General features: G+C 53.5%; 1 protein-coding gene across 1 annotated transcript; it reads right to left on the minus strand.

Moving 5' to 3' along the window:
* Positions 1–763: 763 nt before the first annotated feature.
* On the minus strand, positions 764–49750 carry PKP1 (plakophilin 1). Its single transcript, XM_080823983.1, has 14 exons — positions 49349–49750; positions 39196–39302; positions 18573–18967; positions 17290–17434; positions 16156–16363; positions 15150–15327; positions 13749–13863; positions 11946–12101; positions 10938–11114; positions 9518–9671; positions 8955–9141; positions 8235–8319; positions 4882–4988; positions 764–3698 (listed from the first exon to the last, which is right to left on the minus strand). The coding sequence occupies exons 1-13, from the start codon at positions 49548–49550 to the stop codon at positions 4914–4916; spliced, it is 2184 nt and encodes a 727-aa protein (XP_080680109.1). The 5' UTR covers positions 49551–49750; the 3' UTR covers positions 764–3698; positions 4882–4913.
* Positions 49751–70319: the final 20569 nt, after the last annotated feature.

The raw sequence follows: 70319 nt of genomic DNA on the forward strand, positions 1-70319 counted from the left end.
CTGAGTGTATTAACAATCTAGGCCACAGACAGGCCACCTTCTGCCCCCTGGGCTGAGGTGCAGCCTCTCCTCCCTGGTTGCCCTGACCGTTATGGAGCCGAGAGATGGCCCAGAAGGTCAGGGTCATGGTTCTCTAGAGAGCCCGTGCCAGGAACCACCCTCCCGAGCTGGGAAGAGCTCCCCTTTAACACTTTCCTCAGCTTTCTCAGCCTTCCCCACCCAGATGACCCTAACACTCAGTAATGGCCTACAGTGGTTATGTCCAGACCGCCACTTGGAATTTATCAGCTGTGTCTTAGAAAGTTCCCCATGTGCGTCTATGGTGTATGGTCTATGGTGTATGGCCCTCTTGTGGCCGGGGCCCACTGCATCCTCTGCTTTTGTGATGCTCCAAGCGCCCCATATGGGACGCAGGTAGGATGCACTTTCAGTAAACTTGGGTTCTTCTAATGCCCTTGAAGTTCCTTTCCCTACAGCTGCTCTGCCTGGTGCATTCATGGGTGGGGTGCCTTTTGCCTCTCCAAGCTATGTGATATTGGGCATATTCCCTCCCGCTGGAGGAAGGGTGCTGGTGTCATGGAACCCCTGTGGGGCTCAGATGTAAGGACATGGGGCAGGGGCCTTTGTGTGGTGGTCCCCTTCTCCCTCAGGTGGTGCTCAGTCCTAGCCCGGCACAGGCTCAGTGAGAGAAGAGCCTGAGAGGGAGTGAGCAGCTCTTCTCTCCTCAATGGCACCCCCAAATAATCCACTGCTCGAAGAAGTTCAAAGAAATGCCAGCAATTTATTGATTTCCTATATTTCCACAAAAGCAAATACATAGTGCATCACACAGGGAAACTGGGCCTGGCCAGCGCGAGGTCCTTATACAAACATGGGGCAAAGGGAAGGCTGGGCTCTAGATGGGTTCCAGGATACCTCCAGCATCATCCCCCGGGCTTCCCTCTGCCCATCTCCCCCTGTCCATGCCATCCTCCCAGCCTTCCTCCTCCTGGCCATCCCACCTTTCAGCCAGGCTCTGGGGGTGGACAAGAGAGACTATCACTGTCTCCATATCTGGAGAAAACCCTTCACTGCATCATGAGGGAAAGCACGGGGTCTGCGACGCTGGTCTGGCCGCCCCCCTGGAGAGGCTGCTGGTGGCCAATGACCAGATCTATCTGAAGCACAGGAGATCCTGGGGTCAGGGCCGGGACAGGCAGAGACTGAGTGGTCTATGCCCTTCCTCATTGGCCCCAAATTGGAATGCCTTGCTTGGGGTGTCAGCCCTGCTAGCGTGAGGCCAGTGTGGGCGGAAGATACCAAGCCATCCCTGGGCAAACCCCTCCTCCCTGACTTTAGGAAATGCATCCTCAGGACTCTGTGCTGTCTCTTCCGAAGGGCCAGCCTCGGGTCAGAGGCCCAGGTGTTGGGCCCAGCTGGCCAGCCGGAGAAAGCACGAGAGAGATTACAAAATCAGGTCTGGCCTAACTGTTCATCTTAGCCCGCTGCTCCCCAAGGCAGAGGGCTGGGCCCACCTGGTTCATCACCCCAGCTGGTAACAAATCCAGCCGAGGAGCGGAGTGGCAGGAAGTGAGGGCAGCGCTAAGGGAAGGGGCACTTCCCCGGGGGCCACTCACCACAGACTCACTGGTCGTGGGCTCTTTCCCTCTCGCCCTGACTGGACAATCCTCTCACACTGGGAGGGGGATCCCCAAAGTCAAGCACCCCATGTGTCCTTCCTCTCTGAGAGTGTAAGCTGCACCAGGACGGGGCTGTGGTCCGTTTGTTCATGGATGGATGCTGAGGGCTTACAACACTGCCTGGCATATCTTGGTGCTCTGTATTTTTTCTTTTTTTTTTTTTTAAAGAAATGACTTCCTCTGAGCCCTGGCCACCAGAGGAGTCATCCTAGAACCTACGACCGGGACGGCCTGGTGGGACCATACTCCCATGTGGCCCCTGAGGGAGAGGGAGTCAGGAGGAGGCCTTCCATCATGAGCAAAAAGGGGGGAGGGCATCGCAGACCCACAGCAGCAGGGGACACTGATCAAACGGCCCGTCATCACAGGTCTGGCCGCAGTCTGTTACATGTCTTAGCAGGCACATCCTCCGTCCAGAAGGGTACTTTTCGGTTTTGACTGCTGGAGTAAGAAGCAGGGTTGGATGGGGGTAGAGCAGGGTGGGGAGCAGGGGGCCTGGGAGGCCGATGAGGAGGAGAGTGAGAAGCACCTTTTATTCTTCTAGAGAAGGCTGTGGACCAGGCAGCTAATTCCTAGCTGACACCAACAGTGTTAGTACAGGAGACGGAAGCAGACGTCAGGAAGCCTTGGGAACACATGTTCTGCTCTACCCTACAGCGTATACCGAGGGCTACTGGCAGCGAACTTTCCCATGAGGCAGTCGGGAGGTCCTTCTACTATCACTTCTCTGAAATGCACAAGAGTCTGGGGCCTTGGGGTGGCAGGTGCCCCTGACAAGCTTCTTCTATCACATCCTCTGTGCTTTTCCCCAAGACAGAGTGGAGACGGGAAGGCTGGGGTTCAGGGGAAGGTAAGATCAGCCTTGGGCTGGGACTTGTTGGTGCCCTGAAGTGACAGCTTCCTTTCCTGCTCTATCCAAATTTCCATCTTCCAAGTCTCCCAAGACCCAGAACACTCCCTCTCTTGGGTCTCAGCAGGGAAGTTGGCTCCTGTTTAACTTCCAAACCGCCAACTGTCCCATGGGAGCCTGGCGCGGCTGCCTGTCCAACCCAGCCTGTCCCCCTCCCCATCAAGAATATGAAGACCTAACAGCCATTCCCCAAATAGTTCTTTGGCTTTGAGCACCATTTTGCCTTCTTTCTCCCGAAACAAACAGATGACAAGCCCCAACCTTGTAGGCTGAACCCCCTCTGACAGGTATGCAGCCCAAGACAATGGCCAGTCCCATCTCTCTGGCTCCTACGCCCCCAGAGCAGACTTCAGATAGCAAAGCAAGCGTGACTGTCCTTGCCAGTCCCCTGGAGCCCCAACCCCGTCCAGCCCCAGGTCCTGTGGCCCTGCGGGAAGGGAGGCGTGATCAGACAACTAAAGTTTCCCATGAGCTACACTGAACTTCAACAGCCCTGCCAGCCTCCCTTCTGGCAAAGCTGCTTCTTAAGGGGGTAGGGGGACCCCGCCCCAGTTACGCTCCCCTCCCACCTCCCCTTGCCCCAGAGATGGTTCCCTCGAGGCTTCTCGTGGACCCAACCCTGGTGCGGGCCCCTTGCCCTGGCATGACACATTTTGGGAACTACGGACAGCTCAACCAAGAGCTCAAGTCGTGGAGGAAATGTGGGAGAGTGAGAGTCCTTTTGACCACCTCATGAGCGGCAGAAACAGCTTACTTAGCTCCTTGAAGTTTGTGTTCGTGCTTTTAGGCACTCATGCACAAGCATGCACGCGTGCACACACACACATACTTACATTATACATATATATATACATACCATTTCTCAGCGAAAGAAGTATTGACATGAAACATAAGCCCCTTTAACTCAAGAAAAGTCCCCCCGCCCACCCTTCCCAACCCCCCTTGCCTGCCAGTTCCCCCAAGGAAAAAAAAAATCTAAAAATATTTCCATCAGCCACAGTTTTGAGGTTTGCTTTCAATTGCAGTGGAACTTTTCCAAAACTGCATAGGGTGGGAAGAATCACCCTTCCAGCAAGGCCTGAGGTCGTCTCAGCTGGGTTGTATCATTTCTGGAAAAGGAGAGGTCATCTGGTTAGCATTTCCAGGGAGACACCCCCACACCAGTAGGTCTAGCCAATGCTGCCCCCCCTTTTCACCCACATCTGCAAGGATATGCCCCTAGGCCAGCCAGGGCATTCCCAGTCGCCCTTGACACATTTGTCGCTCTTGCTAGCCAGAAGTGTGTCGGCTTTGTCCCTCCCCACCACGCCCACCCTGTTGGGCCAGCACCGGGCCCCACACAGCGCTGAGGGTCCAGATTTCACTCGCTGAGAATCTATTGACTTTTGTCTTCTCTCTTTTCCCATCCTCGTGTTGTTGAAGCTCTTCTGCCAGGAGAAGGTGTCTGATGTATTTATTTTCGCCTGGACCACAGTCACAGCCACCTCCCCCACCAGGACCCTCCTCAGGTGCCGGCGTGCCGGCACAGAGCCAGGGTGCTGAGAAGCTCCCTTCGGCTCAGGAGGCACTGTCCTCACCCCGGGCTCTCTGCAGATGGCTCCACACCAGGGCCATCTCTGGTGACCCTCTAGGGAAGGTTGGTGATGTCACCTGCCTCAGAAACTCCTGGGATGATTGTTTAGTAATGCACTTTCCAGAGTCAGAACTGCTGGGATTGGGGCCAGGAGTGTGTGTTTTAGGAAGCACCAGGTGATGCCACTGGAAGCTAAGGCTTGCAGGCCTTTGTCATAGATACTGGTGCTGAGTTTTTGGTCCCTGGAATCAGCAGCTGGAAATAAGCTTATCCACATTAGGCATGTGCAGACTGGAAAGTGGATTATGAGAAGGATAAGAAAGTGAGCTGTAGGCGTACAAACCCAGAATGACATATTGTATCACTGCAGGGCGGGGGGCATTCATACCATATCCACGTGAAGGGTACCACCTAGGTTGTGCAGTGTGTAACCTACACAGCCGTATCTAGAAGTTCTGCCCAGACCTCTGGCCTGCTGATGCTATCAGGACATTGCATATCCCTAATGTCCTGTGGTGGGACAGCTCACGGCGCCCTGGCCTAGTAGCCTATATAGCTGTCATCACAGGCCTTGTGTCAGCCACAGTTAGGCTATGCGCCAGATCGAAGAGTTCTTCTGTGCCCCTGGGGAGCACAGGCCTGGCCTCTCCCTCTGAGATCAGCTGAGGTTGCTGCAGGTGTCCTGGATGTGCCTCTGCCCTGGGGGAGCCGATCCTTACCTGCGATCTGTACTTGCTGGGGCAGCCCCTTCTTAGAATCGGGAGGTGAAGTTCCTGAGGCTGTTGGGCCCGGCTAAGCTTCCCAGCATGTTTCTATCCAAGCCTTGCTGCAGGGGAAAGAAACAGCGACTGCGTGAAATACTCTAGGATGAGAGTATGAGCCTTCCCACGGGGCCAGACACTGCCCTCCCAGAGTGTCCCTGACCTTGAGCCAGACACTGCCCTCCCAGAGTGTCCCTGGCCTTGAGCCAGACACTGCCCTCCCAGAGTGTCCCTGACCTTGAGCCAGACACTGCCCTCCCAGAGTGTCCCTGACCTTGAGCCAGACACTGCCCTCCCAGAGTGTCCCTGACCTTGAGCCAGACACTGCCCTCCCAGAGTGTCCCTGACCTTGAGCCAGACACTGCCCTCCCAGAGTGTCCCTGGCCTTGAGCCAGACACTGCCCTCCCAGAGTGTCCTTGGCCTTGAGCCAGAGCCCTCTGGATTCATTAGATATGTGTGTCAGGGCTAAACCTGGCCCGATTAAATGTGCAACCAAACATAAGGCCATTGACACCCATGGGTCAGTAAAGTGTCTGGGTGTCTGGGCTCCCACCAGCACTTCTGAATTTCCTAGGCAGATCAGCAGAAATCTGAATTAAGGCATAAGGATTTAAGCTCGTATTCGTTACTCTATACACAGAACGATAACCAAAATCAGATTAAAAAAGCTGTTTGTTTTTCCTCCTTCTGACTGTCCCTGTTCTTTTTTTTTTTTTTTTTCCCACGTCTTGACCAAGCTCTTGGCAACGAGGACACGTCCACCAGAGAGGCGTCTGGTGCTGGTAGCGAGGAGCCGCCGCGCCGTGGGCTCGGTTTACCTGTCTGCTATCCCACCTGCAGCCCCACCAGTCCCTGAGCTCCTGCTGGGGAGTGACAGAATCTTGTTTCTATTACGTCTCCCGGCATACTGCAGGTGCTCAATAAATGCTTTGGAGTGAATGGGGACAGCAGACGGGGCCCAGAGGCCCTTGAGAAGGGCTCTGAGAGTCTGTCAGCTCTCACTGGCCTGTGGGAACATGAGGGATCCAGACACCAGGTGGTTCAAAGCCCGAGGCCTATTTGGTCTGGGCCTGAATCATATGACGTTGGTTTTTCCACTGCAGATCGGCTTGCTCGTTCCTGTTGAGCTTGGCTGGATTTGGTGGAAAGAGCCCAGGAGTGGGAATTCCTGGGTCCCAGCCCTGCTCCTGCCCTGACCCACAGCATCAAGGCAAACTCCCATTCTGTGGGGTGCAACCAAGCCCCATGGTTGGCTTCACTGTTGTTGCAAGGACCCAGGGGGCAGTGCAAGTGTGGGAGCTCTGGGGACAGAAACACAACCCTTGTCATGTCCAAGCTGCTGTGAAGCATGGCTAGAGGGAGCCACAGGGACTGGATGACGAGGCTTGTTACCACTGACGCTGAACACAAGCATGCTGGCAAGGGGACTCTCTGGGTGCCTTAGGGTGCGTGTGGTGTCAATATTTCTGGGTGGGCTGAACTTTCTGGACCACTATGGAACAGCTTGAGGAAGTTCTCACCCAGTCTCTTTACCTGCCTCCCTTCTATGGAGTCTTCCAGGCAGCTGCCATATGGCCAAGCCTGCCCACACCGTGGTGCTGCTGGGAAAGAGCACTGGATTGTCCCACAGAGGACATGGACCACCACTGGCCGTGGCCTTCAGACTTCCCCAGTCGACCTTGACCACCTGGTCCTTCCTATCTCCCTGCCTTGCTGGAGGAAGGGTTAGTTCCTCCTTCTGCCCCAGGGCAGGTGTCTTTCCATCTCCTGTCCCACCTGATCAGGTCATTCCTGACCCTCTGTGGCCTCTCTGTTCTGTGACCTTCCTCATCCGCCTGCCCCTTCACTGTCTCCTGCTCTGCCCATTCCTCATCTCATGACAGAGATGCTTGGGTCCCCTCTGTCATTAAACAGGGGCCTTTGACCCATGCCTTTGTCTCTCCCCTTTCTGGGCCACACTGAGGGGAGCGGTTCTCCCCTCTGTCCCCCTCCATCTCTCCCCATCCCCATCCCTCCTTGCCCATGGCAGGGGCCCCAAGGCCTCCCCCTGCTTTGCCAGCAGTGCTCTTACCGTGGCCTGGGACTTCAGATCGCCACACCCAGGGGCCTCCCTGGTTTCCATCCTCCCAGCTGCCTCAGTAGTCCTGGGAACTGCCGCCCACCTGCTCCCACTCCTGGGCTTTCTCCTCCCACACGGGCTGCAGCCCCCTCCCGGCAGCTGGTACAGCTCCTCTTGGCTCCCTGGCCCTGCACTATCCTTGTCCCCCAGGTGAGGGTCTTCTCCAAGCTTCTGCCCTTATTCTCCAAGGCTCACCCACGCACCTGTGCCCCATGATGGTCCTGCCTGCTCTTGGGGCTTCCACCTGCCCCGTGCTCCTGTCTGGGTGGGAGCCTGGCCTCTCTCCTCGGGTCCCATCCCCACACCCCAATCCAATCCCCTCAGACTTGACCTCTTAAAATTGGAACTGCTCTCCCTCTCCCCACAAAGCCTACTTGGCCTCTCCCCAACCGATCTCTTTCTGCTCATGTGACCACAGGCTCTCCAGCCTTGCACTCGAACATGGTCAGTCTGGCCAGTCTGTCTCTTCTGCATCCTGTCCTTGTTCTGGCCTCACCACTGTTGACATCTCTGTCTAAAGAATGGGGGCAACAGGAGTGGGAGAGGCCAGTGTGGAGAGGTTTGGTGAACTAAGACCTGGGGTAGGACTTTGTGTTTGATGAAGTTGGGAGGCATTGAGAACAGAGAGGAGCGAGGGTCACCACTGGACAAATACAGCTGCTCCAGCATCTCTCGGTCCCCTCCACCCTGCCCCTGGCGACGAGGGGGCCTTCCAAGTGTTGCTTTAATTGTGACACTCTCTACCTAAAATCCTCAATGGCTCCCCGGTGCCAAGGACAAACTCTCACAGAGATTCAAGGGGTTTGTAATCAGCCCAAACCTACCTCTGCAGCCACAGAGCACATCACGCCCTCAAATGGATTCTGTGACTTTTGTTCACCCTGCTTTTCAGTTTGTTCCTCAAGGAGCCCACCCTAGGCCTCGCGGCGCACATTTCCTCGATTCCCTCTGCCCTCCTGGCACGCGGCATCCTCCCAGAACTCTAGCCTAGAGGTTTGTTCAGAGTGTGATCAAGTTCATCATCATGCACGTTGGTCTCTCAGTTCTCTCTGTCTGGGGTACAGCTCCGTCTCCCCCATGGGGTGGGGCGGGCCATTCTGCCTCTCTCTCCTTGCACTACTCGGACTTGATCCCATGCAGGGGAAGTGCAGGAGAGCCTGCCAGGGAGGGGTCAACAGTGCGGGTCCTTACCTGTCTGAGGACTCCCTGCAGTTCCTTGCTGGACCACATGTCAGACAGGAGGAGGCGGGCAGCTTCTGCAGCCTTGGGTGAGGCACTGGGCAGGCAGGAAGTTCATTTGTGGGGTGAGACTCAGGGAGGCATGAGAACGAGCCCCCTCCTCACTTCTTCCCTCCCCTTCAGGTCTTAGAGACGAGGGGAGGCCCCAGGGGTGCATGAGAAAGGAGCCCCATCAGGCTGGTCGCTCTGTGCAGTGGGCACGACCCCACGGCCCTGCCCACTTAGAGGTGTCCTAGGATTCTCCTTGCGGGCTGTAAGGGGGAAGGTCCCCCAGCCCTTGTCCTGGGAGGAGAAAGTCCCCTGGAGCAGAATAAAGTTCCCCCATGTGGGGTCTGCTGCTCCATGCCTCCTGCTGATGCTCTAAGGACCCAGTGTCCTCTGGTGACCCGCGGTGGAGAACGCACTGCCTCTGTCCCCTTTGTGCAGCCCCAGGGCCTGCCTGCTAGACTCAGCCCCACAGTGCTCCTGGCTTCTGGAACTTCTCTGCACCCAAGCCTCCCCCCCACCCCCCGCCCCCCCTGCCCTGGCTCTCCTATTCATTCTAGCTACTGCTTCCGCCTTGCCTCTGAGACTTTGCAGGGAGTCGCAGGATGGCCTGCTCTGCACGGGGTGGGGGTGAAGGGTGAGGGGGTGTGGGGGGCTGGGGAGGAGACCGCCCTCTGCCCCTCGCACCTGCTACGGCACAGGTTGATGACGTTGTTGACCATGCTGCTGGTGAAGTACTGCTTGGCCATCTGCGGCTGGGACGCCATCAGGTTCCTCACAGTGTAGCAGGCCGAGGACAGGATGTCTTCTGAGTTGCTGGTGTTCCCAGTGTGACTGGTGAGGAGCCTGGTCACCTCTGGGAACACTTGGTTCCCTGAGAGAGAAAGCAGTGGAAAGCACGGGCTCAGATGACTGAGGGAGAGAGGCGCTGAGGGGCTCCCTCCTGGGGCCAGAGTCCCGGCTGCCCTCAACCAGGTTCCTAGACAGGTGACCCCTCAAGGCTCCATTCTAGCTCCAAGTCAGGGCTTGGGACCCAGATGGGACCTCTGCACCCCTGCACCCCCCACCCCCATCTCCAGGGGACCTGCCCCTTCCTACCTCCATGCCCCTCGTGGGCCAGCTTCCCCTCTTGGAATGTGAGGGAAAATTTAGAGGGGGACCTTCCAGCAGGCTCTGGAAAGTGGGGTTCTGCCAGTCCCAGCTGGTGGCCCAGGGGAGAGGGCTGACCAGATGCTGTGGAGGGCGCTTACCCATCGCGCGGTGCAGCACGGGGTGGCGGGACATGTTGCTCAGGAGGGAGGCTCCGGACCTCACCACGTCAGAGTTGCCGGATTGCAGGAGGCGAGCGATTTGTGGCAGGCCCTTTTCCTTGAGCCCAATCAACTGGCTCATGCCGCTGGACATCTGAGAAAGAAGGGCCGCGTGAGGACCTAGCCTGTGGCTTCCCAGGCACCGTGGTGGAAGCTAGCCAGGTAATCCCAAATGAAAAAACCCCCGAATCTTTTCTCTTTCGTGCTGGAAGCGCGGACAAAGAGAGACACAAATTTGGTCATGCGCCGGCAACGGACAGAGCACCCAGGCAGAAATGCACCCCGACCTCTCCTGACCTTGAGCTCTACTCCCGGATCAGCCTGGAGCCCAGATGGGTGATGAGAGGGTAGTCCCAGACCCCTCGAACCCAGGGGCCCTGAATCGGCTCCCAGTCTAACAGAAAGGTCAGATACCCCTGCTCAGCTTTTGGTCTCAGCTCGGCCTTCCTTACATGTCCCAGCTGTGTCTGCTCACGTGAAACCTCACGGTCAGTGATATTTGTCAATTAAAGATGCATCGACCACCTTCCAACTTCCCTACCTTCAGGGAAACCAACACATATTTGTTGGGTACTTGCCTAGGACAGAGATGGGTAGGAGAGGGTCCGTGCCCACGTGGAGATACCCTCCAGGGCCCCCTAGAAGTAGGCCAGCTCTAGCAACAAAGCCATCCTGGCTGTAGTCTGGTCCCGGCTGGTCTGGAGTTCTTGAAGACCCCCAGTCCCATCCTCTCATAGTCAAGAAAGTTCCTTCCTTACCTCAATTCACCCTGGTCCTGCTTCCAACTGATTCTCTTTTGTCCTAAGTAAAGATGAGGGATTGTTGGCTGCCTCCCCATCTAAATGCTTGTTGATTGCAACAGGCCTCCTATGGCTCACGGCCATTCTGCCGTGTCCTCCAAACTATATTTGGTTTCAAATTCTCTGCTGATCCTGCCACATTTTCCTCTAGATCCGTTCATACTCCAAACCCTCTATTTTTCCCTCTGCCAGTTCAACACACAGGAGACTCTTCCTGCCACAAATATACCATTCATTCCTGTCCCCCAACCCAGACAGGGCCAGCGTGGGGCCAGGAATCACGACACTAAGGGGGCTCCGTGGGTCCAGACAGAATCCTGCAGGAGTGGGTTTGCCTTGCCACCGCCTGAGAGTTCCCAGAGGGCGGGGCTATTTCTCCTCCCTCGTCTCCCCCATATCACATAGGACATTGCCTCTATTCATGCCTGCAGAACCGAGCTCTGGAGGCCACAGGTGTTTGCTAGGACTCAGACCGTGGACACACTCGTGGGAGAACAGGGAAGGGAGCGGAGCCTGGCCTGAGTTGGAGGAATGGGGGTGGGGCGGGGGCCGCTCCTCACCAGCCCCTTGCTGGCAGTCAGGTTCTGCAGGGCCCCCGCGCAAGCCTCCAAGGTGGCGTCTTTCTTGCTCTTGCCCATGAGGTTCAGGTAGGTGCGGATGGCATCCGAATGGTACAGCCAGCTGCTGCCCTTGGGGTTGGTCTCCTCCTCCGGGAGGGGGCAGTCGTAGTTGTTGTTCTGAGGACAAAGTTCAGGTCAGCAGGGAGCCTTGGGAAGGGAGCAAACCCAAGCCTTCTGTGTGCCCCCCAGCTCCAGGGTCCTGAGTCCGGATAGGAGGGACCCGGGAAGCACCTGCCTGGTGTCCCTTTTCTCACTACGGCAGCTCCGCAGAAGTGAGTGAGGACAGGGGACCTGCTCCTTCGGGCGGTCTCCGAGGGAGGCAGAGAACAATCTCAGGGTCCCGGGGAGTGTGCTGCCGGCCAGTCTCTGCCCAAACCTTCCAGCTGCTTTTGGGTCTCACACCATGATCCTTCCTCCCCTCCCAGAGTCAGACTCCGAGCCGGACCCACCCTGGGCCAGCAGGTGTGGCCTAGAGCCCAGCTTCCACAGTTGTACCCAGTGGGGAAGACTGACCCTCTCTCCACAGCACCCTCCCGCTTCTGGGGCACCTGGGAGGCCTGGGAGCTGGTGGGAACCAGGCCAGAGAGGGCTTAAGAGTCCTGGCTCCCCCAAACCTTCCAGGGTAATGGACAAGATGGGGCCGAGTTTATCAATCACAGGTAAGAGAGGATAAGCTCTGCCAATGGAGGGTGGGAGCTTTTGACCTCTGGGTGGTCTGAGCTCTTACAGTCTCAAGTACACAGATCCCCTCTGCAGGCCAGATGAATGCCCTCTACTCAGCTCCCAGAGCACAACACCAGCCCGAGACCAGGGCTTCGGCCTGGACTTGGCCCTTCTTGCTGGTTTCAGGCTTGAGGGGGACAGAGAGGAAAGCAGGCGCCGGGCAGCTGAGCCCAGCGGGCTGCCTGGTGGGGAGCAGGCCCTGACTCTGTCATCACCATCGCTCACCATCGTCTTGTCGCTCTTGTTGCTGAAGCAGCCCGTGGAGGACTTCTCGGTGTAGGCGTTGCGCGTGTTGTACTCTAGCTGGCGGTAGCGGGTGGGCACCTCGGCATCCAGGCGGTAGGACAGGTTGTGCAGGATACACATGCAGTTCTCCACGGACTGGGGGCCAAGCAGAAGCGTGGCACCTGAGCCCGGGCCTCCCCAACACCCCAGTGGCATCCCGGGCTCCCCCGCTGCCCTTGCTCACGAGAGAAAGGCAGCTCCTCAGCGGCTCCAGGACAGAGGAACGCGGGCCCGCGTGAAAATCCCCCCTGTCACACTCCCCGGGGTCTGGACTCGAACCCAGGTCTGTTGCTTCCTAGCTGCGTGAACTGGAGGGGCTTGCTTTACCTTCCGGGCCCCGGTTTTCTCAGTCGTAAAATGGGACTGAAGTCACCTGCTTCACAGGGCTCCTGGGAAGGCCTACCCGGAAGTGCCTGTCACAGGGCCCCCCACACAGCAGAACATGACAGAGAGCCGCCACTGCTTCTGTGCGACAGCCACGGTACTGGTGGTTGGGCTGGGCTATTGAAGAACACACCTCTGTTGTGGCACATTCTCCCTCAGGAGCTGCTGGACATGGACATATCTAGGTTCCAAAGCCCTATGACTGCCCCATGTTGTGGCTGGCTCGTCCTCAGCTTCCAACAGCAGAGATGCTGACCCATCCCAAGTCCACACAGGCAGTGAGACCCGGGACCTGGGACTTGGCCGTGGCAGCTTCTCCTAGGCCTTTGCCTTTGTCCTCAGTGGACAGGCTGGGGTTTGGGCCAGCAGACTGACCATCCAATGGCAGCCCTGCTAGGGTTTGAGGGACTCCGAGTCGCCGGGTCTGGGTCACACAGGTAGAGGGGATGCTGCATCCGCAGCAAAAGAAAACATGATGACCCCTGGGACCTGGCTGAGCCTCCGCGGGACTGTCTCTCTCCTGAGGCCCTGTTGTCACTTCCAGGGGAGGAGCGGGCCGCTGGGAAACCGTATGCCGGACCCAGAGCCCATGGGGCTCAGACAGTCCCCCGGTCACCTGGGGACTATGGGAACTCACTATTCTCCCAAGTTGCTGTCCTGCCATGATGGAAACATCCAGCCTTCAGTTCCTCTTCCCTCCGTGATTTTTCCTGCCTGTGTGTGCTAGTGTGTCCCAAAGCTCAAAGGGGACGGGAGGGCATTTTGGCCAGTGGCCTCACTGGGGGGCAGTAGGAAACCAGTGTAGCAGAGGGAGCCTTGGTGCAGGAAGGATCCCCGGGGCATCAGTGGGGCTCCTCGGGGCCGTCGGTGGGGCTCGGCACTAGTGACAGCGACTGCTTGCGGAGCGCTCTCTTGGCCACAGGCCCACTTTGAGTCTTGCCTATGAACTAACGGAGCCTTAAATGAACCCAGGAGGCAGACAGGATATGATCATCTCCATTGGAGTAAAGTGCACACTGAGGAACAGAGATGTCACGAAGTGTCTGTATTCACACAGCCTCTAATTGAGGGACAGGGGAGCTGCCCTGTAACCACTGTCCCTGGCAAGCAGAGCACTTTGCAGCCAGCCGTCCCCTTCACTGGCCCATCTCTGGGCCTCTGTCCTGTCACTGGACCATACCTTAAAGGCCACCTCAAGGGCAGACCTGCCTTGTGAAGCCTGGGAGAGAAAAATGCCAGGACCTAGAGCCCAAGGAGCTGCCCTCACTGATTCTGGGGAGGCCCTGGGCCTTGGAGCGCTGGACCGAGAGGAGGACTGGGGTCCAGGGCCGGAGTGGGGTGCTGCTTGGGTGCGCTCACCTTGTCATCACAGCGGCTAGCGGCCACGCAGTTCTGGACATAAGCCATGAGGGAATCAATGAGCCCCGTGTAGTTTCGCATGGTCTGGCGGCCCGCATCAGCAGAGCTCAGGTTCCTGTGGGAGAGAGCCGAGAGGGGGTGAGGAGGCAGGGGAGGAGGGGTGGGGGTGGAGAGTGGTTGGGGGGCACGCAGGGAGGAGAGCAGGTGGCAGAAGGGAGGCCGAGGGGATGAGGATGAGGTTGGAGGTTTGGTAGGACGAGAGCAGGGCAAAAGGCACGAGGAAGAAGTAAGGAAAGACCATTCAGGCGATTCCGCCCCATCGTGGCTGAGGTTGGATGGGCTCTCATCTGAACTGAACTCTTTCCACCCCTCCTTCTGCCCACCTGGGCCCCAGGCCTGTAACTTTTATGACTGTCGAGGGCTCTAATGCAGCTAGCAGCCCAAGATACATGCGCTACCACTAGTGGGCACCTGTTGAACGGGGGCTGGAAGCTTCGCCTGCCCAGTTTCTCTGTGGGGCCAGGGGCTAGATCTGGGAAAGGAGCCGAGGGGTGCTCGGCTGGGGCCACATGCCCCCTCCCTGTGGAAGCTGTGTTCTGCCCCAGCAGCGGGCTCCTTCCGGGCCTGTTTGCCTGGTGCTGGCTGAGTGTGGTTCCTGTTGCCACCAACAGCTCTGCAGCCCCATCAGGTCCCGAACACCCCAGCTTTGCTCACTGGAGTCCACTGCTGGAGGCTGACAGGGAGGAGCCCAAGTGGGACACCTGCACCCCTCACTCTGCAGCATCCAGGAGTTGGAGAAGACAAACGCCATCAGAGCAGGGTATGATCCTAAAAGGAGATCCGTTCCACTGCTTCACCTCCATACCAGCACCCACAACCCAGCTTGTAACTGCACTCCTGGAATGAGCATATCCACATCCCTCCTCCCTGCCAAGGGGGGAAGCAGGAGACTCTGGGCAGAGCCGTGCCATCTTCATGCCGATGAATGTGGCAGTTGGTGTTAGCACCATGGCTGGGAAGTGACTCATTAAGGAGCCCATCAGCCGCCTTTTATCTAAAAGGACACTCTTCAAGATAGTACCAGAAATGGATTTTTGGGAAATGGAGGAGAGGGAAATGGTTGAAGCAGTTTGGGTATTCAGATCTGGCACGTCCACTCTTAGATTTCTAACGATGTCATTTGTGGTCCCTTAAAGGAGGTCATGGAGTCCCGATCCTTATCTGAGTGCAGGGACATCAGGAACACTGGGGCTCTGTTTCTTGGAGTCTGCCCGTGAAGACCAGTGCCAGGCAGACTGCATTCTATGTTCTCTTCCCTGGCTGATCCTGCCCGAAATGGGGCTGCCTGGGCAAAGCCCAGGGCTGGGGCCAAAAGACTCCACGGGCATACTCTTCTCTCACCTCAAGCAGCCCGTGGCATTGAAGAAGACTTCAGGGTCCACCATTTCCCGGCTCATGTTGCTGTTGCCATCACACCAGCCGGAGAAGGGAATGATGACCCGGTCGGCCAGCACGGGCAGGGCATCGGCGATGAGCTCCTCCTTCAGCTCGTCAGTGGAGGACAGGTTCCAGAGCAGCCCTAGAGGTTGGGGACAGTCAACTCAACACATGCCAGGCCAAGGAAGACCCCAGGCAACAGGGGACCACCCCCCAGCCTCCAGCCTGCTTTGGCAAATGAATCCTATTGAAAGGTCGCCTTCCAAGTAGGCCTGGTTTATTTCACTTAGTGTCTGATTGTTTCCTGAGCCCACTTCCCAGCGTCTCAACAAGACTGCAGGTCCTGTGAGAGCAGGGAGCATCTAGAGTTCTTTATCTAGGTCAAAATTATGAATAGGGAAGGTGATCAGAAACATTGGATTGATCTATGGTTTTTAATATAAATGTTAGCATTTAGAGTTTACTAATGTTTTCTATTTTCTACCTAAAAGTTATTCCAGAAATACTGATCTTGGTTACTCTGTGCCTGGTCTCATCTTCCCCGTCCAGTCTGAGGGTTTCATAGTTCTTTCTGTCTCTTGTGCCCCTGGCCTGAGTGCTTACCATATTGTTTGGACACAGGAAGGTGGTCAAGAACTGTTAGTTCCTGCTTTCATTGACTTCCCTTCCTCCCCTTCACCTGCAGATCCCAGCCTCTGCTGAACACGGGTCCTGCCTAGGCACCAGCCTTCCATGCTTTGCATTTTATCTTCAGAAAGACCTTGACCCCTTGTGGGTGTGCACCATCTGGACACCACTAATCTGGCCAAGGCCAGTACCATGGAGGCTCCCAAGACCTTAGCCTGAGGTTAAGTCTGCATGGCTGTGCTCTGAGCCAGCCTGGAGGGGCTGCCCCACACCCCATCTTGGGGCTGCAGCCAGCAGTCCTGCCACCCCCAGCCCCGAGCTCTCCACAGCAGGGGCTCCCTACCCGTCAGTTGTTTCTGGATCTCAGTGCTCCCGGTTCTCCTCAGGAGGCTGACAGCCTCTCGGATCCCATTCTGCCTCCGGGTCTCCAGCTTGTTGGTGACGCTTCGGAACACCAGGTTACGCAGGGCCCCGGCCGCAGCCTGCTGGACGTTCTGGTTGGGGCTCCGGAGGAGGTCCACCAGCTTGCAGATGCCTCCCAGCTGATAGACCTGTCGGGAGAAGGGGGCCGCCTTGCCCGGTCAGGGAGGTGAGGCTGATCTCATGGCTCTGCTCAAGGTGAGTCTTCTCAGACCCAAAGTCTACTACTGTCAGTTCAGAAATACTCAAGCCAACCAACATGAATGAGCAGGTTGGAATCATAGCAATGGGCCAGACCAGGAGCCAAGACGGATTCAGAGGCGAGCTCCCCCACCTCCTCGCCAGGAGACCCTCAGGAAGGCGCCCCTCTGCTCTGAGCCCCACTTTCCTCCTCTGAAATACAGCAGTGACGACCAGAGGAGACAGATATAAATATACTTCAAAATCCTAAACCAGGACAGACGTAAGGGAGACCCTCCCAGGGGAACCCTTTCTCCTCTGCCAGGAATTTGGATGCGGGTGGATCATGGAATTTCTGGAAAACCCGTTTGTTTAGGGCACTACACCCTTGGGCTGAGCTGCAGAGCCCCAGAGGCGTCCTTCCCACCAGCCAGGCTCAGGAGGCATGAACAAGCCCTGTTTCCCCGCCTCGACGCCTGGTGAGAAAGAGGATCAAGCTATGGAGAGGGGGAGAGAGATGGAGACCGAGAGGCAGAGAGGCAGAGACAGACAGACAGACGGTGGGGAGGGGAGTTGAAGGGTGGAAAGCAGTCATGTTTTCTAGTGGCATCTGAGAAAGGGCATGTCTGTTGAACCCGTGACTGGTTCTTCCATGTGACCAGTAGGGGAGACACGCTTGACTAATGTCCACTCAGTAGAGGGTTAAGATGCCCAGCTGTGATCTTAGGCGATGCCAAGCACACTCCTCGCCCCAGGCAGCCAGGCCGGGTGAGAAGGAGCGAGTGCAAATGCCCCCACCCATCTCTAAATGGGGTCAGGCTGACACGCCCAGTCCCTGCCCAGGCTTCCAGGGGGAGGAAGGTGTGCAGCCAGCTACCTGTTGTTTGGCCGATTCATCCTGGAAACAGGTGTGCTGGATGTAATAGGCCCCGATGGCCTGGTACTTCTCATCCTGGGAGCTCAGGTACTGCACAGCCTTGGGGATGGTCAGCCCACTGCACTCAATATCCTCGCTGCAGATCCTGTGGGCAATGGGCAGTGGGGTGGGCTCCAGGGTAGACTGGGAGCCCCGGGAGTAGGGGCTCAGAATTCCCCCCATGTGCCCAAGCTGCCACAGCCTGTCCATCCATCCACCTACTCACCCCTTCATCCGTCTGTCCATCCACTCATCCATCCATCCATCCTTCCTTCCTCCATTTTCCCTCTCTTTCTATCTAACCATCAATGCCTCCATCTCTCCCAAAGTCCAGCTAATTTTCTTACATAACAATTCCCACATCTGCTCCTTCTTCCCACCCTCATAGCCACTGCCTTCCTTCTGACCATGATCACTCTCACTGGGGCTACAGCAAGAGACCCCCACAACTGGCTCTCTTCTCCAAGAGAAGAGAGAAGTTCTAGAGCCGAAGAACAGAGGATCTCTCTTGTTCCTCGACCCTGAAGGCCCAGGGAGAATGAAGGAGATGAAGCACGTGTCCTGTAAAGAGCCACAGGTCAGGGTGGCTTGGGGATGGGACAGGGTCCTAGGAGTCATTGGGCCTGCCCTCCAGGGTCGAGGGATAAGAGAGATCCTCTGTTCTTCAGCTCTAGATCCAGTTCCTCAGTTTCGATGTCTGTCTGTCCTGGTTGTCTGTTGTCCTATAAGGTGGAACATGGCCCCCTTGCCCATTGGCCACATCCGGGGACACTCCTTTGCTCTTCCAGAACACAGATGGAGACTTGCATGCCTACGGTCACAAACTCTCCATCCCCTGGAGGGCTTGCTAGAACACACGTTGCCAGGCCTTTCCCTGAGTTTCCAAGTCAGTAGGTCTGGGGACAACTCGAAAATGTTCCCAGGTGATGCTGTCACTGCTATTTCGAGGCACATGCTTGGAGCACCACTGGTCTAGCTAACCTTCTCTAATTAGCCCCCCTCTGTTCATAACCTGTGACCCTTTAGAACCTACATACCCCACGCATTTGTGTTAATGTCTGGACTCTGTCTCCCCCTTCACACTGAGGACTTCCTCAGTCCATTCCAGGAATGCCCCCAGGCAGGGACAAGGGAACCCTGGGGACCGAGGTGGTCCTTTCTATCATCAGTGTGCAGCCAGGCGGACAGTCTGCCCCCACCCCCACCCCCCACCCTGGCCCCCTGCCCGACCGGGCAGCACTTACTTGGAGCTGGCCCTCGAGTGGCCGAAGGACAGGTCCTTGCTGCAGGACATGGGCGGGACATACACGGGTTCCTGTTTGGAGGTGCAGGAGGGCGGGCGCACGGGGCACTTCTTGACGGCCTTCTGGCCGCTGCAGGTGCTGTAGAAGCTGTAGCGGTTCTGGGTGGTCTTCTGGCCCCTGTTGCTCAGCGTGCCCTTGCGCAGGGTGCCCCGGGGGTCACAGTAGAGGTCAGGCTCGCTGCGGCTTGCCTTGATCTTCTGCATGAAGCAGATGTCACTGCCTGCACCGGTCGTGGGACAGGGGCCCCGCTGGTAGTGCCGGCCCCAGTTCTCCATCTGGCTGTAGGAGCTGAAACGCCTGTTGTCGTTCTCCCGCTTGAGGGTCCCGTTGTAGATCTGGTCAGAGAAAGGGGGGAAGGCTCAGCGGGGATTCCCGGCCGGGGCTTCTGGATCCAGCTGGCCACGGGACCCCGTCCTCCCCCGGCCTCCGTAATAATGTTCATGGAGTCCCAGAACGTTCAGAGTGGAAGGCCTCTTGGCCTTATCATCTGACATATTATTTTTTCAAACCACAGGTTGTGACCCATTATGGATTGTGAGATCCATTTAGCCGATTTGTGACTCTCACTTAAAAAACCAGGACAGTGTGGTAGATGCTGGAACAGAAGCCCTCAGAGTGCAAGGCGTGCAGCAGAGACACGTGCTGTGTTGTGGGCTGGGCTGGGCTGGAAAACGCATTTCTTACTATGGGGGTGCAGGCACTCATCCAGTCCTATGTGAATGGCCCTGGCCAGGTGAGGAGTCGGAGGCCCAGAGAAGACAGGGGACTTCTAACTCAGGAGGGAAGGGTGACATTGGACCTGCCCCTGCGTCCCCAAGTCCTTGCCCTGTGGCCCTGTGCCATTCCCGGACACTGGCAGCTTTCAACATGGCCCACCTTCCTTGTCCACTTGTACTCAGAGTGGGAGAAACGTCTCTTTTTCTGGCCAGGACTGTTCACCACTGTTATTTCCCTGCTGAACTCCTCATGTTGCCTCCCCTCTGCTGGGCAAGAAGCAAAGGGTAACAGGCCCTCGGGGGGAACCCCTCGCAGGCCAAGGGAAAAAATGCTTCTGCTCCTGGGCCTTCTATGGCAAGAGCGCCGGTGTGCATGGAGTCAGGCCCAGGGGCTTAGGGTGGGGTGCGAGGGGGGCCTCCTGGGTTTTTAGTCAGGCTTGCAGGACGGAGAGGCTGGGCAGAGGTTCAGTCTGACAGGAAAACATACGGAAATGAGGCGACCCCCGGGGACTCTGTGTGAGCTCACCTGGGGATGCGGCCTCCCTGGAAAGAGCCTACAAAGCTGGAGATTCTGTAGGAAGGAGCTCGGAACAGATCTGTCGAAGGGGGACTTTCCCAGGAGCTCCCAGGCTGGTGGTGGGTCTGCCTGCTCTGACTTGTCCTCAGACGAGAGGGTAACACCGGGCTTGTGGAGATGAAGTGTCTTCACACAGGGGCTGACTTGGACCTCACCTATGTTGGGATGAGCCAGGGCCAAGCCTAGCCGCCCAGAGCCTGCCTGCCTCACCCCGTGTGTGTGTGTGTGTGTGTGTGTGTGTGTGTGTGTGTGTGTGTGTCGGTGGGGAGGGGAGGTGAGGAGACAACTGGGTTTTTCTCCTCCACACCAGATCAAGCCACCCAAGGCTGGGGAGGGGGCCTTCTCTTGGCTGGTCCCCTTTCATCTCCCCTAGGAGAGTCTTAGCAGGAAACCACCCGTGGGTCAAGGTCCCAGTCAGAAGTGGCATCCAAAAGTCAGAAGCCACAAACTGTTCACCTTGACAATGGTGCTCTCATCTCCTCTACCCACGTGCTCAGCCGGGCATTCAGCGGGGTAGAGTTTTCTTCCCCAAACTGGGTCCAACCAGCCTACCCCAAAGGGAACAGGTGTGCAGGTGTTTGGGGAGGCATTAGTGAGCAGTAAGAGACAGAGGGGAGGGAGTGAGGCAATTTTCTGAGCATTTTTTTTTTTTTTTTCTGAGCATTTTTGACATGGAATGTGCACCTTGCACAGAATGTGTGATTAGGCCTCCCCTGCTTCAGGCCGGTGGCCACACCCCTCAACCCTCCATCCTCCCGGGGTGGGGGAAGGTGATGATAGCTCTTTGGAGAGCAGGCTGAGCACTCCCATGTGGCGGGCTAAGCCTTAAATGGAAATGGAACAAGGAACTCGCTTGTTCTCAGTAAATGACACTTCCGACGTCAGCCCAGACACCTGATGAGGAGTCCAAACGCTCATCCTGGACCAAACCCAGCGACAGTGTGATCATGCTGATGAAGACTGACAGAGGCTTTGGGCCGCTCTTGTGCTGGGAAAAGGAGCAACCGGGCCGCCCTGCCAAGTCTCGGCGAGGGTGGGCTGCCTCGGGGAAGGGCGCCGGCTGCGCCCGAGGGGAGCAGGTGTGGTAGAGAAGGCAGGGCTGACCCTGTGGGACCGCATTTCCTGCCCTCCCCCCACCAGCCGCATCTTAGTGGCGTCATCCATTCCTGGGAGCCCCACCCCAGCTCCTTGTGTTATGGCTGCTGGAGGCTGAGGAGAGCCGTGGGTGACTCCTGTCACTTTACTGTTACTTGGACAAGTGGGGACCACGCTTCCTCTTTGCCAGGCCCTTCCCTGTCCTAGTCCGGGGGTCCGGGTTTCCCTCCAAAGCTCAGACAAAGCAGGCCGTCACCAGCCTCCTTGCCTGTGACCTTTCCCCTTTGCTGTCCACCAGGCTGAAGGTTTGGGACTCCAGTCCATTCTTCCAGCTCCCTGGGCAGAGGCACACTAAGTGGTCAAGAACACAGGCTCTGGAGCTACACTGTTGAGGCCGAGCCCTGGCCATGTCAACTGCCCGATGGGGGGCCTTGGCCAACTTACTTGAACACAACACACCTCAGTTCCTTTTTTTTTTTTTTTTTTAATCTGTAAAACTGGGATTATAATTGTACCCAGTATGGGGAGAATCCAGTGAATGAATGTTTGTAAAATGCTTAGGACAGTGCATGACCTAAATGTTTGTTTAGTAGGGACATCTGTATCCCTTGGATGCTCAGACCGGAGGCAGACTGGGGGCCTCTGGAATCCGGCCGTGGGTGGCATGTCACCACAGCCAGACCTAAGGAGCCACCAGGTTGACACTTGACGGGGATGAACCCAGGAGGCCAGGCCAGTCCAGGAAACAGGTATTCAGAGCCCCACACTAGTCTCACCCAATAGCCGCAGAACTGGCCTCAGTAGGTTTCAGAAGGAAAGAGGAGGGAGGCCCGCCTGTATGCTCTATGATGGAATGGAATGACGTGGTGTTTCTCTACGTGGGCGCTGTCGGCATTTGGGACAGGACAATTCTTCATTGTGCAGGCTCCCCCAAGTGCTACAGGATGTTGCGCTGCCTCTGGCCCCCGGGCCCTAATGCTAGCGTGCCTCGCAGTCATCATGACTAGCAAGAATGCCCCCACACATTTCCAAACCCTCCCTTCCAGGTCCTGATCGAGCAGCTGCAGCGGGAGCAGAAAACAGAGGGGAGTGAGCACCCAGGTGCCCACAGCAGGTGGGAAAGCTTCACTGCCAATGCCGGGTCTCCCAGGCACACCCCCATGCCCAGATAGTGATCTGCTGGCAGCATCCTCTGCTTTGAATACAAAGGACAGTGAGACACAGACACACACCCCTTGTCTGGTTAGCTCATGCTTCCTTGGGAAACTCCAGCCTCCTGTGGTATGGTCCATGCATCACACATCAGAACATTCCAGAGGCTAGAAAGTTAGTTGACTATTGTTGGGGCAGAGATGACCCTCAACCAGAGAGTAGGCTGGACAGCTAGGGGGAGGCCCAGGGTGTGTCCAGGGAGACATGTTACTCCACCTGGAAGACCAGTGGGGCTCTTCAGGAGGTCAACAGTTGGAACCATCTTCCAGGTGGCACAGAGAGAGCTGCCCCGAGCGAGGAGACTCTCCTAGCCAGGCCCTGTTCTGCTTTCCCTTCTGCTAATGACTTAGGTCTTGTAATTCACCCACTTTTCTCTCCTTCTCCCCTTTGTTCTTGGAAAACTGTGGCATTTTATGTCCTGCTGAATGCTCCCTAGGCTCTCTCCCTGTTCCTCCTCATGTCAGGAAGTGCTCAGAGGCCAGCCCCCTCATTTTGCAGGCAAGGAAACTGAGTCCTGGAGGGTAACTAGACTAACACAGCCGAAGACCCAGGGCCTCAAAGAACTGAACATAGTCAGTTTCCCCTTGAAAGTCCCATTCAGTCTGAAGGGGCCCTGAAACTGGGAAGAGCTCCTGTTGGCCCAAGATCATGGGACATGACAGTGACCAACCATTTAGGAAGAGATGGCATCCTTCTGTCCTTCCAACTGAGACTCCTTTCTGACTCCTCCCTTCCCACTCCCACTGCCCAGACTGTGGCCCCAGTAAGCCTCAGGTCGCTATTGGACAATTCCAGTGCCTCCCGCCAGCCTCCAACCCAGCCCTTGAGGCCCTGGTGCCTTCCTGGTGGTGCCGTCCGCTTGACCTTCTTCAGACAAAGCTTTCTTTGCTTTACGAGTCCACAGTATCTCTCTGCTTCTTCTTCTTCTTTTTTTTTTTTTTTAAAGATTTTATTTATTTATTTGATGGACAGAGACCACAAGTAGGCAGAGAGGCAGGCAGAGAGAGGAAGGGAAGCAGACTCCCCGCTGAGCAGAGAGCCCGATGCGGGGCTCGATCCCAGGACCCTGGGATCATGACCTGAGCGGAAGGCAGAGGCTTTAACCCACTGAGCCACCCAGGGGCCCCTCTCTCTGCTTCTTGCAAGGAGAACTCATCAGCTTGGTCCCCTTGCCTGTCCAGTCACCTCTTCCCTCCCCAACACCCCCCTTTATGCCACCTGGTGACATCGACCACATCCTGCTTCTGCCCAGCCTCTTTTCCATCCTGCGTAGCTTTCCTTGCCCCTCCTCCCAAATCCTATGTTTTTCCAAGGCCTCTTCCCCAGTCATCTGCACAAAGCCTGCTCTGACCCAACCAAGGCCCCTTCTTCAGATCTCTGTCATGCCCAGAGCCAGACTTCTTCATCTGCACACCCCCACTGGTTGTGACCTTATGTGTTCTTTAGTCGCTAAGGCTTTCTGTCATCTTCCCCAAGCTCTCCAGGGCAAAGACGCCCTTCACTGTGCCTAGGGCCCTCGAACAGGGCTGGCCTCACTAGAAGTGCCCAAAGGAGGGCCTTGACTTGCCATGGGAATCTGTGCCAGGGATGGAAGTCTGGGCCGTTGGTTGGCACCGGGGTTCCCAGAGCCTCCATGGGCCACAGGGGGTCCTTTGCAATGAAACAAGCTGCCAGGAAGGCAGAGGGGTTCCAGATGAGGCAAGCCAGTCTGTGAGGGCGGCCCAGTGAGACTTCAGGCTATGCGGGTCCAGAATTCTTCCCTTTGCCCCTTGACCTGGGTCTTATTAGCTGGTTGGCTAAGCCTAGAGAGTTCCTTTCCAGCTCTGGCTGACCAGACAGAAGGAGTCAGGCATGTGCTGGGCTGACGAAGATGAAAAGAGTGTCTGTGTCCCCAGCTATTAGCCCATTTTGAAACTAAGCTTCTGCCAGCAAGGTGGGGCTGGCCAAACCGGCTCTCCGGCAGGACACACCCTGCTCTTTCCTCTGAGTCCCACACCCATCGAGGTGCCCAATAGGGCAGCCTTCAGCAGTGCACTCTCCAACGCCCTGCTCATGAGAGCGCGGGCGCACACACAACTGCATGGAGTCCTCTGCCTCCTGGGCCTGGGGAAGCCCCTCCTGAGAAGGGACTCACACTGAAAATGCCTTGAGGACAGATTCCATTTGCTACTTCCCTTGTACCTACTGGTCCCCCCTCAGTGCCCATTTGCGGGCCCTGGTGCGGTAGGCATGCTCTCTTTCATCTTCCTGGGATTTTAGTCAGGACTGGGCACCGCTGGCCAGTCACAGGGTGGCGGTGGGGTGGCGGGGAGGAGAGGGAGCTTCACAATGCATGTGGCAGCTCTGCTCCTCTTCTTCTGGGGGATCTGGAGAGCACAGTTCCTCTCTCAGCAGGGGCTGCCCAGGAGGTTGGGGGGAGCCGGTGTGGGCAGAGATGGCTGCTTACTCAGCAGCTGGAGGCACTGAGAGAGAGCTGCTGGGCCTGAGTCACCAAAGGTGGGACTTGGGCAGGAGGAATGTCGATCCCCGTCTCCTCCTGGGCTCTGCTCCCTCTCTGGCTGGGAGCAGAGGGTCCCGCCCTGGGCTAGTCCTCCTTTCTTTCTCTGGCACGTGGCTTTGTGTGGCGTGTGGAGAGCAGAGCCACCCACCACTCACAAAACCGTGACATCCGGGCAAAGAGTAAGCCTGTTCTGTTTGGAGGCTGCGGTGGTGGGTGGGTCCCTGCTGGGGAGCCCTTCAGGGCGGGGAGGAGCTCTCCCATGATTCCATCCCCAGCACCCTGAGTCCGGCAGTGCCTACTCAGGAAGGAACTCCAGTTTGCAAACTGAAGGACAGGGGCTGGTGGGTGTCTACTCAGATGAGGCACAACGGGAATTGGAAACAGCCTGATGTCAGGTGTTGGGCAGCTTCTACCACCTGAATTTTAATATACAGTATATATATTATATTGAAATCTATATTTCTATATATATTATGTATAATATTAAAATATGTTTATATATTATATGTTATATTTAAATATATATTTATATATTATATATTATATTAAAATATATATATTTCTATACATATATATATTTTATAATATATATCCTATATATATAGAACCCCAACCCATGAAAGTTTTGGTGCCCATCCTGGGAGTGCAGAGTTCATCAGAGATCTGCTTAGTAATGATTAGTGTCCCTTGTCATCTTGAGAGGTGGAAGCTGGGAGCTGGCATTGATCAGGGGAGTAGTAAGAAACTAGTGGGTGATTCGGAACAAGTTTTCTAAAGTATCTGGACAACGGCAGCCCAACTAGAAAAGATCCTAAAAATCGCAAACTCCAGGCTGTGGCTTGTGCGTCTTTCAAGATGGCGCTGCTCTCTCCAGGGAGCTCACAGCTCTGTGAAAGAGGCGTCCTGTCCTGATGGGCTCCAGGCTTCAAGTCTGCATCCCAGGCTGGTGGGAGGGTCAGGCCCATCGAGGCTCCTGGTGCTAACGGGCACCTGCGCCCAGAGTGTGCTTGGGCACCCAGCCCCTTGCCGAGAGCTGGTGCTCCGTGACACCTGCCATCCAAACAGACCACTGCGGTGCCCCCCACCCAGCTCCGTCTCCGCGCCCGGCTCCCTGCCTCACTGCTAGCCTGGGGGAAAACGTGGATTTTCTGAAAATCTTCTCCAGAACCTCTCCCTTTCACAGCTGAGCAATGGGTTTTTCTTAGCCCCAAGAACTCCCAGGATGGGTTTAGGGAACAAGGACTTAGGTTTCATGTGTATATCCTCTGTCATATTTGGAAAAAGAAATCCCCAGCAGGTGTTTACCACCAGTGAGAACAGGCCCCGTGGCAGAGGAACCCCGAACCTCGGCCACCTCTCTTTCACAGGCTCATGCTCCGATAAGTCTGAGGCATGACTATCCTGCCCTCCAAGAGCCCCCTGTTCTGTGCCACAGCTTCTGCCTTTTGAACCCAGGGGCTGACCCCATCCTCCCAGCAGCTGTTCATCCTGGGGAGAAGCCCTATAAGGTTTCAACGTGAAATAACTCCTGGAATCTGCGAGAACACATGAGCTCCTGGAAGAGCATAGTTGAGAGTCAGGAAGATCCCACTAAGCTGGGCACCCGCCCACCCCATGCCAGGACGTCTGGGGGAAGCTCAGTGGCCCCCTTAACCACCGCCCCCCACATATGAGGCCACGGGATACATCCAGACATAAGAAGAAGAGAGCCAAAGGCCGTGAGGTGGGAACATCCTCAGGGGCAGATGCTTACTTGGCCCCAAACAGAGCTCCCTGGAGACCCTGCTAGTGGAAGGAAACTACTCCCACTGATGAGAAGGCCAAGAATTTCACCTGGAAGGAGGAAGAGTTGGTCGGCTTTCACCGGGCTCGGGTGGTGGAGCTCCACTCTGGAAGGTGGACCTGTGTGCCCATGTGTGCTCCCATATGCACACCTGCCTACACAGACACACATCACTTTGCTGGTGGTGGACCGTGGTCGGGAAGGTCTTTGGAAGTTCCTGAACGTATTGTAAGAACACTTTAGCAGGCATGACGCTCTGCTCTGTCTTGGCCAGGACCACAAGCGTGAAGGTGCAGAAAAGTGACTGGTACCCTTTCAACCAAATGCAAAGAGCTTCCCATTCATCATCTTGTTGGAGACCCCTGTGGGACGGCACTCCTGCCTTGTGCCTTGCCAGTGAAGTGTCAGGGCAGATGGCGACATCCACGTGCTCTCTGTGAGCATTATTAAGTGCATAGAACTCGAAGCTTGGCTAAGGCCACACAGCTAAGATGTGGCAGACCATGACTCAAGACTCAGGTCTCCGACCTCCCTCCTGGTGTCTGTCCTCCAGCCACTCAGATGCCAGAGCCCGGTGACATGAAGAAGACTACATGGCCAAGAGCCCCTGCAGCTAGGGGGCGCTCTGCAGGAACGCCACATGTATCTCTAGCTAGTTGCTGGACCTGACTCCTAGGAAGCTCCTTGCCTAGGGGCTGCATATATAGGAGGTCTCCGCCCCCTGCTTTTGGCCTATTGTGGGAGATCCTTAGAGACATTTAGAAAGAGTATAGCTCCTTAGCTGTGTGACACAACCTTACTGCCCAAAGACCTGAGCTAGAAGTCCCTCTGTTCCAAGGGACACCAGTGGGCAAGGAGACCTTGGGGTTATGACAACTGGTCTGTCTTGGCCAGGACCACAAGAGTGAAGGTGCAGAAAAGTGACTGATACCCTTTCAACCATGCCTTGCTCCAAATGCACCACTGAGCACATACAGACTGGGCTGGGAAAGCAGGGTGTCATGTCAAGACCGGTGACTGAGGCTGGGCCTGGAGTTCCTGGACTTAGCCAAATCTCACTGAGCTTCTTCACGCTGAGGGAGTTGGGCCACCCTGCTTCAAGCCTCAGGGACAGTCAGGAGGGAGGAGAAGGGAGGGCTGGGCCATTGGCTGGCCCTGAGCTCCACTACTCTCCCAGGCTTCCTTTCACAGTACCCCCATTTTGGTTCCAGCATCATGGGGTCTATAAGAGAGGATTAGGGCTGCAGGCAGATGTGGAGGAGGCCCAGGATTTCCCAGGGACCCTCTCCTGGCTGGCCCCAGGGAGCAATCCCACAGAGTTTAGCACTGACTAAGCCATCAATTAGTTCAGAGAACTGTAAACATTCAGTCAGAAACATCATCTTTGGGGTGCCTGGGTACCTCAGTATGTTAAGTGTCCAACTCTTGATTTTGGCTTGGGTCATGATCTTGGGGTCCTGGGATTGAGCCCCAGGTCATTCTCTGCAATCAGCACGGAGTCTGCTTGGGAGTCTCTCCCTCTGCCTCTCCCCTGACTTGGGCCCACACTCTCTCTCTCAAAGAAATAAATAAAATTTTAAAATAAAAAAAGAATCATCATCTTTACCTGAAACCGTAAAACTCCTAGAAGAAAACAGTGAGCTCTTTGACATACATCTTGGTGATAGTTTTTTGAATCTAACATCATAGCAAAAGAAATAAAAGCAAAAATGAGTAAGTGGGACTACATCATATTAAGCCCTTCTGCACAGCAAAGGAGACCATCAACGAAATGAAAAGGTAACCTACTGAATGGGAGAAAATATTTGCAAATCATATATCTGATAAGGAGTTAATGCCCAAAATATATAAAGAACTCATACAAATCAATAGGAAAAAACAACACAAATCTGATTTAAAAATGGGCATATCTGAATAGACATTTTTCCAAAGAAGACATGCCAATGGCCAACAGGTACATGAAAAGGTGCCCAACACCACTCATCATTAGGGAAATACAAATCAAAACCACAACAAGATATCACCTCACACCTGTTAAAATGGCTAGGAAGACAAGAAATAACAAATGTTGGTGACGATGCGGAGAGGAGACCCTTGTGCTCTGTTGGTGGGAATGCATACTGGTGGAAAACAGGATGGAGTTTCCTTAGATAATTAAAAATAGAACTACTGTGTGATGCAGTTATTCTACTTTGGGGCATTTATCCAAAGAAAATGAGAACACTAACTTGAAAAGACATGTGCATTCCTGTGTTTGCTGAAGCAGTATTTACGATGGCCAAGACATGGGAATGACCTAAGTGTCCATCAATGGATGAATGGATAAAGAAATTGTGGCGTGTATATATATACATATATATATATATGTGTGTGTGTGTGTGTGTGTGTATATATATATATATATATATATAAACAATGGAGTATTATGAAGCCATAAAAAGAATGAAATCTTGTCATTCTCCACACCATGGATGGACCTTGAGGGTATTATGTTAAGTGAAATATGTCAGACAGAGTAAGACAATTATCATATGACCTCTCTTATACATAGAATCTAAAATCCATCCCCCTGAAGCCCCAAAACCCAAGAAAAAATACACAAAAACCAAGCTTGTAGATACAGAGAACAGACTGGTGGCTGCCAGAAGTGGGGAGGGGGGGCTGGAGAAATGGGTGAAGGCGGGTCAAAAGGTTAAAAAAAATATATTATCTTTTAAATGTTCCGTTAAAAACAAACTGTTCAGTCTGGCATGTGGCTGGTCACCTTGGGGAGGGGGATGTACTCTGTCGCTTTTTCCCTTGGCTCTCAGCTTTACCTGACCTGCTGGACCAGCTTTAGGAAAATTATCCTGCACGATGAGTTTGTGACCCAGAATCTCCCCAAGGGTGGGACAGGCACTGCTGGTGATTGTGAGGTGACGTCAGAGCATTTAAGGCACCACAATAACCCACATCAGAGCGCATGGAAAGCGCTTCCTTTTTCCATTTGATCACCGCAAGGAGAAAGTCTAGGTTGGTGCCAGTATGTTTTTTTAATACTTGCCAGCCTCCCTTTTTGAGCAGAAACAAACAATCAAAAAAAGGCTTTCTCTGGCAGGAATTAAATAAACTTGTTTTTATTTTATTTATTATTATCGGTTATAAGTTATGGTTAACCTTCATCTATGGCAAAGAATATTGGTTTTTTTTTTCACTTTTTAGTGATATAAATTTTCCTTTGAAATTTAAAAGTAAGCACATTAGAAATAAATCATAGTTGGTCAATGATTTCATAAAAATTGTAACAGCAGACTGCAAATGACCCAGGTTTGGGAAACACTGTTGCCCATGGTGGCAAGGGTACCCAGAGACCACAGTGTGACAAGATGCTCTGGGCAAGGAGTCCAAGGGAGATCCGGGGCCCAGTCCTGTTTCTTCCCTGTCTGGCTGTGCAGCCTTGGGCAGTCACCACACCTTTCTGATCCTGTTTCCCCAGCTACAGAGGGCCCTATAAGGCTTCTTCTGACTTCGGCGTTCTAGGATTCAGCCCCCACTGAAGTCACAAACAGCCTCCTTCCCAACCTAGCTCAGTGCTTCAGAACAAACTCCACAAACCCCACCTTCATCCCCTTCACACCACACCCTTGGGCGCCCTGCAGGGGAGTAGGAGGAGAGGACTGGAAGTCTAGAGCCCCAGAGCTGCTTCTCCTCCCAGCTGTGTCTCTAACCCCTCCCCCCCTCCACTCCCCACCTGATTTGATTTTGTTTTTCAGCTGAGCTGGCTCTCCTGGGGCAGGAAGGCCTCCGTAGAGACTTGCCAGGGCCCTGGGGGAGAATGCTGAGCCTCACCCTAGCGAAGGGTGGGGATAGCTCTTCCACCCACTTGGGAAATGCTGCTGCATTTGTCTCGCTGAGCTCTGGGACAAAAGGAAAACTCTCAAACCAGAAAAGAGGCCTCAGAAGATCTACCCAGGGCTGAGTTTTCGTAGACCCCTCTCAGGTCCCCCTGTTTCCCAGCTTGGAAGCATCTGTAGCTCCCCGGGGCGGGCGAGGAGATCCTGACTCACTCCAGCCCACTGGGCTCTGGACTCAGTTCTGCCAAGTCTGCCTGTGGGGTACCGGGCAAGTCCCTGCACTTTTCTGCAACTTGATTTCCCTGCACAGAACATCAGAAGGAGAACACCTACCGATCTCACGAAGACCGAGGAATCAAGTGGGGAAGTAAAAACATGAGCACTGGGGGTAAATCCAATTTGCCAATTTAAGGGATTAGTGAGTGACAGGGATGCTGAAGATGGGAGTTCTTCCCTGTGGGAGACGGCTGCAGATGAAGGCGGGAGTGCTGTGGCCATCTGGCCACCTGTCACCTGCCCACTCACCCCAGAACCTGGGTGGAGGGGTCCTGCCCAGACCTCCTGCTCCTTCTGGGACTGGGGCCCCACCTTCTGGGGCCTGGGGCTGGAGCTGGGGAAGGAAGCCTCCCCCCACTGCCACTTCCAGCTGAGGAAACGCAGGCCTGCAGGGGTTCAGGCTCGCTCTGAATGTTGTCCTCTCTGACGCTCTTGCTTCCTCCTTGAGTTGTTGTTAACTATAGTGTCAGGACTTTAAAGACTTGTTGGTTGAGTACATTAGTTCTTGCCAGGACCAAAAAAAATACCAAGCCAGCCAACCCACCCACCAACCAACCACACAAAATACCAGGACCCAAACAAAACTCTGCTGAATTTTTTTTTCTGGAAAAAAATAAAGAAGTTTACAATTATCCTTGATTCTTCCCATCTTCCCTCTAAAGTCCCAGAGGGTCTACTTTGAGTATGGGTGTGAGAGGGAAGATGAGAATAGGGAACAACTCATGCAACTTTCCTTCTCAGAAGAAGCCATTTCCGTTCTACCGGGCCAGGGGGTCAGCCGCCTCACAGTGCGCACCCTGGCGTCTTGCCCTCACCTCAGAGCTCTCCGCAAACCGAATGGAAGTACTCGTGGGGCTCGCTGACAGACTGAGCTGGAGGAAGATGTAAACCAGGCTCTGCCATCTCTCTTGAGGAGAGAGGCATCGTCTGAGGAGGGCCAGCGGCTGACAAAGCCCGATGCCGCCACCTCTTTGGCTGCCCCACTGAGTCCCTGACCCTGACCTCTGTCTCTGAGCATTCTGGCCAAATTGTCTGGCCTCCCGTCCCCCATGAGGATCCTCACTGCCTTATTCTGGGTCTGGTGCTCCTCAGGGGCACAAGGCAGGGGTGGGCAGTGGCCTCGCTGAGCTTAGGGGGCATGGCAGGTCGCGCAGCCCCAGGAATCGGTGGCAGGAGGCCAGGGAGGCTTACGAGACCCCTGGAGCTGGCAACATGCACTCAGTCGCCCTCCTTGGGGGTGATCAGTCAGAAAAGAGGGCCCAGATGCTACTGTCAGACCGAGCCCCAGGCCTAGGAGAATTTGTCCTCTGCCCACATTCTCTCTGCGAAGGGCAGCCCTCCTCTCCTTTCACGCCCCACTCCAAGCTCAGCTCAGCAACTCCGGCAGCCTGGCCTGGTTTTCTCCACTTGGAGCTCACCCTTGGACGCCACTGGCATGTACTTGCTGGAACCACATTCCCCTCCCTTTGCAAGCCCGTGGTGCGGACATGAGAGGCATTCCTCGATTCCTCTCTCCCAAGGGAGGCCATGGGCTCTGTGATGTCAGAGCTGCGAAGAGATGCTCTGAGCCACTGTCTAGTCTGCTGACGGGTCACTCTGAGGCCCGGCCGGGGAGTCCCTGAGTCTCAGCAACAGTCCCCAGGGCAGTGATGTTCTGAGAAGCCCACGGCCAGGCTGGTGCTTCTTCCTTCCCTCTGCCCCTCCCCCTCCCTTTAGGTTCCAACTCGAAGGCAGAGGAACTCCTCACATGGAAAGCGGAGCCCTTCTGGTGGACTACAGCTTAGGAAGGAGGGCCCCTCCCTGAGGGACACTCCAGATGTAGGTGTGGGCCACAGGCTTCTTCCATAGGAGTGTCTCTAGCCTCAGCAAGGTGTCTGTGAAAACACACTACAAGCCAAGCTACTGCTTTCCACAGGGAGGGGCTCCCCGGGAGCCGGCCCTGCCCGCTCTTGCTCCCGCGCCTTATTCTCTCGGGCACATTCTGTCCCTCAGCAAGTAGGATCATTGTCTCTTCTTGTTGGGTGAGAGCCTGGGGCCCCGTGGGACCCTCCTATCTCCTAGGGCCGAGTGGGAGTGAGTCACGGGCTGGCAGGAGGGACACTGAGTTGGCAAACACATCAATCACTCCCTTTTGGGGCAGGAGCCATGCCCGCTTGGGAGAAGGAGACCGTATCCCCTCTATCTTTCTTCCCTGGACTTTTCAAGAACAGAGGCCCGGCAGGCACTGCCAAAGGAACCCAGGTGGCCCAGGTGACATTCAGAGCTGGGAAATGGGAGCAAGGGAGGAGGTGGAGACTGAGTTTTACATCAGGGTCGTTATGAGGTGGAGCCATTGGCCGTGTCTGTTTCCTCTCTGTGAAGCCAAACTAAATGAGGTCCTACCACCTTTCCATCCTGTTGCAAGGGTTAATTAACTGCTGTTCTCCTGGTGCTTGGAGATGCTCAGATGAAAGCGGAGAGGAAGTGCAGAAGCCAGTATCCCTCCGGGGGCCTGAGGTGGGGGTCTTAGCGGGAGGACCTGCCCCTGCTCTCAGGGAGACCTCCCTGTAGGCTTTGGCTATGGAGCCCTGTGGCTACTCAGCTCTCAGGTCACACAGACCCCTGAGAAGCTGGAGCTGAATGCGTCCTTGTCTCGGATCTAATCCCAATGTGCCTTCCTCCCCGGATGGGAAAGCCAAGGTCTGGAGAGGTGAAGACCACCCCAGATCCCTTAGCTGGTCGCAGCCCAGCTGAGACGAGAATCTAGGCCTCCCCCTAAAGATCTGACATGCCAGAGCCATATCCCCTTGCTGCCTTTTGGAACAGGAATTCCCACGCATTTTAGAGATGGGCAAGCTGAGTCTCAGTCAGGTTAAGAACTGGCCCAGGCCACATAGCCAGTTAAGGGGGCAAAGCCAAGATTTAGATCTGAAGTTCCTGGCCCAAGTGCAAGGCTTATTCCTCTACACCAAGCTTTTCTAGGGGGGGGGGGGGAACAGACTGTGTTAACTGTGGGTTGGTAAAGATGGTCTCTTTCTCTACTTCAAGGGCAAGGATCCTGTCATGTTTCTTTCTGGCAGCTCCTCTGTAAGAGTACTTGGCCCAGGGCCCTGTTTTTGTGGACACTCCAACCACATGGCTAACTGGAGAACACTGTGCTTGGGTTTCCCATCCCCTGTGGAAACTTCATGCAACCTCAACCCTCTGTCTGTAAAAGCGGGTCACCCAGGAGGCTTCAGGTCTGGACTGGGCAGGATCACTTCTTCTCAGGGTCAGGGTCCCTAACGTGTTGTCCACAAAATGCTGTCATGGGTAGATCATCAAATACTGACACGTCAGTTAGGCAAGTTCAGCTAAGAATGGTTCAGGAGAAAGATCTGCCAGTGAATCCTGGATTAAAGTAGAGAAATGGGGTCAATAAACAGGACAAAGGCAGAATTTTCCCTGGTTATACTCCTGGGGTTTCTCACCCTCAGGAGCACGGGGCTGAATTTAACTGAGCATGGATGAATGATTCAATATGACGGCACCCCAGGTGTACCCGAGCCCAGACCTCCTGGCCCACATGGGTTGCCTCTTCTAGAAATCAGGTCCTGGGCGGGAGGGGCTAGTTCAATCCCTAACCGGAGAACATTTTACTTGATGTGACCTCCCAGAAGACCTGAATGCCTGATGTGTAAGTAGGAAAACCTTTTCAAGCTGGAGATGGTAGGAAAGGAGATAATTATTTTAATCCAGAAACATTGCCTGGAAGTCAAAATTGTCCACTTGCCTCAGCTAGGACAAAGCCCTGTGATAGGAACCCACTTTCAGCTTTGGAATGGAAGGGCTGTGCCTTCCAGGGCCTCGAGCTCTCTACTCCCCTCATCTTGGTCTCAGCTGACCCAGAAGAAGATATTCAAGGGACCCATTACAAGGTCCCCTAATAGGAGTCAAACAGCTTCTACTTTCTCACCAGTGGCTATGGCCTGAAGTAATTCTGTTTGCATCTCTGGCCTAGGAGAGGAGCACTTAAGGAAGTCCTGTTTCTAATACGGGGAATGTGTGGGAAGATACCCTGACCTAGGGTTGTCAGATTTGGCAAATAAAAATACCAGATCTGAGGGCGCCTGGGTGGCTCAGTGGGTTAAAGCCTCGGCCTTCGGCTCAGGTCATGATCTCAGAGTCCTGGGATCGAGCCCCGCATCAGGCTCTCTGCTCACCAGGGAGCCTGCTTCCTCCTCTCTCTCTGCCTGCCTCTCTGCCTATTTGTGATCTCTGTCAAGTAAATAAATAAAAATCTTTAAAAAAAAGAAATAAAAGAGATAGCTTGGGGGAAACAGGCAATATTAAAAAAAAAAAATACCAGATCTGAATTTCAGGTAAACAGCAAGTAACATTTTAGTGTAAATATGTCCCAAGTATTGTATTTTATTGCGTTTTATTTGGTGCCTCTGCCCTGACCCCCATTAACCCTTAGAGCTGAGTGATTCCAGCTTGAGTTTAGGAAGGAAAAAATGGCTGCTCTCCTGCTTTTGAGTGAGACTGGCTGCTCAGGGAAACAGTAGGCTTGATTGGGGGACAGGAGAGGGAGGAAATGAAGGGATCTAAACTTGTAGGTTTCTTGCAGGTCCCTAAAACGTGGTTATGGTATTAAAATATTGAGATGCGAAAACCAAAACCAAACCAAAACAAAAACCTCACATAAAAAGACGATCGAAAGTCCGGAGTAATGAGAGCAAAACTCCATTAGATTAGGAGTTAGGAGGCCGGGGGTCTAGTCTGCTGTCCTATCAAGCGGCTATGTGACTCTTGCTAATTTACCCTCTCTGGACCTGGATATCCTCAGCTGTAAAGTGTCAGCCTCCCTGGGGCCCTAATGTTTCACTAGTCTGGTTCCGAGAACCAGAGCACGGCAGAGTCTGTTGATCTGAGATATTGAGCAGCGGGGCTAGAAACTGCCCCATCCTTTGCCCCACCTCCCCTTACTCCTCCCTGTCCCTGAGGTCTGGGCCACCCTGGGGCTCCTGGCACGTCTCTGAAGGAGGAGGAGGTTGGAATGGCCGACAGGGAGTTGACTGGGTCGATGACTTTCTTTGTATCAATCTTCCCCTTTCCTTAAAGCCCTTGATGCTTTTTGTGTATCAGACTAACTTTGTTTTAAGTTTTATTTTATAAGACTCTCTCTGTTCAGTTTTCTTAATTTTTTAAAAAGATTTTATTTATTTATTTGACAGACAGAGATCACAAGTAGGCAGAGAGGCAGGCAGAGAGAGAGAGAGGAAGAGAAGCAGGCTCCCTGCTGAGCAGAGAGCTCGATTCGGGGCTCAATCCCAGGACCCTGGGATCATGATCTGAGCCGAAGGCAGAGGCTTTAACCCACTGAGTCACCCAGGTGCCCCGAGAGAGAGAATATTAAGCAGGCTCCCTGCGGAGCAGAGAGCCCGATGCGGGGCTCGATCCCAGGACCCCGGGATCAAGACCTGAGCCAAAGACAGAGGCTTTAACCCACTGAGCCACCCAGGTGCCCCAAGTTTTCTTAATTTTTGATATAAGTGGTCATAGGCTATAAACGTAGTTATACGTCTATTTAAATTAGAAGACTATTGCTGATGTAGAATATAAGGTCAAATAGGTAACACCATTGCTTTTTAAAGATTTTTAGAACTTTCATTTGGGAACTGCCCGCAGATCCTTTGCATATTTAAATAGCATCTATACTTCATGGTGACCGATCTTTGTTATTTGAAGTTCATTTGATATTTGGAACTGGAGCCAAATCTGGGGAGTGAGGGGCTCAAAGTGGCTAGTATTGTTTCTGGTGAAACACAGGTCATGACAGTAAAGAAATGAGGCTGGTTTTCTTGTATTATACGGCTCCTAAAATGACACTGATAGTTCTATTTAAAATTTTTTTTCTTGGTCTGGAAATATTTTGAGCAATGGCAGAGCTGTTGCAGTAGTCCAGGAGAGAAACTCCTGCCTGCATTCGACTTGTCCTCCGACCTCCACGCTTCTCCCAACTCGACTGCAAGTTCACTGAGGGCGAAGAGCCAGTCTCCTCAGCTGGGCGTCCGCAGTGCGCCTCGCTCCCTGCCCTGCCCCAGAGTTGCTCAATGCAAGTTGGCTGACGGCGTGGATGTGAAGTATCTGAGGGAAAACGGTCCTTCAGCAGCTTTCAGCAACTTCTGAAACCTGCTGACGAGGCTTGTGCAGACGAAGCACAGCCTGCTCCCCTCATTCCCTGACTTGTGCCGCCATATTGGTTTCACCAGAAGGGAGGGGAGGAAATGGTCCTGTGCCAGTTGTACCAGCCATGGGAAAATCCCACAGATGTAGATTATCTCACCGCCACTGAGCTCTATTACCTTTTGTCCCTCTTTCCTTCTCCCTAAGTCCTGGCCCCACTTGGTTTTGCCCCGTCCTTGGCTGATTATATGCCTGGCTCCAATATCAATTATTCCATTTCCTCCCTACCTCGCCCCCTCCCTCTGCCAAATCCTCGTGTGTGCTCAGCTCTTCACCGTTCCCATAGCCTCTCCTGAGCTGAGAGGAGACAGGACGTGCCTCAGCAGCTACCCTGACATGAGTCATGTCTGAAGTCCCGCCAGCAAAGAAGGAGCAAGGAAGGCTGGGCCTTAGGGCGCGGGAAAGGGAAGGAATTTTCGTGGATTGTCAGAAAACAGGCGCAGGGAGGGGTGGGGGCAGTTTGGGAGCATCAAGGGCTGTTGAGATTATTGAAGACGGAGTTGATTAACCAGAAGAAATGCCAAACATGGGCCATGTGGAGATTTTTTTCTAAAGAAAGACCTCTGCTTTGCAGCTCTTGGTTACAAATTTCCATGTGTAATGACCCCTTACTGCCCATCTGATAACACTTCCCTGTTAATGTAACACCAACCTGTGGGTGAAGTATACACACAGATATCCTCATTCCCATTTTACAGATGAGAAAACTGAGACTCAGAGAAGTTAAAAGGTTTATCTAAAGTCACAGAGCCATGGAGTGGTAGAACCTGGACTAACCCAACTAAGCTTTAGAGGCTCTGACTTGTAACGAAATATATGTAAAGACCTATACCATCCAGTGGGTCGGCAGGATTATTCATTCCTACTGCTAGTCCAGTCCGGGGATCTGCCTTCCCTGGGTCTCATATAAGCCTTTCTACTAAGTCGTTTTCTCTAAGTCAGATTTGGTCTGGTCATCATTCTTGATGTCAAAGCACTTTATCTACATCTGTGCCTGATCTGTCAGCTTCTGGGCTCAGCCAACTGTCTATATGTTGTACCAAGTATATCAACTGACATCAAAAATTAGAAAAATGGGAGGGAAATAAATTTGCAGGAAACCCAGTTAACTATTCCCTTCGGTCCCTAACCTGGAACATACAAGAAAGACAAATACTCCCCAATTAGCCCCAACAAGAACTTACGAAGGAAGGATCAAACTGACAATGAAAAGAACCCTTGACTCCTAAACCACCCACCCTCTCCTTTGCTCAGGACCCCAAAACTCAGGGGTGACACCTGTAAACAATGTGAACTCAAAGCAAATGCCACTGAAACCTGGAGCCCCAAGAAGACAGTGCCCCAGATTCCTATGGAAAAGCAGCCTTTTGCTCCATCTGCATAATGTCTCATAAAAGAATTCCCAAGAACCATACAGGCTAATGTTGGAATTAACAAAATAAGTGAAACTCACAGATTTTGGAGACAGGGAGAAAACCAAGGTGTCATTTAGCCCAATACCTCTGATACTGAAGAAGAGGAAAACTCCCACAGTGGCTTGTATATTTAAACCAGAACATTTACCATTGACCTTGGTGCAGGGGTAGGGCTAAATAAATATTTGTTCAGTAACGGATGGGTGGGCATAGTAGCTGGAAATCACACAGAAAGACAGTGACAGGGTCAGGATTAAAAGATCTAGAATAACTCTACCTTTGTTAGTTAAAAAAAAATAACCTTAAGACTGATGATCATCAGTTTTGTTTTGTTTTGTTTCATGCACATTATTTCATTTTTCCAACATAGGGCTCAAACTCAGGACCCTGAGATCAAGCACTGCATGTTCTACCAACTGAGCCGGCCAGGTGCCCCTGTCCAACTTACAAACTCAACACTCCACTCCAGCATGTACTGCAGGGGACAAGCTCTCCCAGCCCCAAGGGACTTCTAGAGCAGCGTCCTTGGTCATTGGCACATACTGAGCAGAAGGGCCCCTCTAGGATTTTCCTCGAGATCTCTAAGTTAATCCATAAATGGAACTTAAGAATTCAAACCCCTCTCAAATCCATGATCATAGCAGACATTCTAGAAAATGGACTTAAAACACATGCCCTTTTCTTTATGCTTTTTCTAAAATGTTCTCATTGGAGTCATCTGGAAATATCCAATCAGCCCAAACAGGAGACTACACTGAAAGCCATCCACAAAGTAATGAGCAAGCAAACGGACCTGGTGGGAGCTGCTGGGCCTCACCTCAGGGACCAGCGCAGCCCCTTCCCACCCCATGTCACTCTTCTCAGCAACCAATGCAGGTTTGCTCCGCCACAAACCCTAAACCATCCCCATGAACATTCTGGGTCTTTTTGAATGGAAGCAGCTCCTTACCGGATATCCCCACGAGCCGTTCCCTGCCTGGAACTTGGAGTAGTAGCTGCTCCGGCTGGTGGTCCCATAGTTGTTGTAATTGTCGGCCAAGCCATCGTACATGGAACCTTGAGGACAAAGGCAGGGGGTTAGGACAGGGGTGGTCATGCTCTTCACTCGCCTCTCCTCCCCCCGGCATCTGGGTCCACCATGCCCCATGGAAGAGACCAAGGCTGAGCTCTTGAAGGAGGAGGATAAGGAATACATCATCCGCTTGCTGTCTCTGTCTCTCTACTCTACCTCCTCCATGGTCAGGGCCAAGAAAGGGCCCAGGCCGACTGTTGCAGGGACAGCTCTGCAAATCTTGGCCGAGCCCTTCCATGGCCGACTGAATGTCTCCCTGCTGCTTGGGGTCGTTGACACCTACAAGCCAGGAGTTGGCCGGGAGGGCCATGGAGCACTGCCATTCCATTCTGGGGAATCACGAATCCACATTCCACAAGGATAAGCTCCCCACTGGGGGAGGACTGGCAGGATCTCAGCATTCCAGGTCCAGAGCCCTGAGGTCAGAGCGACAGACCAGTGAGAGCAGATGAGAGGCCAATTCAGGGCAAGACTCTGGTTTCAAATCTTAGTCCAGCCGCTGCTAGTGACGACAAGATCTCTTGTCCCTTCCTTCATCTCCTACATGCTCCAGATGGGGAAGAGGGGTGGCCACCAACCTCAAAGGCCCCAGTGAGGATTAATTAATGTTTTCAGAGTGTTTGGAGACCCACAAATGACAGGCTCAGTAAGAGGGCAGAGTGTCATTAGGGTTATTAGCGGCAAAATGGTTTGAATCATAGAAATCCGAACTGGGTTTTGGGCTCCTGGTGGGGCTGCCTTCCTTTCTCCCCTTCACCAGGTGGCAGGTGGGCCCTAAAGGACAGTCCCCAACTCTGCAAAAGTTTGTCTGTTGGCTGCCTTACTCTCCTTGAAACACAGCTGACTGGGACATGGCCATGACTTTGCTCACACCATGCCCCTGGCCGAGTCTGCCTTCCCTTCTCGGCCACAACATTCAGATCTCATCTATCTTCCAAGGCCAAGCTCGGGATCTCATCCCTTTGGGGAAGCCTCTTCTGTCCATCCCTGCCCAGGGTGATCTCTTCTACCTCTAAACACATCCTTCTCTGCTGTCTGGACCCTGAGTCACATCCTGCCTGCTGTCCCATTCCCTACACTGGGATCTGCATGAGGGGGAAGCCAGGGCTCTATGGCCTGGGCGTCCAGAGCAAGGCTTGCCCTACACTTTTTTACATGATGAGCTTTCTGGGGAAAAACGGAAAGTGGGATCCAGTGAGAGCCTCCTAAGGGGAATGGGCACTTCTTTTCAGAAGTGATGGTCAGACTCCAGCATCAGAAGCCCCATCTAGGGGGAAGGGTTTGACAGTGATCTTACCTGGCCAAATTAGCTTCTTCCCATCTGCCACACCCACTCAGATTCCTAAGCCTTTTTAGGGTAATGGGTGTCTGGGGAGGGGGGGCAGGGTAGTACTGAGAGAAGGAATACCAGGGGTGGCGGGGGGGGGGCAGCTTTGGAATGTGCCAGGTGTCTCTGCTCCGTGCCATTTCTTCTGTCTGAAGCCACCTAGAGGACTGCCCCATTGCACACAGGAGGGGTGACCGGCCCTGATTCCCATCCCCTCCCCTGCCATCATGGAGGATCAACAGGCCATTAGTGTTATCAGCTGTGGCAGAGAGAACTTGCCCTGGGAGCCCAGAGCTGTTGACATTGGTCTTGGCTCTGACATTTGGGCAAGTCACTTGTTCTCTCTGGGCCTCAGCTGCTTCTTCTGTAAAAAGAAGGGGTTGGCCTCTCTATGCCCTGAAGGTCCCATACAGCGCCAGCATTCCACGGCTGTGTGATTACAGGGACCCGTGCGTGCCCCATGGCATCCACAGAAGCTTGCAAGGAAGATGGGGAGACATCAAAGCCTACACCACCACTTCCTTTGCTGCCTGCCTCAGGGTCCTCCCAGAGGTGTCCTGCGGGCCCAGGTCTGGCTCCTGAGGGGACTCTCCCTGAGCCTCTGACTTCATCCGAGCTCCCCTACTGAGTGCAGGCAGCTGGTTCCCCTTCCTTTCTCGGGAAGCTGCCCCTCCCAGGAAAGGCTGCGCTTTGTCAGGAGGAGTCTAGAAGCAGTCTCGTGGGCTGAGATCCAGAACCAGCTTACACCAGGGAAGGGGCTGCAGGCAGGACCCTAGGCATGCATGGTTGGGTCCTGAGGCGGCTGACGGCTGGTCTCGTCTGACTCCCCTCCATCCAGCCTACTTCTATCATCCCTTCCAGGGTTTCATGGGCCAGAGGTCACTTGGCTGTTGGCCCGGGAGCAGGGACGTCTCACCCAAGGACAGCTGCGGGTCAGCCAGCAGCTTTTAGAAGGAAAATCCGGGATGGTGACAGACAAAGTGTTCTATGGAGCCCCAGGGAGGCCTTCTGCTCGGGGAGGCATAACCCAGGAGGCTCAGTGGAAGGCAGGCTCCCATGGGGCCTCCACTTCTTTTCAAAAGGGAATCTGTCAGCAGTGACATCACTGACCCTCTTGGTCATCTGATGAAGCACCTCCTCCAGGCCCTGCACCTGCCCGCCTCCCTCTCACATGATCCTCTCCATGTGGGAGGCAGAGAGTTCTCTGCCATGGAGGCAGGGGTGAATAAGACCTCTGGAATGCTCTATCCTTCCAAAAGCCAGTCCTTTTGTCCCAGTGGTGACTTTATTGATGACAGGTGTGGGCTATGGCACTCACTGCTGGTGAGACCAAGGCCTCCAGGCCCTTCCAGGTGGCTCCTGAAGGCAATCCCTAAGATGCATCTGCAATTGGGGGTAAGATCACCCGACTCCCACCTTAAGATGCTTTGTTTGGCTTCCTTGTGACAAAGAGGCTGCCGTCACATCAGCCAGCACTGCTTCTCTGGCAGAGGTTCTGGTAGGGCCTAAGAGGAGTCCAGAGAAGTTACCTACTTGAGGTCACACTTTGCATTGTGCCGGATGACCAAAAACATGCAGGTAGGAGGTGAGGTAAGCTCTATTAATAAGAGTGCTGCTCCCCTCTCCTGACCCTAGGGTGTCTGGCTGGTACACATTACCCTTGGAAAGTCAGGTTCAACAGCAAGAACATGGGGGTTCTCCATGACAGTGATGGTAATAGCTCTGACAACTTTCCCTTCTCTGTCAAGTCCCCTGACTTCTTCACAACTCATTTCTAGGGAGCCTTTCCTGATTAACTCCACCTGGTCCCATCACCCCTGGCTGACCGCCTCCTCAGAACAGGGGCACTGTCAGGTGTAGTCGGTTCTCCATCTCATGACTGTGCCAGTACCCACCGTCATGTACTTCGGGCACTCACTGAAGCAGGCATCGTGTCTCTCCTTTCCCTCGGATCTTGGGCACAGGGCATGGCTCTGTCTGGGGCCGGGCCAAACTTGGACTGAGCGGGTCCTTTTTGTCAACCGGTTCACACCTCATGGCCGAGGGGCTTAGGTGCCTGATGCCTGGAGGCTCCATGTCCCCCAGATTGTAACATGGGACCAGGGTTCTTGAAGGCTACTCCATCAGGGCCTTTCTCCACCCAAAGACGTCCTGCTGGGTGGGGTAAACCAGGAAGAGGGAGGATCTGAGAGGAGCTCAGGAAGAGGCACAGCTACCTCCTTGAGGAGAAGTCTTGGTGTCAGGGGGAGTAAGGGGAGGTGATCCCAGCACCCAGCTCACCCCACAGAATCACCCCGGACTCTTGTAGCTGAGCGCCCTCATTCCCACTGTTTCCTGGCACGTGCCAGAAGCAAAGGGTGACGGCTTCTCAGCAGAGCTGGATACCAGACGAACTTGTGCCTTGACCCCAGGAGACATCTGTCCACCCTCAGAACCCCGAGGTCAAAGAGCAAAGGTCTTAGAGAACATATTGCTTTCTCCAGCATACCATCAATTCCAGCTGCTCTGTCCACACAGCTTGTCGAATCTGGGTCAGAGTTTCAGGGTGAAAAGCCATCTCAAAAAACCCACCACTCAGATCGTCAGTGTCCCTGGATGCCGCTTGCCTTTGCAGCCTATGACGAGGGTCTTGTTCTCTCTGGTGTCACAGGGGCAGTGCAAGCTTTCTTGGCTACCAAAGCTTTATGGAAGGAAGCTCCTTTGTTGGGATACAGAGGCTTCTCTCTCTGGCGGGGATGGGCCAACCCTTGCAGGGATGACTCATCCTCTTCTACCTTCCAAGCTTTCAAATGGGTCACACCCACCGCACCTGAAACATTCTTTCTCTTCTTCTCAACCAAACCCTCTCCCTGCATTCAACACCTTGCACCAAAATCAGCTTCTTCTAGAGGTGACCCCACCCAGCTCTGGGCACTCCAAACCCTCTAGCGTAACCAGGTCGGCTTTCTGGCCAGCTGCTCCACTCACTCTGTGCTGGCCTGTGTGTTCCTCAGTGTGGTTTCTGTACACGGGTGTGTGTGTGTGTGTGTGTGTGTGTATGTGTGTGTACACGCACATGTACTTATGGCCCTTCTCCCAGAAAGCAAGGAGGCTGAGAACTCCCTGGAGCAAGAGATCTTCTGCTTGCCCCTACTCCTGACCCCAAGGCACTCGTGACTTCTGCCTGCCTGACCAACAGGCTGCCTGCAGGGACAGAGTGCATCTGCAACCGCTTTCCTCCACTCCCTCCTTCTCCCGATCCCTCTCCCTTGCCGGTCAGGAGGCCTTGTCACAGCGCAGGCCGCACGGGGTGTAAGTCTCTTGTTTGATCTGTGTCCCATGAGGCCCATGTCTCTTCTGGCTCCTATGCTGATGTAAAGCCTATCTGCTCCTCGACACAGAACACTTGGGAAAGGAAGCCCATTGTCTTTCAGCCCTGAAAATGCTCTTATTTCACCCCTGGAAATTTCTTCTACTCGTGGTGCTCAGTAAGGCTAGACCCATAGCAAGAAGAATTTAAATGAGGTACTAGGAAGAGCTGCCCGAAGACATTTCTGGGAGGTTATACCTCTGGGAGGTTCAAGATTGGGCAGAAAGGGTGCCCGTGGGAACGTTCAGGTGCCCAAGGGAGGGGAATGGCCAGATGTCCTCCCATTTCCTTCTGCCCAGGCCAGCTGGGAGTGTTGTGGACATTCCTGTCTGGAAGCTTCCACGCCTAAGAAGGGCAAGGAGTTCAGCACAACCTCACCAGGCACTTTGGCGTGGTTCTTGCCCTTCTCCTGGGCACGTGTATGGAACAGGGATGCTGCTACAGCCTGTGTTCACGGCTCTCCCCCCAGCTCTGCTGGGACGCGTTCGAGCCCAGCTCTGCTGCAGCCCCCCTTTCTCTTTCTGATCGTCTGTTCCTGGCCACCACGAAACCCAAGACCTGGGCAGGGAGTGGGAGCATCTCGTGGGGATAGGGCTGGCATGGGGGCAGGGTGGTGGATTCGTGTGGACAAAGGTCAGAACAGGACACAGCTCCCAGGCTGGGATCCAGACTAAAACACGGTCATCAGCAATCACCACCTTAGATGACTATCCGTCCTCATGCCTGTGCGTGCGCACATGTGTGAAATCAGAATCTCTAGGGTGGGACGTAGGCATTTGCCTTTTTTAAAATTCCCAGATGTTTTCAGTGTGCAGTCAGGTTTGAGAGCAGCAGAGTGGATGGCTTCTGGTATGTTAGGATGTTTACAAGAGGGAAACCATGGGATTCTCACTGAGGGGACGAGTTTTTTTGCAGGACAGCTACAGACGGTGTGGGGGTACGGTCTGCCGAGGTGGGGAGTAATGCGATCTATTTCCAGAGATGGCGACCATCACAGCACACTTTCGAGATGATCTAATCTGATCTCGTATAGCTGTAGAGACCCAGAGAGAGGCAATGACTTGTCCAAGGTCACACACCAGCTAGCAATCCGTCCAGGTAGAACTCAGGTTTCCTGACACCAGGCTGGACTCCTGCCCTCGCACAGACTGCAAGGTGGGGTCTGTGTGTGCGCAAGAATGTGCCTACATGCATGTATGTGCATGGGTGTGAGTATATATGCATGTATGTGTGTGTGCGTGTGCAGTGTGCGCCTGCAAAGAACTTCACCTGAGGATAGCTACCATTCTTCCATCTTATTTTGTCCAAACATCACACAACTTCTAGGGGCCATCCCCATGGTAGAAATAGTTTCCAGATTTTTAGACCTGAAACGATTGGCTTGTTGATATTTACAATCTGGTGTATGGGGAGAAACATTTGTTTCTTTTTCTTTTTCTTTTTCTTTTTTTCATCTTCTGCCAGTGAGTTTGAGTTTAACTAAGGAGCAGGGTCCAGGGAAACAGCATTTGCTGTACAACATTCTGGAATACCTGGCATTTTTGTATGTGTTGTAACAGGCGAACGGAAATTCTGGTAAAACCTCAGCTTCGAGCCAAGATACATTGTAAAGAAATAGGAATTGGTTCATCTGCAGTTTAATGAGGACGTTTCGCTGCTGGGACAAGTTAAAGCTCAGACACCCTTTACCCTCTCCCATGCCAGCTTTGGTCCCGAGGAAACAACCCTAGGAGTGATGTCCGTTCATGGTCTGTGGTCAGGAACAGGCAACTTTCAAGACAGTAGAATGAGCAGAACCTCACACAGGCAGAGGTTCATGCTGAGACACAGCCAAAAGCAGATACAGAACGGCCAACAAAGGCGGGTCCCGAGGCAGGGACCTTCACCTGTGCACACCACGGCCACCAAGCCAGCACAAGCCTGCCCCCTAGGACAGCCTTAAGTAGTAACTGCCCTATGAGGGACAGATGCAGGATGACGAAGTGGGGGACAGGCTCCTTTCCTAGCTCAGCGTGGCCCCAACCCTATCTCCGATGAGGGGAAATACAGGTTTGGCCATGTTAGAGAGAAGAAAGGAGAAGGTTGAAAGTGAGGAATCACAGATGTCTCAGCAGGGAGTGAAACAAACAAGGACAATGACTCTGCTCCTGTTGGGATTTCTTTGGAATGAGAAGTGATACGAACAAGAAAGGCGGTGTCATTAGACTATCTGTGGGATGTGTATTCATGGTGACGCTGAAGTTGGACCAAATGAGATTCAGGTTAAGGTTTAGGAAGAGGTTCCAAGTGAAGTTCTAAAGAACTGGAATGTGGAAAAATATTTTCGTTTGGGCTGCCTAACCGATGCACTAGCCCTTGACCCCCAACAGGGCAGCTCAGGATAAACACCTGTGGGGACTTTCCCGTCCCAGGCCGGTCAAGTTTCCCTAGCAAAGCTCTTTGGCTGAACAGCCCCATCATCCCCTCGGTTTTCTCCTGCTTCCCATAGTCTGAGAAGACGCCCTGCCATGCAGACACAAGGACACTCTGGAAACACAGGACAGCAATACTTAGCGGCCAGTTCAGAAAAAGGCCCAGATGGGCAGGCAGGTTCAGAACAGCCTCCTCCTGTAGGGTCTCCCAACCCGAGCCCCCTCCTCCCTCCCTGGGGACGTCCTGACCAGGGCAAGGCCTCTATCTCATCTGCTGGTTTTGGGGAAGGCATGGGTGGAAATAGGTGTTGAGAGTCGGGCTCCTTCCAAGGGGCTCCTCTCCCAACCCTTGGGGACTGGGACTTGGGGACTTCTGTCTTGCCAACAAGACAGAAGAGAACCCTCTTGGGGACAGACTCTGGAGAAAAGCGGGTTCTATTGCTGGGACCACCAGTGGCCGATTCCTGACTGTCCTTTACGGGGTATAAGGAGAGGTTTCTACCTATCAGGGAACCTGTGAGGTGTGGCTTGCCTTCTCTGGGGTGGGTGTTCTCAACCCAAGGAGCCCTGGTGGGATTCTGGGGCCCCAAGAGAACCAAACCCCCTAGAGAATTCGAATCTCTGTCTTGAAGGAGAATTCTAGTGTGTCCGGGATGGGGTTGGGGGGTTGGTTAAGGCAATGACCTGGGGTATGGTCCTTCCACAACTCCCAGCTCGCCCCTCCCAGCAACCAGAGCAGGTGTGTGCTAAACAAACCAACACAAAAAGAGAGAGCGAAGTTAACAGGGATGGCCACTGAGCAAATAGGGAATGCCTGGGCGATTCTGGTGAAGAGAAGGGGGGAAATCTGATGAAAACAAAGCCAGATAAACCAGAAACACCAGCTCCAAGTGACCCAACCGCCTCTTCCACCTAGGATGCCTCTGGGGAAACTGCCCCTGTGGGAAGCTCGCCAGAGTCGAGGGCAGAGGGGACACACCTACAGGGTCAGTCCTTGGAGAGGCCTGTTTCTGGAGAGGGAGGCATTAGCTGAGGAAGTCGAAGCTCACCTGGCTGGAGTCCCCTGGAGCACCTTGGGATGGTGAGAAGGAGATCCCATCGAGTAGGTGTTACCCTCAAAGGGCAAGGTCAGAAACAGAGCACTCGCCCACATCCCCATAGGTGGGAAAGAGAAGGGGTGTTTGGAGCACCCGGGATTTTTGAGATCTCTCTGGAGCTGTGGCGGGGGATGGCATGGGAGTGGGAGAGGGACAGCTAAGTCTTGTGCCGAGAAGAGAGTAGGTTGTCTTGAGCTGTGACTGGGCTGTGGCCAGAAATGGGGACATTTTTTTTTTTTAATTATCCCAAACCTACTTCCAGAAAAGGCGGGTCAGCAGCTACCAAAGCACTAAGTAAAAGAGGAAGCAAATGTTCCGGAGTCTGTATGACATTGAGTGGAAGTGTGGCAGGAGAGCAACCAGGAGTCCAGGCCAGGGCAAAAGGCACACACAGCAGCAAAGACCTTTTAGGTTTGGGGTGCAGGGAAACCCTTGGCCAGCCATTTTCTCTCCCTCAGCTCTACACAGGGGCCACTCGGGAGTGAGAGAGAGAGGGAGAGAGACCAAGCCAGAGTAGGAAGTGTGAGCTGCTTTGTGTTTGTGTGTGTGTGTGCGTGTGTCTGTGTCTGTGTGTGTGAGGGATGGGCAGGGGTCTGCCTGTCTCCCCTGCCTCCTTCCTCTTTACTACCCCCCACTCCCTTTACTCTCTCTTAGAGGCCTGGCTCCATAAATAAGTCTTGGCTGACCGGTGCTGGTTTGCAGTCTGTAGAATCTTTATTATCATTTACTAAATTTACCTAAACACACAAACAAACAGAAAATTTGCTAGTCTGAGTGGAATTCTTACGGGAATCCTTTGTATTAAAGTATGTGGTCTATAAATTCTCCACAAATGCCCCTGTCAGATATTGTACCTTCCTTCTTGAGTTTCAGGAGTCCTATCCCTTTCTCCTATCCTCCCAGTGTGGGGGACATCTGCACCGGGAGTGGGGACCAGGGCATTGATGGCTGGTCAGGCTGAGCACCTGAACTGGAAAAGTGCTCACCATGAGGTCTCAGCGCTGGGCGCCTTCTGGGATTTCCAGCCTTGCCAACCTCATTTCCTACCCTCCTCCTGACACTTGTTCCTTCCTACTTAAGCCAAGTGAGGCAGGGAGAATCCGGTGGGAAAGAAAGCTTCTGCATTAGCTACTGAGCAAAAAGGGCATCCGCAGCCACCCTTCCCGGCCTCGGAGAGCCTCCGGAGCGCACTAGTCTTGGCGTGACCTAACAACCAGATTCGCCTCTTCCAGGTGTGAGGCTCCCACTAACCCGCTGCGCGTTCCAAGGGCTGGTCCCCGCTCCCTGCGGCACCTCCCCGTCCCGCAGCGCCTGTCCTGAGCCCCTGCTCCCGCCACCGTGACTCCCTCGCCTGGACCGGCGGCCACGCACTGGTCCCACCTGGATGGGAGACCTGTCGGCCTGGGCGCCGCTACCTGGCTACCTGACGATGGCGTCGCGGAGCTCGAAGCCCAAAGGAGGGGTGGGGAGTGAGGGGTCGGGGGAGATCGAGCTGAGGGGCGGGGGGTGCTGTTCCCGGAGCAGCCTGGGCGTAAGAAAACCTCCCGGACTCTGGGCCGGGTCTACCTGCCCGCAGGCCATCCTCAGCCTCTGCGCGCGTTGGAGAGACGGCCCTAGCCGTGACCCTCCCCTCGCCGCGCGAACCCAGCCTGGGGCTTGAGCCAGCCGCTCGCCGGCCCCCGCCGCCGCCGCACCGGGTCGGACCGGCCGCGCAGACCCCGCGCTCCCTCGCCTCCCCGCAGTCCCGGGAGGCGCACCACCTTGGATCCCCGCCGCGTGGGCGAGGGGCGCGGGGCCTGGGGCACGGGGTCCGGGCGCCCGGGTTGCGCGGGCGCCGAACCTTTACCTCGGTTGGAGTGGCTCAGGGTGGACGACTGGGAAGACTTGGACTTCTGCCGCTTGACGGTCATCATCACCTGCTCCTGCACGCGCTGCCTGCCCGACGTGCCGGTCTTCATCTTCTGGTCTGACGGCAAAGCCAGCGTGGAGTTGTCCTGGTCCGGGAAGCATTCGTACGCCAAGGCGGTCTTGAGCGGCGAGTGGTTCATGGCGGCGGGAGGCGCGGGCCGGGCCTTCGAGAGCCGAGAGGGGCAGCGAGGGGCGGCGAGGGGCGGCGGGCGGCAGGCGGGCGGGCGGGCGGGCGCGGCTGTGCTGCGCTCAGCGGCTCCCGAGGGCCATAGAGTGAGTGGTCCTGGTGAGGCTCCCGGCGGCGGCTCTTGGCGCCTCCGCCCCGGCTTGTCCCTCTGCTGGCACTGGCGAGGCCCGCCCTCGGTCAGACTGGATATACCGCCCCTGCCCTGCACCACCCACTCCACTGGCTGCGCGCCGCCGGCGGGCCGAGCTGCAGGGCGCTGCCGCTGCGGGAGCGAGCGCTCTTGGGGGGCAGGGCTGCGAGTCCCGAGTGTGGGACCTCGGCGTCTCCCGGCCCTCCGCTCCTTTCTCTCGCTTCCCTCCCCTGTGACGTACAGGAGGTGAGGCCCCCAGGGAGACGCCCCTCTGTCCTGTCCCTGCTCGCTCATGGAGAAAGTATGTGCTCAGCTCAGGAACCCAGGGAGACTTCTCTCGAGGAAAAAGGAGTCTTTCTTGACCAGGCCCCCAGGAGAGCCAGAAATCCACCTTCTTCTGTCCTGAGGTCATGGCCTGTGGGGGAGGACTCCCAGGCTGAGGGATGAGGCACAGCCCTTGTCCAAAGGGAGAGCTCAGTCCTGTGGGGACAACCATTCTAGTCTTAGGCAGCTTCCACCTGAAGGAACGGGGGTGGGGTGCGGTGGGGGCAGAGGCATGTAGTCCCAAGGACCAGACTGGAGACAGAAAACCACAGAGTAGTACACCTGTCATGTGTGGGCATGCCAGAGGAAAACACCATATGAACAGTGGGTCCTCTCTGAAACTCCAGACTTAGCCTGTAAAATGGCGCTGGCACATATTAGGAGCTCAATAAAAAGTACTTTTGAATGGATGAATGAGAGTTAGCCAACTTAAGGTAAATTAAGTCTACCTTGTATCCTACTCAGATCCTTCCTGGAAACCTGGAAGGCTGCCTGCCCCATAAAACTACCCCACTACACGGTCTTACTATTCTGGGACTTCTGTGTGCATTCTCCTAGACACACAAACCCCTGGGGACACGTGTATAGTGATGTTCACGGATCGAGGACCCAGGCATGCAGGTAGCCCCCACCAGGAGCTGAGAATTTCAAAAACCATGTTGATGGAATGCTTCCTAAAAGATATCACACCCTGCCTTTCCTCCTTAAGCAAAAGACAGTCACAGAATTCACGCACTTCTTAATGACTCAGGAGTCTCCTTCTGGACATCATTTCTGAACCATGTAGCAGAGCAGCCCATCAGCTCCTTAGTTTTGGGGAGTCCCCCTGCGATGTTACCCGCTCACAGCTGTCCCTTGAGCTGTCCTTTGTATTTGCCACTCACGGTTTACACACTTCATTTTTTAGTTTGCCTCCTGCAGAGGAGGGAGCGGTCAGAGGCTACGCTTCCTGGGAATTATGGGACGAAGGATTGCAAAGCTAGATTGACAGTCTCAGGGACCTCATGAAGGTCACTTGCTCATTCCCTGGGAACTGGGTGTTACATGCAGGGAGCCCCTCCTTCTCCCCATAATGCATGGGGTAGCCACGTGCCAAGCAGAATACTGTAAAGCAGATCATAGTTTCCAATAGAAATAGTTTTATAATTGAGGGTTTGTTGTTCATAAGAACTTAGCATCAAATCGGTCAGAGAGGTGACCAACAATATGTCATAGATACAAAGGTTCAACACATTTACACCTCTATCATCCCTTAAAATTTTAAGATTCTGCTTCCAGCCATAGGCTCTCAGGGATGGATGGATCCTTGGACATCATCCAGCCCAGTCTCCAAATTTTTCTGATGAGGAGACGGGGTAACTTGCCCACGGTCACCTAGTTAATGCGCGGCAAAGCCTTCATTCTAATCAGGCCTGGTGACTCCTGGGCCACTGCTCTTCCCTCCACACTATCTGACCTCCCTTATAAAAGTCCTATAAAATGGGCATTAAAGTACAGTGCTCATGGATTATATAAGGGCCCCAATGTACTATAAAGTACGCATGAATGCACATAAAAATACAACTCCATTGTATCACGCATTTGGCCTATCTAAAACCTAATATGCTAGCTATAATAAATGTTAATTATGTCTTTAAATAATGATAATTTTGCTACCTCTGGCATGTGGAAGGGCCCCGAAGGAGGTGATTGGCACAGCCTATATTGTTATGAAAAGCCATACTTAACCCTGGAAGTCGAAACCGATCACCTTTAAAATTATTTCCAGATATGAAGTTCAGTTTTTTCTGGATACTTTTCTATTATTTTGATATTGGCATTATTTTGATATATTGATAGCAATATCAAACATTTGCTGTGCTCCACAAGCAGCAAGCCTATAAACCAGGTATCATTCTGGGCCCTTTGCAGGGACCATCTCATCTGAATCCTTATAGTGATCCTACATGGTGGGAATCAGTATCAGGGCCATCATCTGTCTTTTTCAGGTGAGGAATCTGAGGCTTGGTGGGGGCGGGACCACCAAGCTGGTAAGTGGCAGAGATGGGGCCAAACCCAGGCATCCAGGGTCCAGAGTCTGAGCACCCCATGGCGGTGATTTCCCTGTGACAAGCAGCAGGCTCAAAAGCCTTCCACGGATCAATCTTTTTACAGGATCTATTTCCATCATGTGGCATGAAAGTCAGGCCGCCTGGCGACTGGTTCCAGCTGGGTCACTAACTAGCTTCATGAAGCCGGACAAGTCCCTGCCTCTGGCCTGGCACCAAGTCTGTAATGAGTGAAGATAGATTGATACTTCACGGAATCGGCCCTCGCCCTAACACTCTGGGGTTCTGATGTCAATCATGGGGTCTCTGTAAGGCAGGAGAATCTTGAACTCCAGAAGAATCCAACTCCTCTGGACAACGTTTCCTTTGTCCCTCCCACCCCACATCAGAGAGAAGGGAAGCCCGGTGGTGGACAGAGGACGGCTGACATCTGCAGAGCTGAGAGCAGGTCCGCTTGGCATTTTGTTATTTGTTATAATCCTCCCAATAACCCCTGAGGAGATAGTATTTTGCAGAAGTGGAAACACACTTAGAAAGGTTCAGTCAGTGGTGAAGCCTTGCTTTGGACCAAGGTCTGACTTCCTGTCTGGGAGAAAGAATGGAAGAGGGTCAGTCACACTGTCCGGTCCGAGACGTGCAACCTATATTCAGGCTGGAAGGATTGGGTTGGGGCCCAAGTGCACGGTTTTGAGCCCCAGGCCAGAGCTTCTCCCATCACCTCTCTCCTCTGCCTGCCTGAACCTCACCCCATGCGGGGCCCTGCCTCAGAACCAGGCCAGAGACAAGGGTAACGCTCCTAAGGTGAAGGATGGATGTCAGTGAGACCGTGTCACATCAACTGAGCTCTGAAATGCTTTCAGGTGACCTTCAGATCATGTTTTTAGATGATTAAAAATTTCTAAGGGGTAGGGGTTAATTTGAGTTTAGAAGGTGTGGGGTGATTTGGGAAAAGCATCTTGAAGCCAGTAAATTTTGATTGGATTCTGGAACAAGATGAGGAAATCTTCATTCTCAAAGGTGTTAGAATGAATGAGCATGAATGGGATTCTGATTCTTTTTGCTACCTTCCCTCCACTACCCATGACCCAGATTTCACTTTCGACACTCAGGGCTTCCAGTGCCCTTGGAAGTAAAACACACTGTGACCTCAGGTTTCATTCATTAAAAAAATGCGGTATGGATTTACTTGTTGAATACTTGTTGAATACAACAAGTATGTATGTGTGTATGTATGTATTTACAGATGCATTTTTAAGTAGGTCCCAGGCCCATCCTGGCTTGAACTCATGACTTTGAGCTCCAGACCTGAGCTGATATCAAGAGTCAGCTAAGCCCCCTGAGCCACCCAGGCCCCCCTTAGTAAATATTTATTGAACATCTACTATGTGACAGGGCTTGTCCCGGCATGGGGACTCCAGTGGTGAAGAAGACAAAGTCCCGACTTTAGAGAGCTTACGATCTAGAGATGGGAGGAGGAGGGGCTGGCTGGGCCCGGTGAAGGCTGAGAGGAGGCCTCTGGGGCCCCTACTGCTTCCGAATGATTGGACTGAAGCTTCTCCTTGTTCTGTTTCCAGTCCACCCAGGTGACTGGACTGCTTCCCCCTCTATCTCAGACTGTCGCAGATAGCCCTAGGGAGTCGGAAGCATTAACCTTCCTTTATGGACCCCTAAGCTTGCCATCACGGAGCCACAGTTCTGTAACTGACCTGTGTTCCAGGCACCTTCAACTTCATGGACAGCCATGGTGGCCAAGGGGCCAGCTCCCTGTGTCCAGCCTTTTTAGTCTAGCTCCTTTGGTCAGCTAGCAGGCTCCCCAGGGGCTTAACTCAGGCACCTTATAACCTTCCCTGATGAACCACACTGCCACCTCCCCAATCCTTAAATCGTCTCCCTTATCATTTTGTTTCCCCACCAACCCTTCACCCACACGCCCCGTGCAGACGCCTGCCTCTGCCTTTGCACACATGTGACGTCCTCTGCATGGGGTCCTCTCAGCCAGTCACTTTTGTAGGTGCTGAGCGCCCAAATGGGCTACGCACTGTGCCAGTCCCTGGGGACACAACCGGGGCAAAAGCCTGGGGCCTGCTCTCTCTGGGCTTCCATTCTAAGGGAGCAGACAAAGAGTAAACTCGTAAATGAGCTGGCAAAATGCTTACAGATGATACTGAGCGTTGTGAAGGACGCGAATGAGAGGCTGGTGCAGAACAGAGAGGGGTACTTCGGTTGAGCCCTGAAGCATGACAGGAGCTGCCCGTCTCAGGAGCAGGGGATGGTGCTCCAGGCAGAGGGAACCGTGGTGTAAAGGCCATGAGCCTGGCACATTCTCAGATCTGACAGACCAGAGAAGCCCAATATGGGGAGGGGGAGCAGGTGTGCACAAGAGGGACGCAGAGACAGGGGGGCTTGCTGTCCCTTACAAATTGTGGGGATGAGGGAAATGTTCTGCCTCTGGGCAGGTTATTTAAATCCATTAAAATGAAAGGAAATAAGAAATTCAGTTCTTCAGACACACCAGCCGTGTCTCAAATGCTTGACAGCGGCGTGTCACTAGCGGCCACTGTGTGGGGACCGCACAGGATCATGCTGGAGATTCCAGACCGCTGTCTGGGTTTGAACTTTTTTCTGAGAAGGATGAGAGGCCATTGAGAGGCCTTAAGCAAGGAGGTGACAAGGCACTCCCACCTCCTGCTTTCCTGCCGCTTGTCAACATGTCTCTCCTATTGGTCCCCGCTGAGGAATTCCCAGACTATAATCAATAGCCCCCCTCGCCCCCCCCCCCGCCCCGGGAGCCCTTCGTACCTGGTGCCTACCTGGGCTAAAGCTCTTGTCCCACGTCACCGTCTTCCCCTGCCTGTGTGACTCTGGGCGGCCTGAGGGAAGGCATGTGCGTGCTGTTCAGCTCCCTTTCCCTGCTGTCCCCGTTGCTGGGACATGTGGGTTTCGTTGAACTGAATTTCCCTTCTTGCTCCAGAGCAAGTTCTTCATGGGGCCTCTTGGATGATTTAGACTCAACGCACTCAGGTCAAGCCTTTGCCTTTTCCCAAAGGCCAGTTTCTCTTAGACCTTCCTCCTCATCTTCCACAGCTGGGGGTACTCTCGGGAGGGCACGCGCAGCCCCTGGACTGTGGTGCTGAGCTCCGTGAGAGTGCAGGGAAACTGCCTTTCTCACCTCCTAAGGGACGTTTACTTCAGGAAGTCAGGATGTGTTCACGCCTTTGCCCTGTCCCCGTCATCGTGGGAGAAACCCACCCAGGAAGCCATCTTCCCAAGCATCTGAATGGGTGAAACTCTGTAGTGAACACGTTCTGAATCCAGGACCCTTGCTGCCCTCAGGGTACCGGGGCACGAATGGACCAGACTGTGGGTGCTTACAGTAGGTCCGTGGCGCAGGACCATTGTGCCTGGAAGGCCCATAGGGTGCTCAGAGAGGATCCCAGCCCCGGGCAGGAATACGGGGAAAATGGAGGGATGGGAACAGCGGAGGCCACGCCCCAAGCCCTTTGGCAAGCACCCTGATTGGACGACGAGAGCACGTGACTCTGGATCTTCCCATCCATGGAGGCCTGGACAAGGGGGGTGGCCTGTGCACATTCACACCAGGGCTGCTCTGCTCCGGAGGGAGCGGAGTAGGGAGGGCAGGCAGCCCTGCTGAGGAGATGAGAGAGCAGGGGGTCTGGTCCAAGGCAGGCTGGGCTGGCCAGCTAAGGGGAGAGGCAGGGTGTGCACCTAGAGCTCCCCGACAGGGCAGAACCCACTGTCTCAGAGCTGCCATTCTGGTCTCTCTGGGCGGGGTGGGTGGAGCTGCGGCGAGAGCGGGAGGGAAGGTGATGAATAACACAGCCGTGTCCCAACCGTCTGCTGTCAGCACTAGACGGGCTCCACTTCCCACCCCTCGGCCAACCCCACATTCCAGTTGTGTGCTCCCGACACGAGCATCCCGGGACCTGCCTTTCCCTCTGTCCTCTCCCCCCAGGCCAGCAGTGCTGTTTTGCAAACCCTTGGCAGGACTAAGGCTCTGGGCTTGAGCCCCAGCTTCAGGACGGTGGGAAGCCCTCCGCTCTCGGCAGGAGCGGAAGCCACTGGAGCGCAGACCCCAGGGCCCTTCCAGGGAGGCACCGTGGGAAAACAGGAATGGGGCTTTGGAGCCAGCAGAGCAAGTATTGCACCCAGTGGTGCTCCTGCTGCCGTGTGACCTTGAACAAGACACTTTACCTCTCTCTGTACCTCAGTTTCTTCATTTGTAACATTAGGTTAGTCACACTGACCTCCCAGAGCTCTTGGGACCATAAACCTGTATAAAATATCTTACCCAGTGCTTCGTACGCACTGGGTACGCACTGGTACTCCATCCTCCCGTAGTGCCTCTGGTCTTTTATCGGACTGCCCTCTCTTCTACTCTCCAGTTCCCAGCGTGCGCCTCTCCTCCTTAACCTCAGAGCCTCACGCATTCCTCCCTCTCTTGGGAGCTGGGCCATACCTCCTGCCAGACTCTGCTCTACCTCTCTCCCATCACCCCCGTCTCTCCTCCCCTCTTGGCCCAGTACTGCTGTCTACAACGCAGGTCTGCCATGACTGCCCTTGGAAACGTCAGAACCTCAGAGGTGGGGACCTTGGAGACCATCTGGTCTAGCTCCTCGATTTGTCAGAAGAGGCAGCTGAGCACAGAGAGGCACGGTGACATGGCCCTGTGAAGGCCTGGGTGTCTGGGTCTTGCTTCCCCCACCATGGGGGGCACGGTCCCCTCCTCCCTTTGGGGGAGGATGGGGGTAGGGGGTTGGGCGATAGGCCTGAAGTTTGAAGGGAAGCCAAAACAGGAGAGGAGCCCAGTAGGCGGTGGTTCCTGGAGCTGCCCCTTCTGCTGCTCTGTGCTGGAAGAATGGCTAGCTTTTGAGGGGCGGGGCAACAGCCCAGGGAAAGGCTGTGGGAGCCTCGAAGCTGGCAGCTGCATGGGGTATGTGCCCCAAGAGCTGGGCAGCCGTACTCTCCCCGTCTCTGCCTCAGTGTCACCTGCCCAGCCCCAACCCCAGCCCCGCACAGCCTCGATGGTAATTTGATGAGTCACCCGCCCGCGCCTGCAGACAGGGCAGCCACACCCAGAGCAGCTGGCCCCCCGACAGCGCTTCTGCTCCGAGCTGCTGGTCCGGCAGCCTGCCAGGCCGTGGATGGGCGCTGATGGGGAGCCGTGACGCTCGGGGCCTTAGGCCAAGCTGAGAGTCTCCTGAGTGGCAGAGCTTCCTGTCTGCATTGCCCCATCACCATGGCCAAGGCCTCCTGAGAACAGTCCAGCCCAGCTGCCTTCTTATAAGGAGCACCAATCACAAGCCATGGGCCAGGCGCCTCCCAGATCTGTGCTCAGTAGAGCCCTGAGCCAGATCTGTAGGCTGCCACCATCTGGATCTGAGTTAGGAGCCATGACTGGTCACTTATGCTGGCTCCCTCTGCCTGGCAGGCTGCTGCTCATCTCCGTGCATTCAGTCCCGTCGTGATCTTGCCTACCTAGCCCTTCTCAGATGCTCCCACTTTCCCCCCACTGGCTCCCTGGAGGTTCTGAGCTGAAAGTCTTCCCATCTGTCCCCCAACTTGTGGTGTAATTTGTACCTCTCTTGTGCTACTTAGTGCAGCTCCCCCACCACGCTGTAAACTCTTTGCATCACCTGCAAGCCTCCTGCAGGGCCCCGAATATTGCAATGGCCCAGTAAACATTTGTCCTGTTGGTCTACATTCCATCTGTGTGCTCTGTTAACAACCCTGTGACCAGACGCCCCCTTTCAGCACTCTTTTGCTCCCACCTACCCCTGCCCTCATTCCAGGTCGTATCATACCAGAGGTCTTGACTTTGGGTTTTGCTGGAGTTGGGGCTGGACCTGGGCCCATTTTGGCAAAGCACTCTTGAGGAATTGTGGGGTCGGTCACATGACACCTGGGCCCTCCAACTGTCTCGGGTCTTAGCTGTCCACTGGCTGCCACGGGTGTCGAAGGTGAAGGGGCAGGGTGGCCAGGCTGGGGAATCTGTACCCCTCACTCCTTTCCAAGGGGCTTGTAGACATGCTTTGTACCTGCCAGTCCTGGACCTTGACAGGCTGCCCTACGAGCCCCTCCTGCCCCAAGAAAGACCCTGGGGGCCTCTATGGCAGAGGATTATTTCTTCCATATCCCACCCCTCACCGTCTGGGAAATCGGTGAGCCAAGCAGGAATCACTGGGATTGGGTTGGCAAGAGGGATCAGTGCAGGACTCCCCTGGAGACTTCCGGACTCCCGTTCACGTTCCGGCACTGAGGCTAGGGGTGAGGCTAGGCCTGGAGAGGGCAGGCAATGTGAAAGCAGAGACAAGCTTTGGAGACCTTCTGGAAAACAGGCAATAATGGACAGCGCAGAACTGTGGAAGGCAACTTTGTAGTCCAGGACAAAGAGTTTTTGCTCTTAGTGCGGCAAAGAGAAATCATGAGATGACTCAGAAAGAGTGAATACTTCTGATTACTTGCTGGCGTGGCTGGGTTTTGCATCTGCTCTCATCTGTTTGCAAGTAGAATCATGATAACTCTTCACAGCTATCTGGTTCTCTGCAAAGTGGTTTTCTGTCCTTTGTCTCTTGGGATCTCCCCATCCACTCCTTCAGAGGAGCAGTCAACCCTCTTGTCGCCCCACTGTAAGAATGACAAGACTGAGGCTCACAGAGGCTTCGTGACTTGCCCAGAGCTGCTGCTGGTGAGTGACAGAGCTGAGTCTCAGAGGTCCTTCCTACAACCCCAAGCCAGTGCTTTTCCTCCACATTGCTTCTCACTTACCACAAGACCCTTCTGGGGGCGGAGATAGCTGCCAGAGTACAGTCTTTGGGGGGACACTGTCGTGGGTTGGATGGTGGCCTCCCCCCAGAGAGTTATGTCCACTTTTTAATTCCCAGAACCCGTGAACGTGACCTTATTTGGAAAAAGGGTCCCTGCAGATATCACTAGGTGAAGAATCTTGAGACGAGATTATCATAGATTTAGCGGAAATCCAATGACAAGTGTCCTTCCAAGAGAAAGGCAGGGGAGATTTGAGACACAGAGTAGAAGGTCATGTGAAGACAGAGGCAGAGCCTAGAGGGATGTTAGCACAGCCAAGGAACACCAGAAGTTGGAATAAGTGTGGAATGGATTCTCTCTCAGGGCCTCCAAAAGGAACCACTCTGATTCTAGATTTTGCCTTTCAGAACTGCAGGCAATAAATTTTTGTTTTTTGTGGTGATTCGTGTGGCCGCCCTAGGAAACAGACATTAACTTGAAACTCTGTCAGTCACCTGACATGAGCTGTCAGCCTCTCTCAGCAAACCCACTCAGCACGTGGCTTGAAGGGCAGGTGAGACCCAAGACCAGCCCTGGGCCACGCGGGGGCTGGGGTGGGCGGAGGACACACCGGAATGACACAGTCCCTTAGCAATAGCACCATGCAGGGACCGGCTGGCTCCCACTCAGCCTGGGACGACCGACCGACCTCTCACTCCTCTGCTCCGCCCCCTTTGCCACCAACTTTTTGTTTGGTTTCACTCCATGCCAAGGGCAGATGGATGCCCCAGCGACTCTGGGAAAAGAGACGCGGCCATGGACGACGTCACCTCTCCCCTGGGAAGAATTTATGAAGCCAGTTACACCTGTGCCAGGAAGTCAGAAGGGCCTAGCCTCTCATAACTGCCAACCTCTCAGCCCGGGCGGCCCATCATTTTCATACTTCCCACTTAATGGGGTGTCTTTAGGCAGTCCACGTAACACAGCCACAATTAAACACAAGAAGACATAATGGGACTTTGTCTTTCCACAGGGCTTTCATTCGGAAAGCTCGGGCAGCTTTACGAGCCTTGGGAGGCCCCCTGGTACTCCCTTACCCTGAGATGGGTAAACTGAGGTCCTGCTGAGGAAGAGAGACAGCACAGGGCTACTGGGCAAGGACTTGTTTCTGAAGGTCTGGCTGGCTCCCTCCTTGGTTATATCTACCAGGCTTCAACAAGAAGCTTAGCTTTTTTTTTTTCCCCCAGAAAATTCCTCAGGATTCACTGTGCCTTCCTTGAGATGGTCAGAGTGGGGCTCGGCCAATCTCCCCAGCTTTGTGGGCAGTGGGTACTGAGTGGGGCCTGACAAGATGGATGGGGGGTTGGAAAGAGCAGACACACTGCCCTTCCTCACCGCCTCACTCTACCTGGTCCAAAGCAGAATTCTGGGCCTGGGTTGGCTGCCAACTTGCTGTGTAGCTTTGGACAAGTTGTTTGCCCTCTCTGGGTTTCAGGTTCCCTGCTTGTAAAATGAGGGGGTTGGAGCAGATGCTCAAAGTCACTACTTCTCCAGTCTTAATGGGCACTGAATCACCTAGGGATCTTGTTAAAATGTGGATTCTGATTCAGCAGGTCTGGGGTGGGGTCTGATGTCCTGCTTTGCTAGCAAGCAACCAGGTGACGTCGATGCCGTGGGTCCTCGGAGCGCACTGGAAGTAATAAGTCTCAGGACAGGTCACCTACCCGTGATCTGTCAAATGCCACCGTCTCTGTCACTGCCTTCCCTAGGGTGCTGCTTAAAGAATCAGACTTCCTGTTTGGTGCCAGAGCACTTTATAAGCTCTAAAGTGATGTACAAATAAAGGTTTTTAAAAAGATCAGCAAAACTATGATTAAGACTTGCTATTTGGAGCCAAGCGACTCAGCTTAAGACCAGCACTTGTCACAGCTAAGGCCCTCTTAGGCAAACGCTTCATTTCTCTGAGCCCGTGAAATGGGGGAAAAGCAACCATCTCACAGGCTCGTTATCAAGATGAAATAAGAGAAGAGCCTTGACAGGAGCAACAGTGTAGAAGAGCCCGCACAAAGATTGTGGGTCCTTCCTCCTCCTGACCCTTCTCCCATTTCCAGGATGGGAACAATCGGGGCGTCTGCTTAGTCCGTCCTCACCTGTTCTTTCCCCTCCTATCCTGGAGTCCAACCTGCCAGGTCACGATAAAATGTCCAGTTAGACCCCAAAGTCCCTCCAGGTCCCACCCAACTTCCTCTGCTTCCTTACCGCCCTGAGGTGGGACCACCTCCTCCTCCAGATCCCGACAGTGTACGTGGCTCCACTCGGAACAGCTGGGGAATCTGAGGGAGGCCTGGAGTTTGGGGGTTTGGGCGGGAGGGAGGTCAGTTGGGTCGGGTCAGGGGGATCTGCATTTCATTTCCCTTGGGAAACTGCCTGCCGCCTGAAGGTACGTGGGTTTGGTGGGAGCCACGGTCAGTCTCTGGGTGATGCGGTTTGTGGGTGTAAGCAGGCAGCGGGAAGCACAGTGCCACTGGATGCTGGGGGCGGGCTCAGGGCTCCCACCCCACCCTCCCAGGCCTAGATAACGGGGCTTCCCCGCAGCAGCTTTTCCTCTCCTCACCCCACCTCCGCACCCCTCCCTCTCCCCTAGCTCGGGCACCTGGCAGGGTGGGCGCCGTGACAAGCCAGAAGCCGCAGTGAGTGTGCCCTCCCCCGGAGAGGCTGCCAGGTGCCGACTGTCTCCCGACCCAAGAAGTGAAGTCTGGTTTTGTCTAAACAGAACAATTACCCTAATTGCTGTTTGTGCTGATTATACCGTCATCATTGGTCTGACAATAGGAGAGGCGTTACGCGCCCCAACTGGCCATGGACAGCAGCCTGCTGGAAGCCAGAGCCAAGGCCCCAGGAGATCCCTGACTGAGCGCCGATGCCCAGGCCAGTCCTGTGGGAGGCCAGAGCCGCCCTGCACCATGCTCCGGGCCTTTGGGGGTCTCTGATCCTGACGAAGATAGTTCTTAGTTTCTAGGTATGAAGGTGAAGGTTTGCCAATGAGTAATGTGTGCATAATATACTTAAATGTGCAAAAAAGGAAAGAAGGAAATCAGCCGATTGTTGTATACCTGATCCTATGAAATTCCCAGGCCCCGTTTTGGGTTTTGATGCTGGTGGGAAATCCGTAAGGGAAAACCAACCAAGCTGCTCATTTAAGGTAAATGGTGGGTTTATTTAGAAGAAGCTCTTCTGGGGGTGCCTGGGTGGCTCAGTGGGTTAAAGCCTCTGCCTTCGGCTCAGGTCATGATCCCAGGGTCCTGGGATCAAGCCCCGAATCGGGCTCTCTGCTCAGCAAGGAGCCTGCTTCCTCCTCTCTCTATGCCTGCCTCTCTGCCTAACTGTGATCTCTGTCTGTCCAATAAATAAATAAAATCTTAAAAAAAAAAGAAGAAGAAGAAGCTCTTCTGTATTCATTCACAGTTATTTGGGGGGATGAAGCCATTCAAAATAAAAACTCCCCATCAGGGCTGCTCCTGTCCATTTCCAGGGTGCCCCAGAGGCATCTTTGAGATTCTGGAGAAGTGAGGGTGTGCACACAGCCCTCTGCTTTCCGTTCACAGCTCCTTCTGCCCTGTCTGAGGCCAAGCCCTCGGTTTCTCCCGAGGAGCATGGCCATCTCCCCTGCCGGCCAGATCCCAGTCCATGCCAGCTCCCACTAGCCCTGAAGTTGCCCTGGGTGCTGCCCGTGACATACATCCGTCCCAGCCTGGGTAGGTGGCCCGCTGCCCTCTGGCTGCTTTGCCCCCTCCAGCCATGGCTCCTTGGCATGTCTTCCAGCCCAGACCGTCAGATTCTTTGACCTTCTGAGTGTCCCACATGCTTCATAAAGGTGGTGGGGAGCCAGGGGGCAAGAACGCAGGACCATCTCTCTAGGTACCTCCTTGGTCATTCTAATCTGCTGCCCTGTCCCTTTTCAGACGTGGCCCCATGGGGATCACTAGGTTTTCCCGACAGGCTTGCCATTTTCAGGCCTATTAACTCAGAGCAAGACTCCTGCGTGGGGATCCCCACCAAACCTCTGCGTGTTCACAGCCTTAACCTGCCTGTCTTCATTCCCCTGTCTTGAGCCTGAAGGTGGGTTCTAGTGCTCCACTGCCCTGCTCTCTCCCAGGCCACAGAAGGATTTTCTCCTTTCTCCCCCTGTTGGGTAGGAGCTTCTTTACATCATCCCCTCTTCTGTATTCTTCCTTGGGCAATAAGCCTTTTGGATTTGCCTAATCACAGAAGAACTACAGGGAAAGGAGGAAGAAGAAAAAAAAAATCCTCTGAATTACATCAGGAGAGATTTGAAACCCAGTGACATTACCCAGAAAACTCCTGGCAACCTGGGATAGAGGAAGGGCTGAGAGAGAAGGAAGGACTGGTTTGGGACCCAGCCTGGCTTCTTCCTTACTCTGCTTTTTGTAGGCAGGAAGAGCACAGAAAGACAGGGTTATGGACACAGTGTGGGGAGACATGGGGGTCGGGTGGAGCTCGGACTGCTCTTGGGGGCTCTTATGTGCCATGCAAATGCGCCTAGGAGCCACGGGTGAGTACTGGGACCATGGAAGTTCCAGCCCTTTTGTGAGAATACCTCCTCCCTGCAATTCACGTGGGTGCCGCAGTTGTGGGGGGCTCCCAGATACCCTGCTGAGAAGCTGTGACGCGGCTCTGCCCCTGGGGCTGTGACCGATTGGTTCAGCCTCAGCTCATCTGCTCCAAACACAGTAGCCCCAACAGTGAGCTTCTCTGGGTGGTGGGGACCCATGTGTGCCCACGGGGTTGACCTGCAAGCAGAGAACCCCAGTACACAGAGACACATACACACACAGGGGAGAGCAGAGGGAAGAAATGAGGGTCTTGGGGGACTCCTAGCTCCTAATTCCCATGACCTTGCAACGTCCTCCTGTTGGGATCCATGACAAACAATAATGGCCTGTTTTGGCCAGGGGAGGGGCCTGGTCCATGGAGAATAAAAACAATGATGACAGTGCCTCCATTTACCAGGTGAGGCCACACGCTCTGGCTCCTAGCCCTTGTGTACCCTCTCCCAGACGCTTCCTGCGGACCCTTCCCTGGGGATAAACCTCTGTGAATAATGCATCATCCTGGGATCCAGACTTGGGGGTATAGGGGAGTACAGGGGGTTCTGACAGGGATGGGAGGAAGCACCCAATGATCTGTTAGGCCCCTCTCGTCCCAGAGCCTCCCATTCTAAAGGAATAGCTCCGTCGGTGGTGTCAGGTCCCAACCCTATCATGGAGCTTCTACTTCTGAGGCTGCTGGGTCAGGTCTTTCCAGGGAAGATGGGCTTTCAGTGGAGACAGCAGGCTTCCAAGGAGATAGTCCTGCACCCACAGAAAGAGGAAAATGGTGCAGGTTTCCCAAGGCTCCTGGACAGGGCCCCTGGCCTTGGAAAGACGCTGGTCATTCCACAGACTCCTCCAGCTGCCCAGTTTCTTGTCATTAATCAAATCTCTTTGTTCTGATCTGCTTTAGCCGATAGTTCTTCAACTGGAGGGCTCAAGAATTGTCTGGAAATCCCTCTTTTAAAAAGGTACATTTTAGGAACCCACCCAAGTCTGGGGCCAGGCCTAGGAATCTGAATTTTAAAGAGACCTCCAGGTCCAGCTAATATTTTGTGTGCATTTAAAAGATCACAATAAAATATACATAATATAAAATTTACCACTTGAACCGTTTTTAAATGCGCAGATCAATGGCAGGAAATGCACCATTTCTTGTGCAACCATCAACATCGTCCGTGTCCTGAACCGCTTCATCATCCCAAACAGAGACTCTGTGCCCATTAAACACTAACTTCCTCTCCCCCGCAACTCCCCTCATCCCTGCAACCATCCTTCTACTGCTGGGTCCTATAAGTGGAATCACACGACGTTTGTCCTTTTGTGATTGGTTTGTTTCACTTAGCATAAAGTGTTCTAGGTTCATCTGTTTTGGAGCAGGTGTTGGAATTTCTTTCCTTCCTAAGGGTGAGTAACATTCCGTTGTATGTATATACTACCTTCTGTTTATCTGTGCCTCTGTGGATGGACACGAGTTGCTTCCACTTTTGGATTGTGGATTGTGGATTGTGGATAACGCCATTTTGTGTGCAAATATCTGTTAGAGTCCCTGCTTTCATATCCTTTGGGTCTCTACCCAGACCCTCCACTCGCTCTAACTCTGTCATTTCATTCCATTTATTCCCGTTGTCTAGAATACCTGTTTGGTTTCTGTCTTCCAAGTCCCGCCATATTTCTCTTGCCTCTTCTAAACCTGCTCACACTTCTTCTTCTTCTTCTTCTTCTTCTTCTTCTTCTTCTTCTTCTTCTTCTTCTTCTTCTTATTCTTCTTTTCTACTCATACTTCTTGAAAGCCAACCTGAGAGGCAGGGGAAGAGCATAGACTTTGGGGCTGGATTGGGTGGTTTTGTGATCCTGTCTCAAAAGTTCATCTAGCTGTGTCCTTGGACTAGTTACTTAACTTCTCTGAACTTCAGTTTTCTCATCTATAAAAGGAAACTAATGAAAGCTCACTCGCAAGATAGTTTTGAGAGGATTAAGTGTAAAGTTAAGTGTAAAGTGCCTGGCACAGAGTAGGTATTTAATAAATGGTGGCTTTTGTTGGAATTACTCAAGAAAGCCTTTCCCGACAGGGTGGATCTGGGTGGAGGAATTTGCAAAGAAAACTCTGCTCCTAGTGAGGGTGGGATAAACCAAATCCCTCCCCACACTGAAATAACCCTACGATTTTTGCTCCTATAAAATTAATTAGTGGCAGGCAAACTCTTGGAAATTAGCAGGCTGTGTTTTGTGAGTAACCTGAATTTCTCTTGCTATAATTTAAACACATTTTCTCTAGTTTTGTCCCCAGTAAACTTTCAGAACTGCCATGGGGAATCCTCTGTCAGTATAAAACACTCTTTCAGGACTTGAGAACTTAATAGAGCGCCAACCCCTCATGATTCTAGTCAGAGCCCAGACATCCAGCTGTGTGTGCCCGGGTCCAGCCGTAGAGCAGGGAACAGAGAAGAACGAAGCGTGGTCCTTGTCTTTGGGATGCCGCAGGCACGAGGGCAAGATTTACATGCATGAGGCAATCCAGGGAGCCATACAGGACTAATGTGATTCATCCGTTTTATATCAAAGCTAATAGAGGGTGTGGACAGAGCTGCTCACGTTAGCATAAGCAATGTGAAAAAGAAATAGCACAGCAACTCTGAAAATCTACGATGGGGGCAGGGAGACAGAAAGGAACACAGCATGAAAAAGATAGGTGAAGAATCCCTCCTGAAAGAAAATATAAGCTAAAAACAGAAACAAAGTTTCACTAGTGTTTCATGTTTGGGGAGCATGTTAATGCAACATTTAAAGGCTAGATGATAACAAAACTGAATGAGATGGAAAAAGGTTGCAGGGTTAGGAAAACAGAGTGAGAACTAAATATAAGTACTAATCTAATAAATGATTTAGAAACAACAACACAGAAGACTAAAAATAGGATGGCACAAAGGAAAGGCTTGAGCCCATCATAATCAACGCAAAGAAAAAGACAGAGATTAAAAACAATTAGAGAGAAGATAATAGGTTTGGAGGAGAAAAAAATAAATAAGTTAAGATCAGCTAATATAAGAATAATTCATATCCCTAAAGTAGAGACTATACAAAATAAATAGAAAAGATATTTAGGGTTATTTTTTTAAAAGACTTTATTTATTTGTCAGAGAGAGAGCGCAAGTGAGCAAGCAGGGGTAGGTGCAGAGGGAGAGTGAGAAGCAGATTACCCTCTGAGCAAGAAGTCTGATGTGGGACTCGATCCCAGGACCCTGAAATCATGACCTGAGCTGAAAGCAGACTCTTAAAGGACTGAACCACCCAGGCGTCCCTGTTTAGGGCTATTGTACAGAAAAACTTTCCTTTAAATAAAGAAGGGACTGAGTTTACTGAGACAAAGGGCACATGGCATTCCAGAAAAAATAGATTGAGAATGGTCAACACTGAGACACATCCTGTTTAAGTTACTGAACTTCAAAGCATGAAGAACTGTTCAGGCATTCAGGTGGAAAAAAAAAAAAAAACAAGTCATTACAAGAAGGAAAACCCAGGTTAGCCTCAGACTTCTCCACATTCAGTGTCAGTAGAGACCAGGAAGTAATGGTCACAAAATCCCGAGGGACAGAAAGCATGACCCACAGATAGTACACCAGGTAAGTCTAAAGACAACAGGTATCTTCAGACATGAGAGCCTGTCTTGAAGATCTGACCATAAGAGGCAAAAAGCCATGAATGATTCAAGCTAAAGAACTTGAAAGTAACGAAGCCAAAGAAAGGATGGGTGGTGAGCATTATATCCGGTTAAAAATAGAGTTGCAGAATATAAACATTTAAGACTCCCAGCAAAATGAAAATTGTGCAAGCAACAAAAATCAGGATGTGGGAGATGCGGAGGGATGAGGTACAGGGTGCTTATCATCTCGTCTTTCATAACGGAATCAGCCGCACTGTCTCTAATGAAAGCATAATTTTAAAAAATCAATGACTATAACCTTTTGAAAATGATTTTGAAAAATAATTCATTTTCTTACATGTAGAGGCAGTTTATAGGTACAAATGTCTCTTGTGGTTAAGAAACATTTATCTGAGATATAATCATGCCTTCAGTCTTATTTATCACTTTAGCTCCTGTTATAGGTAATTTCACATAAACTGAACATTTCTATATTTTAAAAGCATGTCATATATGATCCCATCCTTAGATAATTCTTTCTGTTTGTCTATCATCTACCTACCCTTCTATTTCTATCTCTGCTTAGAGATATGTCGGGAGTGATGTTCAGCAAATATTCATGTTGGTTATTTCTGGGTGGTAGGATGTGGGGTGAGTGATTACTTTCTTCTATGCAGATGTCTGTGCTGTTTGAATTTTTATAACAAGCCTGTGCCATTTTGGTAGAAATCGTCAAAAGCATTACTTAGGAACATGGCCGGAAAGCTGAAAGTAAAAAAAAAAAAGAAGAAAAGAAAAAAAAAGAAAGCTGAAAGTGATTGTAGCCAAAAATCCATCCTAGAGCAGAAGGGAGAGGTCCTACGGGCTGCCGTGGGTTAGATGCCTCGGCTCCTTCCATGAGTTCCATCTACCTCCCTGATGACAGGATGGGCAGGAGACAGGAGAAGATTTCTTGGTTGGCTTTGAGCTGGACCTTGAAGAACATGAAGTTGTGGAGTTTCCAGAAACATCATGGAGTATCTTACTTAACCCTCCTGGGTCTGTGGGGTAGGTAGTATCATCTCCATTTTTTGGATGAGGAAACAGACCAGACAGAGAAAGCGAGGGGAGAACATGGTAGATAGGGTACAAAGTACAGGCACAAAGCGCAGGGTAGACTGGGGTAGCCAGGAGGCCAGGTGGCCGTGCTCAGACCGGGCATCCCTGAGGCAGAGGCCGAGCAGAACCCCAAGGGAAAGTTGTCCTGGGCAGAGTGAGGAGGGTCCTGTACAAAGGCTCCGAGGAATGACCTTGTGACGGTGTGTACGAATGCAACAGGAAGTGCCCTCAAAGGGTAATGGCAATGAGACTGGACAGGGAAGAGAACAATGATCAGTGCCATCCCGTGTGACGACAAACAGGGCCCCGAGCACTGGGACCGGCTCCCAGTAGCAGTGGGCCGTGTGGGGTTTAGGCTGAGGTCCTCAATGGCGATCCCCCAGGCCCAAGAGAGGAAGGGGCCAGGAAGACTGCAGCCTTAAAGCAGGCAAAGGTCAGGGTGACGACTACAGCCACCTGAACCTGCAGGGCACGGAGACTCAGCTCTCAGCTGGGGTCATGCTCTCAGAGGCCATTAATGGCTCCTTTGCTTCCCCAAAGGTCATTAAGTTATTAATTACATAGCAAGTGGCAATAAAATGGTCTCGGGCTTCCTCATGTTCCCCAGAGCCCAGGGCCTTGGCATCTGAAACCCCAGGGCTCTGTTTTGAGCCAGCTGCCTTGCTGTATTTGGACTTCAGCATCCCAGTGGAAACTGGTCATTGCCTGTATCACAAAAGCAGTCATGGTCTAGGAGTCTTGGCCTCTAGGTGCAGCCCCACCACTCACTGCTGGACAGCCATGATGAAGCCGGTCAGCCTTCTCCCCATAAGTGGCAGGGGCTGTTTGTAAGCTCAGACTCACAGAGGGACTCAGATTGTCCTCTGAGAACATTCATCCTACCCCCATCATCACTTTGACCTTTGAAGCTCGTCCCTTCCCTTCCCATGGATGGAACACCCAAACCCAACTCCCACCTCCAGGACTCTGAAACCACCACGTGGGACAAGCTAGAGGTTAAGAGTCCAGACTTTGAAGTCCAATAAATTTTATTTGAATCATGGCTCTGCCACATACTAAACTCATGACCTCGGCTGGCTTCATCAACCTTGTCAGAGCCTCAGTTTCCTGACGCAAAATAGAGATAATATCATCTACCCCATAAAATGTCAAGAGGATTAAGTGGAATGGCACAAATAATGCTCCTGACACACAGTGGGTGCATGATCCTTCTGCTGGCCCCTTTTCTCCATGTCATGCTTGCTGGTTCCGTCCCACTCCTGACCCCTACTCAGATCTGCGTTCCAGCTGGTGGCCTTGGATCGTCGGGTGTCTTCCCTGGCCTGTTTCTTCACCAGCACTGATAAGCTCCCAGTCTAGCACAACGACGAGGCGTCTGACCAGGGGACCTCATTCTCAGGCCCGGAAGTCATCCCGTCAGGAGGGTAGAGCTGGGCTGTATGCTTTGCAGAGCCCTAGGGTTCCAGACAGGGCAGGGAACCAGCAAGAGACGCATTGAGATCACGGCAGTCTAATAAATACAATGTGAACCACGTGTGTAATTTAAATTCTTCTAGTGATTGCATTTAAAAAAGTAAAAAGAGACAGGTGAAATTAATTTTAGTAATATATTTTATTTGACACAATATAGCCAAAATATTATTTCAACCTGCGATCGATATAAAAATTATTGAGATATTTTAGCCTTCTTTTTCTCATATGAAGTGTCTGAGATTTGTACCCTGTGCTCCGGTGTGGTATTGGACAGCACAGATTTTCAGGCTAGAGACACAAAGAGTATTAAGGCCGGGAGATTGGTCTGGACAAAGGAAATAAAAAAATATGCATTTATTCATCCATTCATTCATCATCCATCCATCCATTCATTCAGCACCCATGAGTTCCTCTCCTTGACCTCTGCCAGGTTCTATGCAGAAGGCCCCTGTCTGGTGTGATTCCCCCTCCTGGCCCCTGAGCCCATCGGCCATTCTGTCATATGTCCCCCACCCCTCCCCATCTTCCCTGGCCCTACTTCTCCATTCCCAGGGCAGCTCTAGGCTAAATGGTGAGGCATCCAGCCCAGTTGTGGGTCCCATTCCTGCCAGCTTGGCTCTCAGCAGGTCCC

The sequence above is a fragment of the Martes martes genome (assembly GCF_963455335.1).
Source record: "Martes martes genome assembly, chromosome: 15".
NCBI classification, from domain to species: domain Eukaryota; kingdom Metazoa; phylum Chordata; class Mammalia; order Carnivora; family Mustelidae; genus Martes; species Martes martes.

Bases quoted from the DNA above. Each gene is read 5' to 3' on its own strand.
- PKP1 (XM_080823983.1), bottom strand. From the start codon at position 49,550: ATGAACCACTCGCCGCTCAAGACCGCCTTGGCGTACGAATGCTTCCCG. The intron at 39,303-49,348 runs GTAAAGGTTCGG...TTTGTCCTCAAG, and splicing joins CCTGAGCCACTCCAACCGAG to GTTCCATGTACGATGGCTTG. The intron at 18,968-39,195 runs GTAAGGAGCTGC...TTCTCTGACCAG, and splicing joins ACGGCTCGTGGGGATATCCG to ATCTACAACGGGACCCTCAA.